Source organism: Pelobates fuscus, chromosome 3 (genome assembly GCF_036172605.1).
Source record: "Pelobates fuscus isolate aPelFus1 chromosome 3, aPelFus1.pri, whole genome shotgun sequence".
Lineage (NCBI taxonomy): Eukaryota > Metazoa > Chordata > Amphibia > Anura > Pelobatidae > Pelobates > Pelobates fuscus.
Window position 1 is genome coordinate 266,923,279 of NC_086319.1, and position 72,089 is coordinate 266,995,367.

A 72,089-nucleotide genomic window follows, 5' to 3' on the forward strand; every position below is an offset into this window, starting at 1 on the left:
GTTTTGATACAGTAGCTTGCGGCACAATTAAAAAGAACAGCACTGGTTTCCCAGGACAACTTGCACGCACCCGGCTACGAAGGGGGAGACCTCAGCTCTGCGCCAAGAGGAGCGGTTGGCAGTTAAGTACAGAGACAAGAAGGACGTCCTGTAAGCCTGTGTACTTATGCACAAAGCGTTGTACGATCAGACTACACACATGTGCCATGCACGGCACATGTGTCAACTTGCCCAACTTCAATGCCGCCAACAAATTTGTTCCGTTGTCACAAACCACTTTGCCAATCGTCAGTTGCTGCGGAGTCAGACACTTTTCCACCTGTGCGTTCAGGGCGGACAGGAGTGCTGGTCCGGTGTGACTCTCTGCTTTCAGGCAAGTCAAACCCAAGACGGCGTGACACTGCCATATCCGGGATGTGGAATAGTACCTGGGGAGCTGGGAGGGTGCCGTTGATTTGGAGCAAGACGCAGCAGCAGAAGAGGACTCAGTCGAGGAGGTTATGGAAGAGGATGGAGTAGGAGGAGTAGAGAAGGTGGCAGCAGGCCTGACTGCAAGTCGTGGCGGTGTCACCAACTCCTCTGCAGAGCCACGCATTCCATGCTTGGCAGCCGTCACCAGGTTTACCCAATGCGCAGTGTAGGTGATATACCTGCCCTGACCATGCTTTGCAGACCAGGTATCAGTGGTCAGATGGACCCTTGCCCCAACACTGTGTGCCAGACATGCCATTACTTCCTTTTGCACAATCGAGTACAGATTGGGGATTGCCTTTTGTGCAAAGAAATTTTGGCCGGGTACCTTCCACTGCGGTGTCCCAATAGCTAAAAATTTTTGGAACGCCTCAGACTCCACCAGCTTGTATGGTAACAGCTGGTGGGCTAGGAGGGCGTGTCCTAACTACTGAAGCGAGAAGTCGCCATGCGTACGCCAGGCATACCGTACGCAACATGCAGGAGGCAGAGGGACTCCCCCCAGACTCGCTACTCATATCGAAGCCTCCAACAAACTCCACGCTCCCTCCATATTGGGGCAACATCGAGGCTCCAACATTTGTCCCTAGAAACCTAGCCGGGACATCATGTGCAACTTGAATGGAAAACGGGACTAACAGGTCAACCCTGCTTACGGAGACTCTCAGGTCATTGATCGTATCAAGAGGAGGGGAACAACTTCAAAAATAGATTCCTGGCAAATTCTTAAAAAAAACGTGCAAACATGAATCCTGAAAGTACAGAAAGACAAAACCACAAGAAGAATTTTTTGAAGACGACAAATAGCTGTGTGATATAATGTAGAAACATTTTATTCACCAGATAAAAAGAAAACAACCGACTTAATACAGTTTTTTACAACTCTAATAGTTTTCCATTGAATTTTTTAGCCAGTACTTCCTTTAGATATTGCACTGAATATAGTAAACTCTGTAGTATGTTACTTTTAGTTGCCAGAAAAGCAAAATAATAGTTTTCACATTTGGTAGATAGCTTGTGTGTGCTAATATTCATACTTGCATTTTGAATTTTGAGGCAGTATTTATTTTTTATAAGCAGATTTTGATATTTTTGTATCTTTTTAAACATACATTTTCTCAAGCCGCTTTGATAGATTAACATTTCTTTAGTTTATTAATCAACGTGCTTAATAGTATTGGTGTACTAATTTCCAGTATATCTAAAAATGTTTTACATGTTTTCTGATTTTAATTGCCATGTGTACCTGTCGTATGCCCATGTGAAACGTTCTACCATTTAGGGCCCAGAGTGGGGTCATTTAAACAGATCATACCTCGAGTGCAGAGTGCGTTTAATCCGACTCGTTAATGTTAGTTATTCACTAGGCTTAGTGAAAACATAGTTGGCTTAAAGATGTTTTCTATTCAAGTTCTTGTGCCCCACAGTTCAAATTAACATTCAAATTACAATTCATGACAGATCACACAAGTGAATAGCCCTGCCAATGTCATCTCAGAATTTTTTGGTTATCTAAGGTGAAATAAAAATGCATATCAACGAAAAATGCTTTTCCTAGCTGTTATGGTATTGAAAGCCAGCTGTGATTTCCCTATGCACAATTAGCAATGCTAACTGCTGTATGACGCCCCCTAGCTGTGTACACATAGTTTAACTTTTATAAGTATTATTCTAACTAGGTACTACTATACTAATCATCAGTAAGCTGTTAACTACTTTTCAATGCTTTTCCTGTGCCTAGTCAGGGTAACAAGATCTTTGAATATTTTATACTATAGTTAGCGATGTTACATTTGTATTCAAGTGTCCTAGATCAGTTAGATAAGCCAGTGCCTAGATTGAATGCTCCAAAAAGTTTATAACGCATTGTGCCGCCAAGGTTTCGTTACACCTGCTCAGCTAAACTAGGACCACATTTTAATTGTATACTCAGTGTAATGTGTAAACGTGGACAATCTCGACATAAATAACTAAAAAATGTGCACGGATTTATGAAAACCCCATTGTTAAAAATGTTGATGATCAGCGTGAGGAATGCTATTGGGGCACCACACGCCTGCTGTTATGATTTTTTGCACTGCAAAAATAAAGAATTAAAAAAAAAAAAGCTGGCGGGCTAATAGTTCGGACAAGCCAGCTGTCAGATGCTGGGCAAGGGGGTGACTTTCTGAAATTGGCTTCTTACGCTCAAACATGTCCTTGACAGACAACTGACTGTGGGCAGATGAGCGGGAACTGCTCAAGGCGAGAGACGGAGTGGCGGATGGTTAATAGGGGGCAAGGAGGACAGCAGTGGTTGACGTGGCTGAAGATGCTGGACGAGGAGGAGGATGGCGGCTTTGAGTTTGTGTGCTGCTTGTACTCATGTGTTCCATAGGCGTTTGTGATGTGCGATCATGTGCCTGCGCATAGCAGTTGTACCTACGTGGGTGTTGGACTTCCCACGACTCAGTTTCTTTTGGCACAGGCTGCAAATGGCATCGCTCTTGTCAGAGGCAGACACACAAAAAAATACCACACTGCTGAGCTCTGCAATTACAGCATTCTGATGGTGGACACAGCATGCGTTGATTGGCGTGCTGTCGGGCTGACCCCGGGTGCCGATGCATGCTGTCTGACTGTGCCACTAGCTCCTTGCGACGACCTCCCCCTGCTTCCAACTCGTCTCCTTCTCCTCCTCCTCTCTGTCTCCCCATCTGAACTTTCGTCCTGTTCTTCTTCTTGCCGAGCGGGCACCCACGTGACATCCATGGACACATCATCATCATCAACCGCTTCACTTGTATCTGACAACTCAGCAAAGGAAGCAGCAGTGGGCAGGGCCGCATTCAGGGCATGACAAGGTCTGCTCAGGTCGTCCGGGCCCCACATTCAGTGGGTACATACCGGGGTCGCAGGGGGCCCTGCGACCCCGGTATGTACCCACTGGGCCAGCCTCTTCTCCTGGGGGGCCCAGCAGCCGGTCACCTCAGGGCCCCCCAGAGGCTGGCCCTGCTGACACCCGGCGGGCACGCGAGGGAGCACTCTCCTCTGAGTGCTTCCTCTTCAGCTCCCTCGCGCACCGTACTGATGCCGGAGTCGGAAGATGACGTCATCTTCCGGCTCCGGCATGAGTGTACGCGGCGCACGAGGGAGCTGAAGAGGAAGCACTCAGGGGAGAGTGCTCCCTCGCGCGCCCGCCGGGTGTCAGCAGGAAATTTGAGTGAGTGAGGGTGGGGGAGAAGGAGGGAGGAAATTTGAGTGGGTGGGGGGGGAGAGGGAGGAAATTTGAGTGGGTGGGGGGGAGAGGGAGGAAATTTGACAAAGGTGGGGGGAGAGGGAGGGAAGGGAGGAAATTTGAGGGAGTGAGGGGGGGAGAGGGAGGGAAGGGAGGGAGGAAATTTGAGGGAGTGAGGGGGGGAGAGGGAGGGAAGGGAGGAAATTTGAGGGAGTGAGGGGGGGAGAAGGAGGGAAGGGAGGAAATTTGAGGGAGTGAGGGGGGAGAGGGAGGGAGGACATTTGAGGGAGTGGGGGGGAGAGGGAGGGAGGAAATTTGAGGGAGTGGGGGGGAGAGGAAGGGAGGAAATTTGGGGGGGAGAGGAAGGGAGGAAATTTGAGTGGGTGGTGGTGGGGGAAGGAGAGGGAGGAAATTTGAGAGGGTGGGGGTGGGGGGGAGAGGGAGGAAATTTGAGGGAGTGAGGGGGGAGAGGGAGGGAAGGGAGGAAATTTGAGGGAGTGAGGGGGAGAGGGAGGGAGGAAATTTGAGGGAGTGGGGGGAGAGGGAGGGAGGAAATTTGAGGGAGTGGTGGGAGAGGGAGGGAGGAAATTTGAGGGAGTGGGGGGAGAGGGAGGAGGAAATTTGGGGGGGGGAGGAAGTGAGGAAATTTGAAGGGGGGAGAGGAAGGAAATTTGGGGGGAGGAAGGAAATTTGGGGGGGAGAGGAAGGGAGGAAATTTGAGGGAGTGGGGGGAGAGGGAGGAGGAAATTTGGGGGGGGAGTGGAAGCGAGGAAATTTGAAGGGGGGGAGAGGAAGGGAATTTGGGGGAGAGGAAGGAAATTGGAGGGGGAGGAAGGAAATTGGAGGGGGGAGAAGGAAATTGGAGAGGGGGAGAAGGAAGGAAATGAGAGGGAGGGGGAGAAGAAGGAAATGGGAGGGGGAGAAGGCAATGAGAGGGAGGGGGAGAAGAAGGAAATTGGAGAGGGGGGAGAAGAAGGAAATTGAGGGGTGTAGGGGGAGAGATTGACATCCATCACACACACACACAATGCACCCCTTGCACACAGAAAAACACACAATGCATTACACACAGACACACATACACAAGCAATGCATCCCTTACACACAGCAACACACAATGCACCCCTTCCTGTCAGGGTACCTGTGGTCTCTACCTCCGAAAGAGGTAGAGACTTAGCTGTTCCTCCATCCAGACGGTCTGATGGCTCCCTTCCCCGCGGTCTATCCGGTCATGCTAGGCCGGCCGCGAGGGAGTGACTGCCTTTTACAGCATCTAGGCAGGAAGTAGTCATCAGGACACTCCCCAGGAACGACTTGTCAGTCAATTGCTGCAGGACCAATCAGGACGCCTCGGAGGCGTGGTTACTGCTCTGAACAGGGTATTTAACAGAGCTTCTTTCATTAGCTCATTGCCATGTCGTGGTTCTAGCTTGTTCTAGTCACTCAGTGCTTGTGTATTCTATTATCCCTTTTGGTTTTGACCCGGCTTGTTTACCTTACTCTGCTTATCTCTGTTACCCTTGATTCGGCTTGTCTCTCGCTTGCCTGTCTTCTGTTGCCCTCGACCTCGGCTTGTCTTTGACCATTCTATACTGTACTACTTACGTTAGTCCGGCCATTCTAAGGTCCGGTATAGGTATCTGGCTACTGTTTGTACTCTGCGTGTTGGATCCCTGTCCCGATCCTGACACTTCCACACACTCAGTGCATCCCTTACAGACACACACACTGCATCCCATACATACACAAACTCACCTTGCAGCCCTTACACAAACAAACACAGATTCACACAATGCATTCCTTACACACATCAGGACATCCCCTCCACACACACACACCCCTGTGAACAAACTCATTGGTGGAACATGAAGGTGGACCCTGGGACCCAGACCTTGAGCTGTGTAAAGGGCCCTCAAAAAATGGAGCTGCTTCCCGTTCACCCAGAACATTGATTTTTGTGACCACAGTTACAAACCGCCTCCAGAGAGCCTGTTCTACACCAGACCACTGGAGCCAGACGGCAGCTGAAGCCCATCATCATCCTCATCTGGTTGTAAGTAGGCAATCTAGTATATTATTTGTGGCACTAATCTCTAATTTACCTCACATTAAAGGGACACTATAGTCCCCAGAACCACTGCAGCTTAATGTAGTGGTTCTGGTGTCTATAGCTTGTCCCTGCAGGCCTTGCACCGGCCCTGCAGACACTGCATCCCTGTGGGCGGACTCGGGGGGGGGGGGGAAGGGACTCGGGTGCAGGCGCCGGGGGGCCCAGACCTTGAGCTGTGTCAGGGGCCCCAAAATTTCTGATGGCAACCCTGGCAGTGGGTACAACATCATCATCATCACACCGTACGTCCATGTGTCTAATGCTGCCTGTCTGAGACATAGACCATATATGAGTGGCACTGTGCAGTGGCAGAGGTTGGTAGAGTACACGATGTAGGCCTGACACACCCGCTTGAAGACAACTAACTGCTATTCAATCTATAACAGTGAAAAAAAAAATTTTCTTTGTAAAGGCACGCTATAGAGACACCAGATATGAGTGGCAAAGTACACTTGCAGAGGTTGGCAGAGTACATGCTGAAGGCCTGACACCCACTTTAAGGACTGCTATTAGCTTACACTGAAAAACTTTTTTTCTTTGTAAAGGCACGCTATAGAGACACCAGATATGAGTGGCAAAGTACACTGGCAGAGGTTGGCAGAGTACATGCTGAAGGCCTGACACCCAGACGCTTGCAGACAACTAACTGCTATTCAATCTATTACAGTGAAAAATATTTTTTTTTCTTTTTAAATGTCAAGCTTAAGCTATTGTGACACCAGATATGAGTGGTGGCACTGGGCACGTGGGCACAGTATCCACTGTGAGCCTGACACAGAAGCTGGCAGACAACTAACTGCTATTCAATCTATTACAGTGAAAAAAAAAATGTTTTTTGTTTTTAAATGTCAAGCTTAAGCTATTGTGACACCAGATATGAGTGGTGGCACTGGGCAAGTGGGCACAGTATCCACTGTGATCCTGACACAGAAGCTGGCAGACAACTAACTGCTATTCAATCTATTACAGTGAAAAAAAAAATGTCAAGCTTAAGCTATTGTGACACCAGATATGAGTGGTGGCACTGGGCAAGTGGGCACAGTATCCACTGTGAGCCTGACACAGAAGCTGGCACGCAGGCAACTGCAATTACATTACACAGAAAAAAAAAAAAAAAGCAGACTGATGTTCTAGCCCTAAAAAGGGCTTTTTGGGGTGCTGTTCTTACAGCAGAGATCAGAGGAGTCCTTCAGGACTGTAGTGGACACTGAATACCCTAGCCTAGCTATCAATTTCCCTATCTAATGAGCAGCAGCTACACTTTCCCGACTCTATTTAAGAATGCAGCTTCAGAATGAATCTAAAATGGATGCTGTTCAGGAGGTGGGAGGGTCTGGAAGGGAGGGTCTGCTGCTAATTTGCTGGAATGTGTCTGCTGACCGTGAGGCACAGGGTCAAAGTTTGCTCAATGATGACGAATAGGGGGCGGATCGAACCGCGCATGTGTTCGCCCGTGGCGGCAAACGCGAACATGCTATGTTCGCTGGGAACTATTCGCCGGCGAACAGTTCGGTACATCTTTACCCCTCAGACGTCGGCGGCTGCGCAGTGCGCGCCGACGTCTGTTCACTACATATCCCAGCACCCCATGCGGTCATTATGCCGGTCACATGACCACATTACTAAACTAATTTTTAACCAAATTAGACCTAGTTTTTAATGTTTTAAAGCCCAATAAGTTTTATAAAGCCTATTAAATTGTATGTCTGCTAAAATAATTTTATTTTTTTATGTACTTTTCTGTTTGCTCATTGCTTGAATTCTGATTGGCTGTCTTTAATTTTGTTGCCAATTTTAAAGTTTTGAATTGTTATTTAAACCTTTCTCTGCCAGGTATCAGGTTCTTTCTCCATATTGATAAAGCCGTATTGGCGAAACGCGTTTGTGGATATTTTATTGTGTATTTTAATATATTAAAGATTATTTGGTCACTTCAAATTAGTGCCATTTATCTTTTTTTTTTATACACTGTATCCTGTTTTTTTTTTTTTTCATTCCAAAGGTTTTTATTAGACATACATGGACATTTTACATTTTACATTTTTTGTTTTGGACATGAGCATGTCAAACGGGTAGGCATCAAATAAACACACATTGTTTGAAAGTAGTAAACAAGCAGAGTCAAGTTATGTCCGATAATAAATTGACAGTTAACGCATTTTAGGCATATTGAGTAGGTTGACAATAACGCTGTCAAAGAAAAGGTCTCGTAACTGTAATTATTAATACTGTAGCTTAATGTGAGCACAGTTTTATAAATTTTACAATAGATTCACCTTCCAGATTAGACCAATAGCCAAACTAAACTAGTGTGACATATATACGTAAAACAGTTGTACGTTAAACTAAGGAGAGCGTATATTAACGTGTGACATGTTCACTATTGTAGTATATAAGAACTTGGTAAGTGTTAGAGGACATGTAACAGGTTTGCAAAAATGGTGCATCGGTGCCTACGCAGAGGCATATAGCATCAATCAATCAAACAAGAGGAGGCTTATTATATATTTCGTAGTGGTTGCGGCCTCCCTAATGGAGAGCATTGCTTAACATTTGTCAGAGAACAGTTTACCCATGCAGGGGTAGTGTGGTAGGGTTGATAGATGGTTTGAGATGCGTTTTTGGTACATCTGTAGCTTTGCCATCTGAGCCTACGCAGAGGCTTATAACGAATTATCCCTGTGAGTTTTGAGGTCGACATTTCGTATCGTTTGGTATTGTACCTTTCTCAAGTATTTTGGGTGTGTGTGGGCTCATGGGGTGTCGTCGCTATGGTAATATTGTTTTATGGTATGTTGCATAGTGATCAGTGCTGCGTGCGTTCCAGAGGGAGTCGGAGAGCCGATGATAGAGTGCTATGTTATGTACCTAGGTCGTGTTTCGTAGAGGTGTAAAGCGGTATGTCTCTAGTGGTTGCCTTGTGGGGGTGCCTGTGGTCAGAACCCGTGTCGTGGGGTCCTTGTGTTGTTTCTCTCTATTCGAGGTCGTCTCCGGATTGGGGTCCGTCGGGTTAACTGCGTGTCGTACTGGTTGGGTCGAGGTGGTTCCTTGGGTGTCCTCCCTCCATCTCTCTACTTGGGTGTGGTGTTGTCGCTTGTGTCTAATGGAGGGTAGGACAGTAGGGGAGGTCTGGTGTGTCGTGTGGTACCGCTTGGGTCAGTGGTGGCGTGTCTGTGTTTGTTCTGTCTTCGTGCTTCGTGGGGGGGTATGTCATGTTCCTGAGGGGGTAGGGTTTAGGGGTGGGTTCTCCTCGGGGCGCCCGAGCCCCCGCGTCCCGCCAGCGCCCAGGCCCCCCCTCTGCGCAGTCTGTGCTGTGTGGTCTCGTTGCAGGTCTTCGGGTATCGCTGCCTCGGTCCTCATGTGCCCTGTCCCCGCGTGTGTGTGTCCCGAGGTCCGTGGGCCCTCACCCTTCGTTGTTCATCCGTCGTGGGCGTGGTCCCGGGTTTTGTCTAGTGGTGAGCCATTGTAGCCAGTGGAACCACGTGGTCAGGTATGTCTGGGGTCTTCCTTTCGCTGTCAAGATCCTCTATGGTCCTTATGGCTTCTACCCTTGTTATCCAGTCCGTCAGGGTTGGTGTCGTGGTTTTCTTCCAGAATGTTGGGATCAGGCTGCGTGCTGCGTTTACCAGATACGGGGTGATCGTTTTTTTGTAGGCAGGGGGCTGTAGAGGTGTCAGATGTAGTAGGTAGTGTTCTGGTGTGAGATCTACGGCGTTGTCTGTGAGCGTCAGAACTACCTGATGGATATCATGCCAGAAAGGTTTGATCCGCGGGCATGTCCACCAGATGTGGTAGAGTGTGCCCAGTTCAGTTCCGCATCGCCAACATTCCAGTGCGCTCGTGTCATACATAGAGGCGAGTTTCTCCGGTGTTTTATACCAGTGCGATATCATTTTATATCCCGATTCTTGGAATCTAGTGCTTATGGAGGTTTTGTGTGTCATCGTGAATGCTGTGGTCCATTGGTCTTGGGTCAGCGGATGCCCGAGGTCTCTTTCCCAGTATCTGGTAAAGTAGGGAGGTCGGGTGCCTCCCTGCGGTGTGGTCAGTAGCCGGTACAGGAGTGATATTGCATGCGGCGTGGGTGCGTCTTGCGTGCAGATGGTCTCAAACGTGGTCAGGGGTCTAGCTGCCGAGTGTAGGTTGGGGATTCGCTTCAGTGCGCTCACCAGTTGGAGGTATCGGAATTTGGTCATGTGATCAGGCGGGTTGAGTGTGGGCCTTTCCGTTAACGGAGGGATGGTCCCGTTCACTAGGACGTGGTGTAGCCTGCACGGGGAGGGCAGGCCCAAGTTAGTCAAGGTCCGGGGGTTGTTGAGCATGTGGAATTGTGTTCTGCCCGAGAGGTGGTATAGGGGGGAGATAGCTGGTGCGAGGTCCGGGTTCCCTGCTATCCTTCTCCACACCTTCAGTGTGTCCGCTATTGTGGGGTGTCTGATGTCGTACCTTCTCGTCTGGCCTGGGGGTTGCCATGGGAGCGAGCTCAGCGGGTCCGTTGAGAAACTAGCTTCCATGGCTATCCAGAGTTTGTCTCTTGTCCCCTGGGTCCATTCAACTATACGCTGTAGGTGGGTCGTCTGGTGGTACTTGGCCAGGTCCGGGAGTCCCAGTCCGCCCTGCGGTTTGGCTTTTGTAAGAATGTCGTATTTTATCCTGGCCGGTCGATTCCTCCATACGTATTTCGTGAAGGCTGTGCGAACCTGGGTCAGGATGGATTGCGGGATATGTATCGGGAGCGTTTGGAGCACATATAGGAAGCGTGGAAGGACGTTCATTTTAAGAACGTTTACTCTGCCAAGCCAGGTGATGTGTGATACGTCCCATTCTGCTAGGTCTTTGAGTACGCGTTCCAGGAGGGGGGGAGGGGTAGTTGTGTCTGAACAGGTGGGTTGGGTCCGCCGTGAGCCATATGCCTAAGTATTTGAGTTCGTCCTTACGCCAATGGAGCTGGAATCGTGTTTTGAGGGTCGTGATCAGGGCGCGGTCGCATCCCAGGTGTAGGATCTCCGACTTGGAGTAGTTGATGCGAAGGTTGGATAATGAGCCGTACGTTTCGAATTCTAGCATGATAGCCGGGAGTGCCGTTTGCGGATCTCGGACCGTGAACAGCAGATCATCGGCGTAGGCTGAAATTTTGCTTTCCCCCCATTTGCCTTTTATGCCCCCGATATCTGGGTTGGTGCGGATTGCGTTGAGGAAGGGTTCTAGGCTAAGCACGAACAGGAGGGGCGAGAGGGGGCAGCCCTGCCGGGTGCCGTTGTGTATTTGAAATGGTGTAGATAATGTGCTGTTCACGTAGACTTGTGCAGTCGGTCCATTGTATAGGGCTTCAATCCATCTCCTCATGTTCGGTCCCAGTCCTAGGTGTTGTAGTGTTGCGAAGAGGAAGGTCCAATCTACCCTGTCAAACGCCTTCTCCGCGTCCGTGGAGATCAGTAGTGCGGGCGTCTGTTTGCTCTCTGCCGCCTGTATCAGGTTAATTACTTTGGTGGTATTATCTCTGGCTTCTCTGTTGCTGATGAACCCTACCTGATCTGGGTGGATTAGTTGTGGTAGGGTCGGTTGGAGTCGGAGTGCCAGAACCTTTGCGAATAGTTTCAGGTCGGCGTTCAACAGGGAGATTGGCCTATAGCTCGGGCAAGTTGTGGGGTCCTTGCCTTCTTTGGGCAGTACCACGATGTGCGCTCTCAGGGTGTGGTGGTCGAGGGACCCCCCTTGTCCGAGTGCATTGAGCATGTTTAGTAGGTGCGGGATCAAGGAGTCGTGGTATGTTCTGTAGTATTTGATCGTGAAGCCGTCTGGGCCTGGGCTTTTCCCATTCTTGGGCATTTTTAGGGCCCGTGATATTTCTTCCGCTGTGATCGGCTCCTCCATGGCGTCGGCCGTGTCTGTGTCCAATGTGCTGGTAAGGTATTTGGTAAGGTACTCGTTTCGTATGTGGGTTTTGGTGGCGTCAGACCCTTCCCCGGTGCCTTCCTGATTGCGGAGATTGTAAAGCGCTTCGTAGTAGGTGCGGAATCCTTCCGCTATTGTTTTTGGTGTGTTATGTGTAGTGCCATTATGTGTGATCTCAGATATGAAGCTTTTTTGTCTGGTTTTCCTCAGTGCTCTCGCTAGCAGTTTCCCGCTTTTGTTACCATATTCGTAAAAAGTCTTCTGCGTTTGCCTGAATTGAAATGCGATCTTCTGGGACAGGTGGGAGTTGAGTTTTGCCCTGGCGTTGACTAGTTGTGTGTATATGTCGTCTGCCATGGTGGACTTATGTTGTTTCTCCAGTTCTGCTACCGCTCGTGCAAGTTCGGCAGTTTCTTGGGTGCGTAGTCGCTTGCGCTGCGCGCCATGTCTGATCAGGACGCCCCTTGGAATGGGGGGAGGGTGGGAGTGTATGTGCTGAGTGGGGCCCCCACGCACGCCCGGCGGGTCCCCTCTAGTGGTCTCCGCCGGGGGCACGCGGGGGAGCGTAGTGTTGGTGCGGGGGTGCGGCGTGCGTTTAGTGCGTGTGCTGTGTAGCGTAAGGGTGTTAATGTCAGCTGTCTGGTGTAGTTTGTTTCTCCCTTGGTCGGGAGAGGGGCTAGGGATGGTGGTTGGGGTGTCCAGTACACGTGGGTTGGTCGGAGTTTCGTGTGGGTTACCTAGGTGTTTCCTTTTATCTGTGTCGCTCTGTGGCTGTGGGTGCTGTGGCTGAGCTGGTTCAGGTCGTGTGGGGGGGTGCGCAGGGTGCGCTTGGGAGGAGTGGGGTGGATTTGGGATGGTCTGGAAGTGTCTCCTGTTGCCTGTATTCCCCTTTTGTGTCAGTAGAGGGGTCAGTAGAGACGGTAAAAAGGGGTGGTCTGCCTCTAGGGCGGGTCTCACGTAGGGATTGCAAGTCCGGTGAGCTCGTCCTGTGGGAGGGCAGTAACCCGTGGGGGTGTGGGTGGCGAGTCTCTGCTCTCTGGCAAAGTCCGTGGGTGGTTGATTCGAACAAGTGTTGGAAGTGTCCGAGCCCTGCCGTCAGGGTGAGTGCAGGTAATACAGAGGCCTTAAATAGCCAGTAAGAGTACAATTTTTGTAACAACGGTCGCATGCAGCCTTAACAATGGATAGTGAGACCCCTTTATCCAGGCAGTGTCGGTATAGACATTTAGCGATAAAGGTCCATGTTGACCTTAACATTTGGCAGTTAGTAGCCATTTATCCCGGCGTCGTGGGTTGGACGTTTAGTCAGGGCCGGCGCTACCTGTAAGCAGGGGGTGCCGGATCCCTGTGCCCGGAGTCCCCACTGCGGCTCCTCATGCTGCGCCGCCTGAGCACTTTAGCAAACCCCAGGCGGCGCAGCACTGCTGTATGAAGGGCGGCCGGGTTTGAGTGACCGGCAGGAGGGAGGCGCAGAGCGCTCCCTCCTGCTGGTCTCTCAATGTAGTGTGGCTGGGCGTCGCACAACGCGGGACAGGAACCTCTGTTTCCTGTACCCGGCCGCCGGGGGACTGACCGGAAGTGTTCACTCAGTGAGCACTTCCCTTCAGTCCGCCGGCGGCCGGGTACAGGAAACAGAAGTTCCTGTCCCGCGTTCCGCGCCGCCCAGCCACGCTACTTAGGCAGGAAGGAGGGTAAGTACCATTAGGGGAAAGGGGAGGGGGGTAAGAACCATTAGGGGAGGGGGAGGAGTAAGGATCACTAGTGGAGGGGGGGAGTAAGGACCACTAGAGGAGGGGAGGGGGGTAAGGACCACTAGTGGAGGGGGGGAGTAAGGACAACTAGGGGAGAGGAGGGGGGCTAAGGACCACTAGTGGAGGGGGGGAGTAAGGACCACTAGGGGAAGGGAGGGGGGTAAGGACCACTAGTGGAGGGGAGGGGGGTAAGGACCACTAGTGGAGGGGGGAGTAAGGACCACTAGGGGAGGGGGGGTAAGGACCACTAGTGAAGGGGGGGGGGATAAGGACCACTAGGGGAGGGGAGGGGGGGTAAGGACCACTAGTGGAGGGGAGGGGGGGTAAGGACCACTAGTGGAGGGGGGGGAGTAAGGACCACTAGGGGAGGGGAGGGGGAGTAAGGACCACTAGTGGAGGGGAGGGGGTAAGGACCACTAAGGGAGGGGGGGAGTAAGGACCACTAAGGGGTTTGGGAGAGGGAGGACCACTAAGGGGGGGAAGGACCACCAAAGGGGGGCAAGGAGGGAGGACCACTAAGGAGAGGGGGGAGGGTAAGGACCGCTAAGGGGGGGAAGAGGGTAATGACCACTGGAGGGGGGGATTACCACTAAGGGGGTGGGGGGAGGAGGGGAAGATCTACTAAGGGGTTTGGGAGAGGGAGGACCATTAAGGGGTTTGGGAGGGGGAGGACCACTAAGGGGGAGAGGGGGGAGTGAGAAGACCACCAAGGGGGGACTGCAGAGGGACAGGGAGCCAAGGGAAAGCACTAACGGACAGAAGGGGAGAACACGGAAGGACAGGAGGGAAGGGGAAATCAATAATTGACAGGAGGGGAGAGCACTATGAATTTAAAAAAAATAAAAAATAAATAAAGAGCTGCTCCCCTCTCAGTCCCTATCCTACTCCACAAACCCTCTCTATTTTACATTACACACATACATAATGCATCCCCACACACACACACACACACACACACAGAAACATACAATGCATTCCAACTCACACACAGACACACCCGAAACACACAATGCATCCCTTAAGTTCACACAAACACTCATTCTCTTACACACAGAAACAAAATGCATCTCTTACACAATCAATGCACCCCTTACAGACACACACTGCATTCAATTACATACACAGAAACACACCTTGCACCCCTTACACACACACTCACACACAGAAACATACAATGCATTCCTTACACGCAAACACACACTGCATCCCCTACAAACACACTACATCCCTTACACAAATTGGTATCCCTATACACTACATTCCATAAGAACACACACACATTGCATCCTCTACAATAACACATAAAACATCCCCTACACACATACACTCCACTTCCTGTGAGAGAACTCATGGGTGGGCCATGTAGGTATTTATGGGTGGGCATTGTAGGCATACTCACGGTCAAGCCCTGGGGGCCCAGACCTTGAGCTGTGTAAGGGGCCCTAAGAAATGTAGCTGCTTTCTGTTCGTTAATTGTTGTGAGCACTGTTAAAAACAGTCTCCAGAGAGCCTCTTCTACACCAGACCTGTGGAGCCAGACTGAGCCCATCATCAGCCTCTTGTCCTCATCTGGTGGTAAGTAGGCAATCCAATATATTATTAGTGGCACTAATCTCTAATTTACCTCACATTAAATAAATACTATAGTCACCAGAAGCACTACAGCATAATGTAGTGGTTCTGGTGTCTATAGCCTGTGTAGGCTTTTTAATGTAAACACAGTCTTTTTAGATAAAAGACACTTTGTGAAGACTGACGTTGGCCCATATGGCAGAGCATATGGGCGGGGCATTGTGATGTCACATGGTGGGCAGGACACATGGGGGGGGGGGGCAATTTTTTTTTTGCCTAGGGCGGCAAAAATCCTTGCACCAGCCCTGCGTTTAGTTGTGCAAACCCTTTTCAGCCTGAGTCTGTAGTAGTCGGTTGCCATGAGTCTAGGCTTTGTCAGTCTAATTGGTGAGCGGTAGATGTCCGCGGAAACTTGGCAATTAGCAATTAGTGACCAGTTATCTAGGCCTCAGCACTGAGGGCGTTTGGTCGAGCAGGCCTGTGTCTGCTGTATCGTTTGGCAATCGGCTATCGTTTGTCTAGGCTTCGTCGGTAGAAGCCGTTAGCACTAGTGATCCATGGCAACCGTTATATATAATGGCTAGTAACCTCTTAGCTAGACATATTATGGTAAACTTTCGGTTCTGCAAACCGTGACATCTTGAACTATGTACAATCAGTTACCTATTATCTAGGCATTGTCAGTTTAAACAGTTGGAGGTAATGATCCGTATTAACTTTAACATTTCTTAACCATTAACCCTGTATCTAGGTCTCGACCTTACAAGCGTTTCGTGGCAGAGACCCGTGGCGGTGGGCACCAGTCTTGGCCCCGTTGTCGTACGTCCCCTTCCCGTAGCGAGGTCTCGTTGGGCTGGGATCAGTAGTGGGTCGGGGTTGTGGGGAAGGGTCAGGGGAAGAGGTTATGGGGGCAAGTGGGTTGGACGTTTAGTTGTGCAAACCCTTTTCAGCCTGAGTCTGTAGTAGTCGGTTGCCATGAGTCTAGGCTTTGTCAGTCTAATTGGTGAGCGGTAGATGTCCGCGGAAACTTAGCAATTAGCGATTAGTGACCAGTTATCTAGGCCTCAGCACTGAGGGCGTTTGGTCGAGCAGGCCTGTGTCTGCTGTATCGTTTGGCAATCGGCTATCGTTTGTATAGGCTTCGTCGGTAGAAGCCGTTAGCACTAGTGATCCATGGCAACCGTTACATATAATGGCTAGTAACCTCTTAGCTAGACATATTATGGTAAACTTTCGGTTCTGCAAACCTTGACATCTTGAACTATGTACAATCAGTTACCTGTTATCTAGGCATTGTCAGTTTAAACAGTTGGAGGTAATGATCCGTATTAACTTTAACATTTCTTAACCATTAACCCTGATCTAGGTCTCGACCTTACAAGCTTTTCGTGGCGGAGACCCGTGGCGGTGGGCACCAGTCTTGGCCCCGTTGTCATACGTCCCCTTCCCGTAGCGAGGTCTCGTTGGGCTGGGATCAGTAGTGGGTTCGGGCTCCTGGTGTCCCCCTCTGAGGACTGGCGGCAGCTCGGGGGGTGAGCCCGTGGGTACGGGGTCAGGGTTAGGTCAGGGAGGTCCGTCCGTTGGCTTCGAGTGCTGGTATGTCCAGTCCGTTGAGTGCCGTGGGGACCCCTGCGGGGGGGGGGGTTTGTCTGTCGGTAGTCTAAGTGTCAGAGGGTCGGAGTCGTCCTAGAGTCGTGGGGATGCTGTCATGGTCTTTGTGAACTCCGTCTGGCGGTGTGGTGTGAGTGCCCGTCAGTGGTCCCAGTGTGCGGGTCTCCGTGATTTGTGGGGTTGCAGTCAGCATTCCCTGTCCGGCATTACATTCCTCAGCCCCCCTCCCCCCTCGCCCTCCCCCCCCCCCCCAGTGCAGGGAGAATAGTCTACAGAGCATTGCAGTGATACGATACCACGTCCATGTGGGTCTGCGTTGCTTTGCGGCAGTTCTACAAGTCCCGTAAAGAGCCCCTTCAGCTCCGGCATCTGGCTGGTAGGGGGAAGGAGAGAGAGAAAAAAAAGAAAAAAAAAAAGGAAAAACAGAGCAGGGTAAGGACCCCATAGTCCCAATTGCTAGACATCCAGAGTCTCTGCTTAGTGTAAGGAGGCCGTATAAGCACAGGTGGCTTTCTCGCTGTCGGGGCTGCCATGTGAACAGAGGAAGGGGAAAGTTAGGAGATGATCCGTGGTAGGTTCGGCGTAGCCTTGTCCTGTTCCGTGTAGGTCGTGGCTGTCCTTGTATGTCCATTTCCAAGGGGTAAGGTGCGCTGTATGGTTCGCGGGGCAGTTCTGGTGTTTCTCAACTGGTGCGCCCGCCACTGGGGCTCCGTGCATTACTCTTCATGGGCGCCCTGGTGGGGTGGTATTGTATCCCCGACCGGCCCTTCCGCTTCCAACGTGCGGGCCACCGGTCTGCCCAGGTAGCTTTCATTGAGGGGGCAGTCAGTCCAGTCCCTTACCGTGGTGGCCGGGAGTCCCAAGGTGTCCAGGAAAATGGGAACGTCCGCTGGGAGCCGGATTGTGGCTTCCGTGTTGTCCTTGCGTGCCGTGAGCGCAAACGGGAAGTGCCATCGGTACCTTATCTTGTGGTCGTGGAGCAGTGTGGTGATCGGGCGGAGGGGTCTGCGAGTTTGTAGGGTGAGGTGGGAGAGGTCGTTGTACAACTCCACCGTTTGGCCCTTGTACCGCCAAGACCTTTCCGCCCTTGCTTCCTTCATGATATCTTCTTTTAGCTGAGTGTCTTGTATGTAGCAAATTACATCGCGGCGGGGCAGATGGAGGTGGCTTTGGGCGGAGGGCACGGTGCGCCCTATCAATGTATAGACGTGCTTCTGGGGGTCTGTGCAGTATGAGGTTAAACAGTGGGATCAATGTCTCCCTTAGGTGTTCTGGGCCTATGGGTTCGCGGAGCCCTCTGATTCTAATATTGTTCCTACGGCTCCTGTTATCTAGATCTTCTACATGGAGCCGCAGGTCAGTGAGCTGCCTGTCATAGGTGGGGTTGGGGTGGTGTACCTGCTCTGTGGGGCCAGCATTTTCCAGCGCTGTCACTCTTCCCTCCAAATCTTGCAGAGAGGTGCGCAGGGAAGCAATTTCCGTTCTCAGGGTTGCTTTAACCTCCTGCACTGCGGATTGGAGGTCCTCTTTTTTTGGCAGGGAGGTGAATAGGGCATACCAGTCTGGCGTGGGAGTCCCCTGATCTCGGGAGCCGGCGGCAGTGAGCAGGCTGTCTTCCTAGACAGTGGAGCCCGGTGAGGAGGGCGCCATGTTGGATGCCTCGTGGTGTGAGGCGAGGATCCCCGGCGTGTGCAGGTAATTGCGGATGGAGGAGGACGGACCCTCACCTTGCGTCCTCGGTGTGGTAGGGGTCATGGTGCCTCGCCATTAGGTCTCTGTGTGTGCTAGTGTGAGCAGCTGGTATCGGCAGGGCTCGGAGCGCGGGGATTATGCCGCCATTCTTGTTCGGCACCAAGCCACGCCCCTGTATCCTGTTTTTTACCTGGCATTTTTATTACCCTGGACTCCAAGTAATCCGAGGTGGGGATAATACCACCAGCACTATTTCCAAGGAGCAGTCGGTTTGCTCCTCTCTTGTGAGTACCATTTTATACATATTTTATATTCATTAGTTTATCCAGTCAGCACTATTGGTTGTCTCTCTTTTATCTTTGAGCGTGGAACACATCACTGACGGAGGAAATTTTCCCTATATCTCATAATCGGGGATTGTACCGCTGTACGCCTTCCACACTAGAGTGAGTTATAGCTCTTATAAATGTGAGTTTTATACCAGCTTTATACATTTTATCTATTTTACTATCAGACGTATTGCACTATCCTGTTCTCTATTTGTTTTATCTTTTGCATACGAGTGAAGTTACAAGAAGGTGAACAGCGAGGATATATTTTTCCCTGACCAAGCATCTACAGACTTCGCATCCTCCATAAGAGCATTCGTAGATAAGACTCTTTTTTTATTTGGACTTATCGTTATTTTTTCATTGATTCTCCTTGGCGCAGCTCTTTTTCTTTATTCCTTTTTCATATCACTATACCTGATTGTTTAGGATATTTCCCCTTTATACTTACCTGATCGTGCCGCCATAATAATTTTTCTGGCTTTTTCATCTGGGTAAATCATTTTGCCTATGCTTGCATTTGATACAAAGCCAATTGTACACTTTGTTGAGAGATCCATATGAGATACTATTTATTGCAACATTACTTGTATCAACAGTTAGGCTACAGTGTTTTCCTCTACCGGTTCTGATTCTCTACTACAGTTGTATCTCTAGCACTATTAGACACTCGATTAGGGCTCTCCTTCGGTATCTAATTATCCAACCAAGGGTTATCCCCTCATATGTCCTTACTCTACCATATTTTGGATGATCATCTAGCTTCCCTTTATTAGTTATATATGTCCCTTTTCACAATCTGTACATCTCATACCTTGCTGCAAACTAGACATGTCCAAGAAATGCCGAATTGCCAAAGTGCCGAATTGCCGAAGTGTCGAATTGCCAAAGGGACAAATTGAAACAAATGCCATTGGTCCTAATTGCCGAAGCAGATACATTTCTTTACTTACCTGAATTTCCGAACCAAACCAATTTTTTTTCCCATGCACATCCCTAATCATTGCCCATCCCTTGTAAGGATTGCATATTGAATCAATGGTATGAGTCATCCACCTCAACAGCCTTACATAACTATAAAGGGTGACCAAAAGAACATAGTTAGATTGTACATACTTTTTTGTACTGTTTAAAATTTAGAATTGAATACATCTTTTTGCAGAGGGAACTTTATTATTGACAACTAATAATTTTTTTGTCAAGAGAGAAAAACTCCCTTGAGCGAAATAAAGAGGTTTTAACAGGCTATATGAAATACAATTTATCAGTAAAATAACATCAAGCCCTAGGGTAATGTAAAATGTTATAATGATCTCTGTAACACAAACAGTGCTGCATTGAGTGTTTTAACAACAAGCTAACATTGATTCATTTCAGTAGCGGTGATTGGGGAATACATTTCTCTAATCAAATCATCAGCCTAATTGAGCAATGTGTGGCAATTAAGTGATGCAAGTAGCCTTCTAGCTTACAAATTAAATTAACTATATATTTTACTATTAAACTTCTTATGAAATTACTGTACATGTATTAAGAAACCTAAATTCGAATGCACAAAACTATATATAATGAATAATCTAAGTACTGTAGTTTGGCAATTTTACTTTTTCAAAGGCCTCTGTTTCATATTTTTGAATAAACTTCAAACTATATAATATTCTGAAAAACATTTTTAAAAAATCATTAAAAAGTATAGACGGTCTGATTAAAGTGTTCTGGTAAATAATCTGGGACACTATTCTTAGGTTTTTTATTTATTATTAATAGCATGTTTATGCTACCAACATATACTTCAGTACTTAGGACTCATTTTGCAATGCTGGCCTCGATTACATTTTTTTGGATAAGCTTTTCAGATGATCATAATCTTTTGGAAAAACATTTTAAATGATTTACCAATAAAACATCATATATGCAATTATAGTTAATTCTGTGGATAAATAATTTGATTTATAATATATTTTTTTTTAAAAATGTATATGCTGATCTAAAAAAAAAAAATTAAATTTGTAGCTTTTACTATTTTTACTAACTAACCAAAAGGGCCATGTCAGGCACATGTAGACCAAAACTTCTAAGACACCTCCTGCTCCACAACACCAAGTTAAGGCAGATAAAGTATAATTAATTTATTAACAGAACATTGCAATTATCTAAAAAAAAATTCACATTTGACAACTGCATTTGTATAAACAAATGTATGTCCATATTCCTACTTGTAATGTATTGTATTTGAATCCATGAGTATAGTGAGTGTATGCAGGTGTGTAAATGCATGCAGAGTTAAAGATAATGTTAGGAGTAGTTAGGGTAAATGGGGTTTAAGGTTAGAGAGGGGTTAATTTTAGAGTTCGACTACACAGGACAAAAGCAACAATAAATACAATATGACCAAAAGAACAACAAGGAAGCTTCAATAACCAATCCTGAGATCACCTTTACATTTCCATTCAAGGTCCTTAGTCTGAGACAGCTTATTTAAGTGGCTCAGCAGCATGTGAGTGAGACTGATTATTAACTGTGTTTCACATGTTTAAACTTTATTACCTAATGGTTGTCCTGTTCCTTCTTTTGTTACGGGATTATTCCTTGCTTTGTATGTGATAATATTTGTTTTGTTTAGTGTGCTCTCACTAATTTATATATTTTCTTTAGATTACACAGGGTGTTTAGTGTTAAACGTTTAATAGATAGAGAGGGGTAAAAGGTATAAAAGGGCTGTTAAGGATTATTGGAATAAGAGCTAGAGTTGGGTCAAATTGAGTTTTTAATAGGGTTAATAGGGTTATCCAGAAAGTACTCACCCTCCTATGTCTTCTGTAGTCCAGACTGTTGTATAGTGTGCATCAGAGAACATTTCCCTTGCTCCTACTACAAAGCATTTCCTGTGTGAGAGGCTATTTGTTTGCAGATGGTGATACCTTCCACTTCCTGTCCAGTTAGACACTCTAGGACAGGGGTAGGCAACCTTTTGGTAGTGATGTGCCGAAGTAAAACTTTGATGTCCCTTGGTGTGCCGGCAATATAGTCAGAGGAATGCATGGTTAAGAATGGTAAATGTTTTATTAATGATAACATCAAATAAAGGTCAGTTTTAACAAAAAATAATCGTATTCATTTATCTTTTTCTTTTTAATATAATTTCTAATTACGTGTAAACTTGTTGAGAATATTTAAAAAAGTAATAACAAAGAACATACAACAACAAAATGTTTACATTTTTTTACAGAACAAACTTAGTGAGATCCCTGCCCTTGCTTAGTTCCTCTATGTCAGGAGCATACTGTGTAACTTTAAGTTTCACATAGATTTCTGAATGAGCAGTTGTGAGATATCTTCAATGCGGATTCAAAATTATCTTGATGTGGGAAAATATTTGCTCACAGATGTATGTTGACCCAAAGGTTGAAAGCAAAGCAAATGCAATTTTCTTTAAGCCAGGGTTCCCAGGCGCCAGCTCGCCATGGTGACTAAGAATTTTGCCCTGGCGTCTGGGATTCATCAGTCCTTGCCCTCCTCCTTCTGTCCTGCAATGCCGTGCAAGCTCTCTGTCCACCCGTGCGCCGGGAGGAAGTGAAGGGAACTGTAAATACTTCCTTCCGGCGCTGAGGCCACGCAGGGGAACCACAAGCTGGCAGGACACCTGGTAAAATCTGCTCTGCTTGCTGCCCAACCCTATTCCACTGAGCACGCCCCCAGCCCGCCTCTATACTCCAGAGCACGCCTCCGGCTCGCCCCTGTACCGTAGAGCACGCCTCCAATCCACTCCCATTCTGGAGAGCCCGCTGCCCATCCCTTCCCCTGCGCGGCCTCAGAGCAAGGAGAAAGTAATTAAAGTTCACTTCCTCCTGGTGAACAGAGATACAGGAGGGGGGGAGTCTGAACAGAGCGGCAGCCCACTCCTATCAGCCGCAGCTAGCCCTATTGCAACCACCTGCTGCACAGTCCTACTAGACCCCAGGGAAGCCACCCTCCTGAATTCAAAAGGTAGGAAACAGGAGGGTGACTAGAAATATGTATTTTTTTTTAAAAAATGATGTGGGTATCTGTGACATTGTGTGTATGTCTCTGTGTGTTTGACTGCGTGTACCTAGAAATCTTTGTGTGGGTGTCTGTCTGTCAGTCAGTGAGTGTGTGTGTCTGTCAGTGAGTGTGTGAGTCTGTCTGTCTGTCAGTGAGTCTGTCTGTCAGTGAGTGTGTGGGTCAGTCAGTGAGTGAGTGTGTGGGTCAGTCAGTGAGTGAGTGAGTGAGTGAGTGTGTGTGTGTGTGTGTATGTATGTATGTATCAGTCCAGGTGCCTGTTAGTGAGTGTGCGTGTTTAGGTCACCAGCCCCCCTTCCGATTGCTTGGGAATGGTGTTTTTACTCACCTTTTTTCCCAACGCCGTGCCTGTCTCCATAGCTGAGATTATCAATCTTGATGATTTCAGACAATCCAATGCTTTCCTCTAGGAAAGCATTGGGAGCTATTGAGCATGCGTGGTAAAATGCTGTACCAATCAGCATCTCCTCATAGAGATGCCTCCATGCAGATAGGAGACACTTTAGTTGCCGTTTGAGTGACTGCCACTAGAGATGTTACTAGGCAGCAATGTAAACACTGCCTTTTCTCTTCTTTCTTTTGCATCTTCCTGAGTGAGAGACCCTTATGTGAGTGTGTGATTGCTGCTGGGGCCACTGGTTCTATGCAAGCTGCCAGCTTCTCCCAAAAGGCATTTTCGGCCGATCCTACACATCCCATTCCCCACTGTCTGGGTCAGAAGCGCACACTGTGGCTGTCATTTTACTTGCCTTGTGGTGTCGGCTTTGCGGTGGTGTCATGTGCTCTCAGTTCCCTGAAAAATCTCCTGGGAACGGAACGGGATTACCCCCACCAGACCAAAGGGGAGAGGTAGAGCCAGGGCTCAGCACAGGCTGCTCAAGGCGGGAGATCGGTTGCCTCTCCCTTCCCTGGTGCACACCAGGCCGCAATATCTTCGAAGCCCACTTCAGGACCGTGTCAGCCACAATCACCACTTGTCGCCAGTAGGAGGGTAAACCCAATTTAGGGCTACTGCAATATCAATTTAGAATGTGGCAGGGCCCAGCAGGGTCCCCAAAAACAACCATAACATTTCTATGTAGCTAAGTGGTTATGTTGCCTGGAGTCTGTGGGTGCCAGGATCCTCGTCACTACTAAATGGTTTTCTCACCATTTAGCAGAGCAGGTTGGTCCCCAGGAACCCGGCCTCCAATGATGATGCAGAGGAGACAGAACTATGCTTCCATCTCACGCCATACCAGAGATTAGTACAGTGATTGACTGAGAGTGCTCAGTTTACATGCTCAGCCTCTCACTGCCGCTAACTATGTTATGGTGTGAACCTGCATAGAAATTTACAGCATTTAAGTTTATCACAGGTCTCAAACTATGTACGGAGCATATTTAATGTATCCAGTGGTGTATTTTGGATTTGCCCTAGGCATGAGGAACTCCGGAACCCCTAATTTAAATTTGTCCCACCCCTTCCTGCCAAGGTGACACCTCTTCCTGTTAAAGACTAACACGCATTTTGACTGACAGACACACACTGACACACCCACTCACGGACAAGCACACACTCTCAGATACACTGACATACACACACACACTCTCACTGATTTGACACAATCCGACACACACAATCACTCATACTAACACACTCAGACAGACACTGACAGGCGCACAAACGCACTGACAGGTGCGCACATGCAATGACACACAAGCACACTCACTCAGACACACACATTCACTGACAGACACACAGACACTCACAGACAGACACTCACCCACATTCACTGACGACAGACACTGACATACACATTCACAGATACACACACAAACATTTACTGACAGACAGACACAAACTCACTGACAGACACACACACACACATTCACTCAGAGACAGACACTGAGAAACACACACACACATTTGCTGACAGACACACAAACACACTCATTCACTAACAAACACACACATTTTCCCCAAACACTCACAAATTATTGTTATTTTTTATTTTATTTTAATCCACCCAGCTCTCCCAACAGTAAGGATTATTCACCTGGGGTCCAGTGGGGCTGCTGGGCGGGCAGGCAGATGAGTTTGCGAGCAGGCATGCAGGAAGGCAGGCAGACTCGCAAAGTAGGCAGTGAGGTAACTGTGATCATCTTGCTTAGCTCCCTCGTGCACCATTAAGCTTAGTGATGCCGGCATAACTAAACGGCGCTTGCCCGGAAAGCAATTGGCTGCCTGCCCCTTGGGGCCCACAGCCGGCCAGCTCTTGGGCCCCCATTAAATCAAAGTGAGTGCATAATTTTATCACAGAGCTCCATAGCAATAAAACTCAGTTATGTGGTTCAGATTGCATCAGTGTTCTACTACTGTTTGTGTATTCTGTGGCTGATTGTGATGTATGTGTCGTGGGGGTAGCTGTTGTGTGTATGGTTGGCTGAGTGTGATTTGTGTTAAGGTTTTGGTGATGTGGCAGGGCAGCTGAGTGTGGTTTTGTGTGTGTGGATGGTGGAGTGTGATGTGACACATTGTTGCTGAGCCTACTGGTCACACTTCATATCTGATCTCTCCTAGTCTCTCACACTGCAGGAATGGCTCCAAGACCTTGCAATCTAACTTAAGCAAGCATTTCCGTTCGCAAGTTCTTCCGATGCTGGAAGTTCTGCCGCCGCGCAAGTTCCTCTCTGCTTTCCCCCAGTGTAGAGCGGGCGGCAGCCTCGCGTGCCGCTCAAATGCACCCCGCGTGCCAGAGGTTGCCGACCCCTGCTCTAGAAGCTGGGACAAAGCTGAGTCTTACACCCACCTGCAGCTTGTCTATTAAAGCTGTCTGGACTACAGAGGACACTGGTCAAGGCTCCTTGTACTTATCTCTCCCCACAGCCTATTTAAACTCAGAATATGCATTATAAATACTGAAAATAGGCACCCCATTGATAGTCAGAAGCCTCTCGGCAGGTGCCTACTCTAATAATATAAAATATGCTGAAAACTTATAGATTAGCCTCTCAATGGTAAAGCACAGAAACATGTTGTGTAAGTTGTTATTAAAGAAACCATAACTTGCCAATAATAAAGGAGCATTCATATCCCTTTTTTTTTCCAAAAGATAGTGATCATTTGAAAAGTATATATATATATATATATATATATATATATATATATATATATATATATAATATTGAGGCCCGATAACTAAATACCATTAATGCCCCATCTCCAGAGCACTAAGTTTGTGTCAAAATGGTTATTGTTTAGACAAATTGTCTTTCCCCTTAATCCATAAAAATATTTACATAAACACAAACTTGTTGCCCATGAACATATTGTTTATCTGTAGAAAACAATCTCAGATAAGCCAAAATATTCATTATGAGTTAAAATGAATTCAATTTACTCTAAAATAAACACACCAAAACCTGACTCTCTATATTTATTTATTTTTAAAGTATCTTGGACCGCTTCAACTCTAGGTCATATGAGGCACATCCAATGTCCTCATTCCATTCTGTAGAGTCACTTTCCCGTATCAAGTGTTTAGTGTTAAGAAGATATCATTCTTCCCCTTGTGCATATTTCTGTAAAATTAAGTCAATTTCAGAAAGTATAAAGATTAATAAAAGTTAATGTATCGATCCCACTTATTATGGGTCTACTCAATATTTTTTAGCTGATTTGTAAATCTTTGGTAAGAAATCAAAAGTGGGAACTTTATGACAGCATTTTGTATGACTATATCACTTGTTTTCTCTATTTTTAAATAGGTAGATAATAGCCTCCTTATTGCTTAAGTTAGAATAAATTTTTGGAGACTGTTAAAAAAAAAAAAAAAAAGGAATACAGTTGTTCTAGATCTTTCTGCACCATATTAAAACATGCTTCAATTTGGCTGCAATTTTAATTTGGAATAAAAGAAAGTCCTGGTTTATTAAACCTGGATAAAATGCAGTTCTATTCTGATACAGAAGTTTGATTAATGAAGTGCATGACCGGTTACTAGAACCATTGACCATTTTTTAATTTAAAAAAATCTTTTAAATCTGTTAATGGACATAAAAAATAAATAAAAATAAATATATATCATGAATAATATGATAAGAGAATACTAAATGGCAGCAGGTGGGGGCCTTATTATAATATTAAAGGTGGGTGGAGTAGAGTTCCCCCACACATTAGCAGTGAGTAGGGACTCTAATTAATACATAAATAAGGAAGGGTTGACATGCTCAGGGCCGGCCTTAGGCATTTAGACGCCCTGTGCGAAAAATCTTCACAGCACCCCCCCCCCCCCGTCATCCATGTATGCTGTAATGTTTGTGTTGTCTGTGTATGTGATAGTAGGTGTGATGACGGTGTGTGTGATATGTATGCTATGTGTGATATTTGTAATGGGTATATTAACAGTGTGTGATATGCGTGTATTGGTTGTATGTGACACACACACACACACACACACACACAGAGTCAGACGGCCATACACACACACAGGAAGACAGTCAGTCATACACACAGACAAACACGCAGACAGTCATACACACAGACACACACAGGCAGACAGCCATACACACATAGGCAGACAGCCATACACACAGAAGCAGTCATACACACAGAAGCAGTCATACACACAGAAGCAGTCATACACACAGAAGCAGTCATACACACAGAAGCAGTCATACACACAATCACACACACAGAGGCAGACAGTAATACACACAGACACACACACAGAGGCAGACAGTAATACACACGGACACACAGTGGCAGTCATACACACACACAGACACACACAGGCAGACAGTCATACACACACACACAGGCAGACAGTCATACACACACACACACAGGCAGACAGTCATACACACACACACACACACACAGGCAGACAGTCATACACACACACACACACACACACAGGCAGACAGTCATACACACAGACACACAGAGGCAGACAGTCATACACACACAGACAGTAATACACACAGGCAGAGAGTCACACTCACCTGACAATCCCACAGTTACCTGTGGAGTTCATTGTGGAGGCAGTGCAGCTCCTGGTGACTGTTTGGTGGGGAAGCAGGGACTCCTTCCTGCTTCCCTTGCAGCAGTTTTCTGGTGCTTTTAGCTCCGCCCCCGCTGCAAATTTGAAAAAAAAAAATTATTATTTTTTTTTTTTTTAAATCCCGTCCGGCTGTGCGGCCGCACGGCGCCCCCTGCTACATGGCGCCCTGTGCGGCCGCACAGCTTGCACACCCCTAAGGCCGGCCCTGGACATGCTATGGCATCTCCTCCGCCCCTCCCCCGCCATTTCCCCTCGCCCCCCCTAGCCCCCCTTAAATTCTAACAGTTCTGATTTAGTTAGTAGCTAGTTGGATGCAAGAAAAATATTAAGGAATAGACCTTAATGGTCCTCTTAATCACACAATTTCCTTAAAAGGACAATGTGAGCACTGTAACTGGTTCATATCTTTGAAATGGTTATAGTGTATGGAGTTCAATAGTGCTGGTCTTCCATTCTGCATTAAACGGTTTTACATTTTTATTTTTTTTAAAATAATTTTTGGAATTGTGTTTATGGAAGGCTGTGCAAGTCACATGCAGGGAGGTGTGACTAGGGTTCATAAACAAAGGGATATAACTCCTAAATGGCAGATGATTGAGCAGTGAGGCTGCAGGGGCATGTTCTATACACCAAAACTGCTTCATTAAGCTAAAGTTGTTCAGGTGACTATAGTGTCCCTTTAAATGCCCACATTATGAAACAACCCCATAATGTAAAACTGCAAAGGACTGGTGATTGCGTTATCCATTATCTTTTCTACATGAATTATGCAACAAACATTTAAAGGAGGTTATACTGAAACTACATTATGCTCTCTTTAAGATCTGCACATTGTTATTGTTTGTTTTGTACAGTTTTAGGTGTAAAAATCTATGGGGTTAAACATTTTTAATTGCAATGCGTATTGAGCAGTGGTGAATGATAACTAATCCTATGATAATACCCTATATCCCAGGAGTTCAATATAGCATTAATATAAAGAAAATTACCTGAAACGCTTGCTTTATATATATATATATATATAATACCGTCAAGAAACAAGAGTTCTGCTAAAACAGAAAACCAAAAGAAGGTAAGATGGAAAGGGGAAACATTAAGAACACATTTTTATAATTGTCTGTAAATCAACTATTATTTCCATTGCTCAAGGAATAACCCAGCTTTGTAGGGGACAAAGAAGTTATAGTACATTTTTTTATTTTGGGTTTGATATAATTGAACATAAATGAAATATTAGTTATGATAGTTGAAAATAATTAATTTTTTATGTAGTTCCCCTTATAATACCAAGGCAGTATAGATAGTATGATCACTATCAATTTTACAGATATATGTGCAATGGTATATTTATTACCTCTAGACTTCTGATCTCTGTTATCAATCTCAAATATATAATTGACTTTATTCTTGTATTTTTTTAAAAATTTTTAACTAGTATTCTGTTCCTTTTGAAGATATTAACAATCATAAGTACTTAATATGCTTATGTATTTTTAAACAAATGGAGGTTTTTAGTTACCTCCAATGGCCATGAGGTATGCCCACCTTCCACGTCAAGGCAGACCTTTTAGGTGGGTCCTAACTCTAACCATTCACCTTGCTTCCTTGAGCTTCTTGCAAAGATATCTCTAATGAGACAGATAGGGGTATTTTTTATATATACATCCCTACATGCATATTAACCCTTAATAGGGAACACATAGGATGGGCAGCAGCATTATAACTTAGCTGTGTGATACAAAAGTGAATACAAATACAAAGAAACAAGTCCTGCGCTCAAGGTAAATGGTTAGAGTTAGGAAGCAAGGTGAACGGTTAGAGTTAGGACCCACCTAAGAGGTCTGCCTTGACGTGGCAGGTGGGCATATCCTCTCACAGCCATTGGAGGTAACAAAAAAAACTCCATTTGTTTAAAAATACATAGGGATGTGGAAAGAGCGCAGGTAACTTTTTTCTTTTGGTTTTTACTATATGTATTTGGGCTGATGTGTACTATGGTCATTGCTGCCACCCAGGCGTAATGGGAGTTTGAGCGCAGGACTTGTTTCTTTGTATTTGTAATCACTTTTGTATCACACAGCTAGGTTACAATGCTGCTGCCCATCCCATGTGTTCACTATTAAGGGTTAATAAGCAAGTAGGGATGTATATTAAAAAAAAATACCAATTTCTGTCTCATTAGAGACATCTTTGCCAGAAGCTCAAGGAAGCAAGGTGAATGGTTAGAGTTAGGACCCACCTAAGAGGTCTGCCTTGACGTGGCAGGTGGGCATACCCTCTCATGGCCATTGGAGGTAACTAAAAACTTCCATTTGTTTAAAAATAAATAGGGATGTGGAAAGAGCGCAGGTAACTTTTTTTTGTTTTTTTTTAGTTTTTTACTATTTTTATTTGGGCTGATGTGTACTATGGTCGTTGCTGCCACCCACGAATAATGGGAGTTTGAGCACAGGACTTTTTTCTTTGTACTTAATATGCTTATCTTCTTTCCATTAATCTATATAATATTAACTAAAGCAAATTCAGTAATATGTGCATTTGTAAATAAAACAAACTTTCCATAAATAAGTGTTCCTATTAATCCGCAATTCAATTTAAAGAGAATGTTTTCATTTGTACATTAACAAATTCAAAACCCTTTATAATTTATTTTAAACGGTAAATGGCAACAAAATGTCAGATATTAATGGTAATCATGTGTTGATAACTAGTAATTTTTGTTATTTAATGATCATTTGATGTCAAATAAAACCTTATACGTATATCCTAAATTACATACTAATTTCAAATAATGCATTTCTAATTTTTAACTTACCAACTTCATAGCATCTCTTTGTTTGTTTGAGATATATATATATATATATATATATATATATATATATATATATATATATATAATATATATATATATATATATTTTTTTTTTTTTAATCTATACATATTTATGTCTGGCAGTCATTGTCATGTAGTTATTGAACTTAAAAGAAAGTCCTTTCTGACAAACTGTACATCAGTTTAGGTTTTACCAAATGCCAATGTTTTCCCTAAAATAGGATGGGGTGTTCATTGTTGACTTTATAACATAGAAACATAGAAACATAGAATGTGACGGCAGATAAGAACCATCCGGCCCATCTAGTCTGCCCAATTTTCCAAATACCTTATCTTATAGTTAGGATAGCCTTATGCCTATCCCACGCATGCTTAAACTCCTTTACTGTGTTATTCCATGCATCCACTACTCTCTCAGTAAAGTAATACTTCCTGATATTTTTAAACCTTGGCCCCTCTAATTTAAGACTATGTCCTCTTGTTGTGGTAGTTTCTCTTCTTTTAAATATGGTCTCATCCTTAACTGTGTTGATTCCCTTTATGTATTTAAATGTTTCTATCATATCCTCCCTGCCTTGTCTTTCCTCCAAGCTACACATGTTAAGATCCTTTAACCTTTCCTGGTAAGTTTTATCCTGCAATCCATGAACCAGTTTAGTAGCCCTTCTCTGAACTCTCTCTAAAGTATCAATATACTTCTGAAGATACGGTCTCCAATACTGCGTACAATACTCCAAGTGAGGCCTCACCAGTGTTCTGTACAATGGCATGAGCACTTCCCTCATTCTACTGCTAATGCCTCTCCCTATACAACCAAGCATTCTGCTAGCATTTCCTGCTGCTCTATTACATTGTCTGCCTACCTTTAAGTCATCAGAAATAATTACCCCTAAATCCCTTTCCTCAGATGTTGAGGTTAGGACTCTATCAAATATTCTATACTCTGCCCTTGGGTTTTTACATCCAAGATGCATTATCTTGCACGTATCCACATTAAATGTCAGTTGCCACAACTCTGACCCTTTTTCAAGTTTATCTAACTTATCCCTCCTGGAATATCAACCTTGTTACATATCTTAGTATCATCAGCAAAAATACATACCTTACCATCAAGACCTTCTGCAATATCACTAATAAAATTATTAAAGAGAATGGGTCCAAGTACAGATCCATGAGGTACCCCACTGGTGACAAGCCCAAGCTTCGAATATACTCCTTTGACTACAACCGTCTCTTGCCTGTGACTCAGCCACTGCCTTACCCATCAACATTGGAATCCAAACTTAAAGATTGCAATTTATTGATAAGCCGTCTATGTGCAACAGTGTCAAAAGTCTTACTGAAATCTAGGTAAGCAATGTCTACTGCACCACCCTGGTCTATGATTTTAGTTTCCCAATCAAAAAATCAATAAGATTAGTTTGGCAGGATCTCCCTGAAGTAAACCCATGTTGTCTCTGATCCTGAAATCCATGTGTTTTTAGATGTTCAACAATCCTATCCTTTAACATGGTTTCCATTACTTTCCCCACTACTGAAGTAAGGCTTACTGGCCTATAGTTGCCCGACTCCTCCCTACTACCTTTCTTGTGAATGGGCACAACATTCGCTAACTTCCAATCTTCAGGGACTACTCCTGTTAACAATGATTGCTTAAATAAATCTGTTAATGGTTTTGCTAGTACACCACTAAGCTCTTTTAAGAACTTTGGGTGTATTCCATAAGGTCCCATTGACTTGTCTTTACTTTTGACAGTTGAAATAGAACCTCTTCCTCTGTAAACTCACATGTAATAAATTACTCATTTGTCCTTTTTCCTAACTGAGGTCCCTTTCCTTCATTTTCATCTGTAAATACTGAAAAAAAACATTGATTGAGGCAGTCAGCTAGACCTTTATCCTCTTCTACATACCTTCCTTTTGTTTTTAATCTAACTAATCCTTGTTTTATTTTCCTTTTCTCATTTATGTATCTAAAAAATGTTTTGTCACTTCTTTTACTGACGTTATTTTCTCTACTGAGTGTGATTTGGAAGCTCTTATAACTTGCTTAGCCTCTTTCTTCCTAATCTTGTAGATCATTTTGTCTTTCTCACTCTGTTATTTTTTTTGTAATTACTAAATGCTCACTTTTAGTTTTTTACTATTTTGGCCACATCTGTGGAGTACCACAGTGGTTTCTTGAATTTTTTGCTTTTAATGACAAGTCTAATGCAATTTTCTGTTGCCTTCGGCAGTGCAACTGCTAGAGTATTCATCAGTTAATTTAGTTTCCGTTATCTAAAAAGGTATCCTCCATTTCTTATTCTAAGTTATGTCTATGATGCAAAATATCATCTATTAAATAATGTGTGACACTGCTTTGTTTATTTGACTGTGTGTAACTCTATTATACTAACAAAATTATGATTCTATTTCAGATATTCCATGGATAGTTGGAATCAGACCAAATTTGATCAATTTATTCTTACAGGATTAACCAATGATCAAGTTCTTCGGGTTTTTCTCTTTGTGGTTTTTCTAATTATCTACATATTTTCATTTATGAGCAATTTTGGTATGATTTTGTTGATAAAAATGCATCACAATCTACAAACACCTATGTACTTTTTTTTGGGGAACCTGTCCTTTGTTGACATGTGTTATTCTTCGACCATCACACCAAAAATGCTTTCAGGATTTTTGATGGAACAAAACTCAATTTCCTTTGTCGAATGTGTTATGCAAATGTCTTTATTTGCGATGTTTGCTACTTCAGAGTGCTTTTTGGTCACAGCCATGGCGTATGATCGTTATGTAGCAATATGCAGACCTCTCTTCTATCATAAACTTATGGACAGTGCTACTTGTTGGTGGATGGTAACAGGTGCCTATTTAAGTAGTTTACTGGCTTCTGTATCCCATACAGTCACTATTTTTAACTTCCCTCTATGTGGTACAAATAAAATAAACCACTTCTACTGTGATATCCCTCCCCTTTTAAAACTTACATGTGTCAACTCCAGTCTCAGAAAAACTGTTGTATTTTCTTTGTCATTAGTAATGGGAATAATTTCTTTCTTTGTGATACTGATGTCATATGTGTCGATAATATCAAGTATTTTAGACATTAAGTCAACTGAAGGTAGATCAAAAGCCTTCTCCACATGCGGATCCCACCTCACTGTAGTTATCTTGTTCTATGGCTCAGTGTTTTGTATCTACTTCCGTCCCAGCATAGGCTTAGACTTGGAGAGCATTGACAAGTTCTTTTCCATTTTTTATACTGTGGCTTCTCCCTTGCTGAACCCTCTTATCTATAGTTTTAAGAATGTTGAAGTAAAAAGAGCAATGATAAATGCTTATGTCCAAAAAAGAAAAGTTTCTTCTGAATAGAAGACTTTTAATCCAAATATTATGGTAATGATGCTATACTACCTAAATAATAATGTTTTACCTAACCTTAGAAATGCAGTATTGTTTTCATAGTTCAGTGTGACCCAGAAACTGGTCAGAATAACAAATAAAAAATATCTCAAATTAAGATATGGATCTGAAATTAATATCAAGCAGATAAAAAAGAAAAACAACAACAAAAATATAGTACTCCACCCCAAATTCTGTAATTTCCAAACATGCAATAAAATGTATAGGCAATAGTACAGTCTATATCTTGTCTTATACAGTCCATCTCTAAGTTGTTAGTATTTGTAAAATACTACAGCTATTACTAACAATAATAAGTGAAAAAAAAATATTTATTGTTTGATACATAGTACTATAATATTGTTTTTCTAGAGTATTTCAACTATAAGGGAACCTTCCTTTCTGCACAATTTGTGGTGGGTTCAGACTTTCATTCTGAGGTGTGCCATGAAAACCTAATCTGTAGGGATGATCCTAGAAGAGAGATATGCAATTAAGCCCATTAAGTCAGTAGGGCTGACAAATTTCTGAATAGATTTGACTTTAGTAAACATGACAATTGTCATTCTGGTCAGAATTCTGCCATGTTCACCAGATTTTGTTGATCCAGACAAAATCTGGTATTTAGTGAATTACCCTGTGAGGCAGTAAACTAGCAGCATTGTATTGGTTTGCACACTGCAAGAAAACAGAATACAGTCTTACTACTGGGAGAAATTGAGATAGTTGGAAAAAAAAATAAACTCAGTATTATTTATCTCAGTAGTTTTAACCACTGGAGATGTGTTCTCTCCTTTCTCCAACATTTTTATTTAGGTATTAATATTTTATTTATTTGCAGTTTTATTTTGTTCTTGTTTTTCACTGTAGAAGAAGCAAGCAAAGAAGGGAGGGAGTGCCTGCCTGTCGGCTGCGAGCCTTAGCCTGCTATGGAAACATGTGGGAACATTTTGATAGTGTGAGGTGGGAGTGATAAGAAAAGTTTGGTGACAGTTGACAAGCGCAAGGATGACCAATCATCTCCACACACATCACAAGGCTTTTCTGTTCCTTGAGGAGAGAGAAGGTTCAGCAGCAGCACCCTGTGTTTGTGCCAGAAATGAGGAGCAAGCTGAAACTAGTCATTAAAGATGGGGGGAGGCATAAAAAATGCCATCAGCTGACTTACTGTACATGTAAAGGGCATTTCAAAACAGCTGTCAAATTAGACGACAAGATGAATGAGCCAACTTATTGCTGTTGAGAGAGCTTCTTGTGTCCTAGTAGAATTAGAAGTAGAAAAATAAAATTATTCAGTATTAGTAAAGAAGTCTGCCCCTGCTCCTTATGTTGTAAATATCGGCAAGTCTACAAAACAGTGAGCAGTCTACTCCACACCCTAATTCAGTAAAGTGTCCTAAATCGGTCCTATTCCAATAATTAATTGGGGGACATAGTGTCCCACCCGAGCACCCATCCAGGCCCTAAACTAAATGGGGGACCTAGTGTCCCCCTCTGGCCACCACCCATGAGTGGCAGTTGGGGTGTCGAAATGACAAAAGAGGGGGTACCTACTGCTTCCCCCCCAGCCCCCACCCATTGACATTGGATGGGGCAACATTTTAAAATATCTCCCCAGGTGACTAGGTATCCTCAAGCTTCGTCACCCCTCCACTGTGACTAGGGGTCCCCAAACCCCTAGTTAACCCCCTACAGTGATTACAAGTCCCCAAGCCCCTAGTCACTCCCAATAAAATAAAACCCTACCTACCCCCTCACTCAAAAAAATAGCGAGGTAAGGGAGGACATTCTCCCATACATATCTGGGAATCAAAATTACCCCCTCCCTAGCGGTCATGGCAAAACATAATTACACTCCCTTAATGCAGCTGTGCAAAAACGATGCTCAAAAGTGGAAAACTGCAAATCTCTCCTGGCTGGGTAAAATGAATGCCTTTAAAATGATGACCCTTCCGCGCCTATTATGTATTTTGCATGTTACCAGTTACAATCCCAAACTCATGGTGTAAAGCCCTATAGTCGGTTTCCAGCTCCTTTATATGGAGCTGTAAAAGACCGAGATTATCACTCGGTCTATTGCAGAAATCTCCTGCTATGGGGGGGGCCTACCAAACATAAGACTATATCTTCAGGCTTCCGTACTCGCCGCAAGCGTTACTTTACAAACCCAAGTGGACAGATACAGTGGATAGATCTGGAAGGGGCTTACTTTAGGAATCAATCCATGACTGACTATATGTGGACCCCCAAATCCCTTTGCAACCCAGAACGGGATTTGCTCCCACACTACACGGCTAACTTTAAGAATGCGGGATTACTTTCTAACCAAACTGGGCTACAGGGATAAAATTCACCCTAAGGCACCGATAACGGTGATTAAAAACATATCCTCAGTAGGTTCCCTAGACAGATGGAAAAAATTGTGTATCACACAGATATACCACTTACTAGATGGACGAACAGTGAAAACATTCCAGGACCTTCAACAGAGAGATATATAATAATATTGTGAGACAATAGAATGTTAATTGAGTAGTACATTGGTAAATGTGGAGATTGATGTTGCAGAGGTGTCTGGCCACCCTGACTAAACCAAAGGCCTTGTCCCTTTGGGCACTTAACCACCTCTCAAAGTGGACTAAATGCTATACCCATATAGAGGCGCACACAACATTTCTCTACCGCTGGTATATGACACCCCACAAACTAAAAAAAATATACCCAGTGGTGCCCACGACATGTTGGAGATGCATGGGGGAGGAAGGGACCTTACTCCACGTGTGGTGGACCTGCACTGGGATACGTCCACTATGGACGGAAGTCCAAGCATTACTAGAGCAATTAGGAGTACAAGGGTTCCTGATGACTGTCTCTACTTGTCTTCTACTGTTATTTGATAGCGATGTCCACCATTCCTGCCACCAAATGATAGCCCTTACCATACTCGCAGCCCGCAATCTGATTGTAACACACTGGAAATCCTAGATGTGTGCATCCCTCACCCAACTTAAAGACAAGCTTCAACAGTTTTATGTGTATGAACGTATGTCATTAGACTCCACGACCAAAACCAGGAAATTCCAGGCAACATTGGCTCTATGGCTGTCCCTGATGGGCTCTAAGGATAGCAGTTGTAGTACCTCTAGTTAACAGTTGCACCCGGTGTGCCAGTTGTCCCCCCAACCTTTATTAAAGCCAAAACACTCTAAACGAGAGGTTGCTTCAAGCCAAATATTTACTCACAGGTAGAGAAACATTTCCCTCTCACTTGAGATACATTCGGCTACTTCATGCCTACAGACTGACAGGGGGATCACCCAAACCCCTCGGGGCTGGAGCCTAAATACTACCATTGTGATTGTCCCTTGGGCTGTTTCACGTCAGACCTAAATGTTCAAGATGTTAATTGTGTTGACACATGTTGCTTGTTTAAATCTTAACGCAACGTTCACTCATCACTGTATCCACTGTATGATATCTAGACAACAACTTCGGATGAACATATAACTATGTTAATTGATTTCTTGTTCAATTCTTGTTCAATTGCAACCGTGTACCACACTGTAACTGTAACCACATCATGACTCTGCAATGGATATGAATGTAAAATTTTCAATAAAACATAAATAAAAAAATAAAAAAAGAATAGTGAGGTGGGGAGCAACAAAATAAATACCTGTAAATAAAAAATAGCCATACTTACCATTTTTTTAGCACCAAAAAAGGCCAAATAAAAATCCATAAATCCTATCGAATTAAGAAAATAAAAAAAGAACTGAAGACAAAAAAAAAATCCATCTTTACCCAGCAAGGGCTCCGCGCAAGGCTAAAAATTTACCTGTCAGAGCACTCCGGTTGGCTTAAGCCAACCAATCAGAGCGCTCTTAATCAAATTGCAGGGAAAAGTAAGGCTTTATAAGCCTTTCCCTGCCCTGTGGAGCTCAGTCTGTACAGAGTTCTCACTGGGTAAAAATGGATTGTTTGTGGCATCAGGATTTTTTTTTTTTGCATTTTTTTTGGCACCCCCACCTTTTGTCACTTAAGGTCTTAGGGCCCCTACTCGCCGCTCATGAGTAAGGCTGGAGCTGGGATGCGGTAGGTCTCCCACCTTTTGTCACTTGGGGCATCCACACGCCACTTGTCAGTAGGGGTTGGGGGGGAAGGCAGTAGGTCCACCCTTTGTCACTTAGGACCCCCACCCATACTTCATGGGTGGGGACTGGGTGGAGGCAGTAGGTCTCTCCACCCCCACTCGCAGCTCATGGGTGTGGGCAAGGGTAATGGAGGCAACAGGTACCCCTGTTTTGACATTTAGGGGGACTAGAGGGGGGAGAAAATATGGCCCCCAAGCCCCGCTCATGGATGGGGGTTTGGTGGTAAAGAATGCGGTCTCACATTTAGTTGAATATTCCCAACTCACGGGGCATGGGTGTGGGTTGGGGAAGGACACTATTCCCCATCAGTTCATTATTTAAATAAATGCCCACCAAAAGGGCATGGCTGGTAGACATGTGCAATTCGTTTCGGTCCAAATTTACCTACCCCCTAATTACCTAGTAGGGTTAGGGTAGGGGTTAGGGGTAGAGTTAGGGAATTGCCAAAGTCCCAAATTCCCGAATTGCCGAATGAATGAAGTGCCGAACCGAACCGAAATGCTGAAGTGCTGAATTGGCGAAGTGCCGAATTCCCGAAGTGCCGAATTCCCGAAGTGCCAAAGTCTCAAAGTGCCGAATTCCGGAAGTGCCGAACCGAATCTAAGTGCCGAATCGCCGAACAAAACCAAGTGCTGAAATCCCGAATTGCCGAAGTTCAGAATTTCAGAAGTGCCGAACCGAACCAAATTGCACTGGCTGGTAGCTCCCTCCTTGTAATAATCTAAACGAAAGAGTGAAGACTGAAATTCAGTCTTCATTTGTTTGTTTGAAATTTCTATTCATTCATTCGTCTTTCTGACGAATGAATAGCCAAAATTACAGTCCGAATCATGGACAATAGCAAATGCCCAAGTGTTAAACTAGGCATGCGCGGGAATTTCACAGCTCTATCTAGATCTTCCCACACAAAGATGGTGGTGCATAGGACCTAGGTCTGGGCATGAAATAAATAAAAAGAGTAAAAAATTATTAAAAAGTGAAAATAGGACTCCTAGGGGCATTTTGGGGTGACTAGGGCAACAATAAAGGGAGGTTAAGAAAAATTGATGAGGCTATGACAGTGCCACTTTAATGCTAACCTAAGGTGAGGAGAAGACAATGAGCCTGCCCTTTTAGCTTACACCCAGCACTATGAAAAAAGGAAATATAGCAATTATCTTGTTTATTTACTGTTTTAGCATGGATTAGGAATTTTCCACGTATTTTATTAAAATATTTTATTATTATTTATTTTATAATATTATTATAAATCATAAATGCCTCTTTTTAACATTTTGGGGTAAACATTTGAAATTAATAAATATTTTTGGATAATCTTTTAAAAAGCTTTTTTCAAAATATTCAAATATCAAAAATATATATATATATATAATCGATAAAAAAATAAATATATATATATATATATATATATATATATATATATATATATATATATATATATATATATATATATAAAAAGTCAAACAATTGTTACCTGGGACAATATAACCACACTGTCTTAATGATAGGAACACCAGACAAATTATATTTCTTTAGCAGATGCAGTATTTCTTTATTAAGAGGTCTGGCAAACAAAAAGAAAACAAACAAAAAGAAAAGCCTTGCTCTTCTGAGCACCGACAGTTTTTACTAACTGCTGTTGGGCGGCTTCCCACTGCCAACGTTACAAAACACAAATTTGAGCACAGACCTTTTTCAAATAAATGTTTATTTTCTCCTTCAAAACATGAAAACTCTTGAGTAGTGAGAAATGCAGTCTCAAACACTGCGTGTCCGTCTCTAGCAGTCTTGTGCTGATCATTGCCAACAGGTGGGTGATCCAGAACTCCTGGACTAGATTGCGCATCTGTTGTGCTGCATGTAAAATGTGGAGTTGAGCACTGCCCCCCCCTTACTCCAAATGATCCACCCCAGGAACCCATATTAAATTGCTCTGTCTAAAACAGACCTTTTTCCTGGAGCTATTATTTCACATATTCCAATAATTTTTGAGAAATATACACTCCATCCATATCAATGCCTTGCACGCTGTCATACTATTAAAATATTTTTCAAAATAATAAATCATTCTAAAAGTTTAGCCAAAAATATTAAATCAGTTGATGACTATATCCAAAAAATATTAAAAGAAAACTCCACTGCCAAATTGTGAAAGAAATAAAAATCACTGTTTATAAGATATACCCCCAATATAAACATGCATTTAATTATGCTTTTTTTCATTAGGGCTATATCTAAGAAGCAGCTTACACAAGCTACAGATCTCTTGTCTGTAGCCTTTGCAAGCCCTCCCAGACATTCTGTGGCTGTCCATTCACAGGCTTCCCAATGCACGTCAATGAGATGTCTTTGCAAGGCAGGAGCTGTGTGCAATAGCTGCCTCTTGAGTTTAGCTCCACTGAGTTAAACAAAGCAGGAAGTAAGAAGACTGGTTGCCTGACTGACAGCCAGGGGGTAACAAAGTGTATTCATAAATAAACTGTTTATGACATTTTCTATTAAAATCTGCACTTTTTGTAAAATGGAAAAAGAGGACACACTCTTAATACCCAAAGCACTTCAGCAAGCTAAAGGGCTTTCGGGGTGTGTAGTGTCCCTTTAAATTGATGCCTGAAAACACACAAAACAATTAAGTGTATAAAACATCACAATGAAGACAGCTCCTGCAACCATTAAAAATCCCCATGCAAAACAACATTATTCATTAATGTCCCTTGAGATAATAAGTGTGGTGACATTTAGGGATTCAAAGTATGATATATACTGAAAATATCATAATAAAACTTGCAATTTGCAGGAGATGCAATAAAGACACAGGGTTATTTACTAAAGTGAGAATTGTCAGGAATTCAAAAAAAGATTTAAGGCCAAAATACCTGAATTTGAAAAAGTTTCCAAGACAATTATGCTTCCAAATCAGCTACTTTGGCTTTGCTTTTGAAATTATTTTTGAATTAACCTTAAATTCCTGATAATTCTCAATGAATAACTCTGTCAGCAATATTTCCTGATCCATTAGCTGAGGCTTCAATTTTCAGAAATGTAAGTACATTTTATCTGTGTTTTACTTTTGTGAAACTGTTAGAACTGCATAACTGATTTTGCCTTAGATACAATGAATGCATGTCAATATTAAAGGGACACTATAGTCACCAGAACCACTAGTTTCATGTAGTGGATCTGGTGTCTATAGCATGTCCCGGCAGTGTTAGCACTGTAAACACGGCTTTTTCAGAGAAAATGCATTTCAGACTAGTAACACCTTTAGTGGTAGCCACTCGGATGGCCACTAAAGGTCCTTCTTGTCCAGTGCTGCACACTGTGCATTCAGTATCTCCACACTCTACATGAAAATGCTGAAAATTCCCCAATTATTTGATTCATCTCTATGAGGAGATGGTGATTGGCCCAGAAATTCTACAGTTTGCTGTATACTTTTGGATCATGATGTTATATTATTGGTGGTAATATGAAAAGTAATAGGTAATAACACTTTTTTTTGGAAAGTCTGCCTTAAAAAGCATAAATGTATTGAACTATTAAATGAGTTGTTGCGAATTGACAAACAGTTAGGATATGTGTGCTAACATGACCGAGTAAAAATAAACTCAGAATGCCTGTATACTAAAATAAATTATATTTGATACCATTTATATATTTTTTTCACTAGCGTTTTAGCTACCAAAACATGATACTCATGGAAAACCAGACATTTTATACAGACTTTTATATTGTAGTGTTTTCAACTACCGGTGGGAAGCAAATTCTTTTGTTTTTCCTATTTGGGATTTTATACTTGGTCTGTGTTCTATGGAACATGATAATAGTTATTATGATCTACTTTGATCACCATTTACACATTCCCATGTATTTTCTTCTGTGCAACTTGTCATTCATTGATGCGTTGTACAGCTCGGTGACACTGCCAAAACTAATGGAGATATTACTCTCTGGCAACAATAGAGTTTCATTCACTGCCTGCTTTGCTCAGTTGTTCTTCTTTTCATCCATGATTTCTACAGAAATCTTCTTGCTAACTGCAATGGCATTTGATCGTTATGTTGCTATCTGTAACCCTTTACATTATACCATGCTTATGAAGAAGAGAAACTGTATCATACTTATAGCAAGCAGTTGGGCTGCTGGTTATTCAAATTCACTCTTTGGCACAATATTTTCATCATATCTATCCTTCTGTGGCTCTAACACCATTAATCAGCTATTTTGTGACATCAAGGTTCTTATGAAGATTTCTTGCGGTGAGACTGAGCGATTCCAAGCTTTGATATTCGTTGAAGCTATTACATTGGGCCTATGTCCATTCTTAGTTATCATAATGTCCTATGGAAAAATATTATCTAACATTCTAAAGATTAACACGACAAAGAAAAGAAATAAAACATTCTCGACCTGCTCATCTCATCTCACAGTCCTTTTCTTGTTTTATGGCACTGTCATCTGTATGTATATGAGGCCACCATCAGCAAACTCGGAGAACTTGGACCACATCTTGTCGGTGTTCTATTTAGTAGTGACTCCCACGTTAAATCCTTTCATATACAGCATGCGGAACAAAGAGATAAAAAATGCTTCTGTGAAGATGTTAACATGCAAAAGAACACTAAAATGTATCCATACTTCATGATATGAAAAGCTCATAATAATTAGTCTTAATAAAAAAATGATGGGAGTAAAAGTTACATTATTAATTCTAAAATGTTGATTTTTTTTTGCTGAGACAGAGACAATGCAGATTACTAAAGTTAAAATTTAAAATGAAATTTAAAAAAATGTCATTGTCTAGGCCATAGTAACTGCATAAAATGCATATATTACATTTGAAATCCACTTCATATTTGTAGTAAATGACCCTTTAAATGTCTAAAAATGATTAAACAGAGCATAGGAGCTGTTATTTTATAATAAAGCAAACTCGGCTATCATAGATTTTTAATTTAAATAATAGGGGTTTATTGTTCACTGAACAATGGGTTGCTGTGACTTAATAATCAGCATAAAGAATTTGGATTAAAAAGAACCTGCAGCTTTTATCTTGCACATCTAGTACATTTGTATGATGGAGATTGGGTGCCAAAGCAGCTAGAGTACCACAGAGTCAATGTTCTTAGCGACTCTAGCTTTTTGAAGACTGAATCTCATACCATACTCATTTAGTCAAGTTCAACAGGTGTTGTAGATTACAGCAGATGGGGTGGTGGAAAATAAAAAATCACTGTCAACCCAAACTGCTATGCACTGCATCTCTTGTAAAATTTTGTGATTGGCTGAGAATAATGGGGATGTAGACAATGAGTTCTATCTCTTGCTCTCTACTAGAGGTGATCTAACATGCTAAAGCTAAGCATTTAGTCTAAATGCTTAGCTAATCCAGAGGATGTGCTACTTAATAAGCATTGTTCTTTTCCTACTAGTATCAGCACTTTCCTAGCAGGGTTATTTACAAGATTAAGAATTGTGTGGGACTCAAGGTGAATTGAAAACATAAGGCCAAAATAGACATACTGGAAAAATTATCCAAGTCCTCTATGCTTCAAGTTTAGCTACTGTAGCCTAATACTTGAAATTCGCAGTGAAAGAGTTAAATTTAACCTTTGGTGTGTTTAGCTCTCCCGCACTTATACATGTGTACTTCTAGTTCCTTCTACGTGCTTGGTCAGCCCTGCACAGGTGTTATCCAGTATTGTGGCAATATTCTACTTGAATGCACTGGATAATTAGAAAACTGTTCTTTGTTGTGGAATTCTTTCAATAGCACCTGCTATTAACAAATGTAATCTGAGTGCCAAGTACAACATCCAAATTCACCTTGGCGAGCGATGAAATTTCACTCTCGTTTAGTGTGCGGCAATGGATAAAACTACTAAAGTAAAATTAATACTTTTAAGACAGCATTCGCTAAACTCATTACAAAAGAAAGCAAGGCTGGTCTATCTTTCTTTTGAAAAGACTGCCAGTTTGATAGATTAATTAAGTGACTGACTGTGTAGTATTCATTAGATGTGCTTTCAGTGCCTGTTCAGGAGAAACCTATGTAATTGGTTCAATAGATTTTATTTACCTTATTAAAGTTTATGATTTGTGTAACCAGCTTCTGTGTGCTTGTTTCATTGTTACTGCATAAGTTAAATGTATCCAACTTGTGCATGTTTGTTCATGTGTTTGTCACATTGCAAGAAAAATACCATATATTATGGTAAGTTAAAGGAACACTATAGTCACCTAAATTACTTTAGCTAAATAAATCCGTTTTAGTGTAAAGATCATTCCCCTGCAATTAAACTGCTCAATTCACTGTCATTTAGGAGTTAAATCACTTTGTTTCTCTTTATGCAGCCCTAGCCACACCTCCCCTGGCTATGATTGACAGAGCTTGCATGAAAAAAAAAAATGTTTCACTTTCAAACATGTAATTTACCTTAAAGCGGCACTGTCATGGCTTAATCTCATTTTTTTTTTAACCCCCCTCCTGCCTCCACTACATCTAACTGACCCCCTAGTTACCCCCAAATGCCCCAAAGCCCCCATAATACCCATTTTTTAATCTTTATTTTCTGCCCCGATCTATATTCAGGACGCCGCCATCTTTGTGTGGGTACACGTCATCTGCCCACACTAGACAGACTGTGAGATTCCCGCACATGCCCAGTGAAACACCTGGACAAGCAAACGGGAATTTCATCTATTCATTCATCCATGAGACAGACGAATGAATAGAAAAATCAGACGAGCAAACTAACATCGAATATCAGTGTTCGTTTGTTCGTTCAGTTTGTTACAAGGAGGGAGCTACCGGCACACAGCTCCCTCCTTGTAATATGTAAAGATAGAAGCGGTCCCCCCCACACTCTATGGGGGTCAATATGACCCCCATAATAGCACAATGGAGATTAAAATCTCCCGAATGCCCCTACTCGCTATACCGTGAGTAGGGGCATGTCCACTAAACAGTGAGCAACCTGTGGCTGCTCACTGTTTAAAAAATATCCTACTAAATAACAATAAGGAGGGGGGACCTACTGTCCTCCCCCGGCCCCCACCCCTAAGCGGAGGGTGGGGGCCCTAAAAACAATAAAGGGGGGGGCCTACTGTCCTCCCCCTGGCCCCCACCCCTGAGCGGTGGGTGGGGGCCCTATATAAGAATGGTGGGGGGGACCTACTGTCCTCCCCCCGGCCCCCACCCCTGAGCGGTGGGTGGGGGCCCTAAAAAACAATAAGGGGGGACCTACTGTCCTCCCCCCACCCCCACCCCTGAGCGGTTGGTGGGGGCCCTGAATAAAAATCCCCCCCAATCAAGGTCACAAGGGGTCCCAAGCCTCTAGTCACCACCCCCCACCCAAATAAAACTAGCCCTTACCTACCCCCCTCACCCTAAAAATAATGAGGGGAGGGATAAAATAACTAACCTGTAAACAAAAATTAAACTTACCATTTGGCGGCGTCTTTTTTCTAAAATCTTAATTTTTCAGTCCCAAAAAAGGGCAAATAAAAAGCCATCATACCCGTCAAACTTAAAATAAAATAAAAAACCCGAGCGCCCCAAAAAAATCTAGACGAAAAAAAAAAAAAACGCTAAAAAAATTAATCCATCTTCACCCATGGAGGGCTCCGCGCAGACTGAGCTCTGCAGGGTGGGGGAAGGCTTATAAAGCCTTGCCCCGCCCTGCAATTAGGCTAAGAACACTCTGATTGAAATCCATGCAATCACAGTGCTCTGTGTCATTTTACACAGCGTGGGAAAGTTCTTTGGAATTTTCCCACGCTCTGTAAAATGACAAAGAGCACTCTGATTGGTGGGCTTGGAATCTAACCAATCACAGTGATCTGTGTCATTTTACACAGCGTGGGAAAGTTCTTTGGAATTAGGATTGATTATGCACTTTTTTCTTAGGTTTTTATTGAATGTTTTGTGGCTGATGTGTTCTATAGTCATTGCTGTGGCATATGGGTAGTGGGAGTCTGAATGCAGGGCTATGTTTGTATTTGCTTTTGTATTACACATCAATGTTACTGTGTGGCCACCCATCCCATGTGTTCACCATTAAGGCTTAATAAGTGTGTAGGCATTTAGAAAAATACCCCTCTCTGTCTCACTTGAATGTTCCCTTTTAGCTGAAAGAAGCAAGGTGAATTGTTAGTGTAGGACTCACTAAGAGGTTTTGTTTTGATGTGGCAGGTGAACTTACTTTTGAATGGCCACTCCAGCGATACAAAAAAAAAAAAAAAACTCGTTTTGTATCCCCTTTTAGATGCAGGATGGACATTTTCCACCATGGGAGTCCTACCTTTAAGGATACATGACAGAAAATGTCTGTCATGTTCTAAAATTAATGCCCATGGCATCAATTGTGGGGTTAATATTGTTTTTGGAGGTCTTTGTGCCCAAGGCAGACCAACTGCAGCAAATCGCAATGTCCCAGACCATGTGATCGCTGTGATAGTGATCACATCATCTGAACTGCCTCTCTGTGTAAAGTGGAGAGAGATGGATTGGTGTGTTACTTTGTCTCCCTGCAAGGGGAAAAAGCATACAAGTATCAGAACACTCTTTACCCTATTATTTTGCAAACTTAACCCTTTCCCTGCCCTTTAATCACTTTTCAGAATTAAGATGACAGAATTTTACTGTAATCTGATCTTTTTATTACCATCTGGGGTTAACTTTGATTTTTTTTTTAATTTTTATTAACCCTCAAGAGTTACATTTATTTAACTTGTTCTAATGAATGGATTATTTAGTTAGCTGGATCCATTTATGAACATTCTAACCATAGAAACTGAAATAGCCTGGTATCTTTTATGGCATAGTAGCTTCACAGGATAGTGGCAGACATACAAATTGGGCTATTGTACTCAGCAGTTGTAGCTGAACACCATATGGGTTTTGTACAGGAATAGAACACATCAGCTTTACGAAATACACATTAATTTTTTTTTTATAATTGATCTATGTCAAAATACACAGAAATCACAATTTTGTTACAATGTTTTAGAAGAGATTAGTGGTGAAATTGCTTCATAAAGTGTCAAAATAGCCTTTGGTAAATATAAATATGTACTTTTGTGTGGCAATTTTGTTTTCTGTGATGGCTATTAAGCTTACTAGACAAATGTATTTTAGTCCTTGTATTTTGTGATCTGTAACAATCAAAATAAACTGAAATCCTAGACATATTATGTACTCGATAAATCAGAACTAATAATATACCTTTAAACACACAAGCAATGTTTGCATTTTTTTTGCTGTTTGTGTTCAATCGTAATCTGCATTTTTCGTATTTTTTGCACCAACACATATTATATATAGTTTTTTAAAGGACAAAATAGGCTTTAATTTGATTTAATATCTACATATATATGTATTATAAAATAAATGCAAAAAAATACAGATTTTTTTTCTCACAGTTTTGGTAATAACGTGCATATAATATGTCCAGCTTAGGAAAAGTAATTAAATATAAATTAATTTATGTGTCTTCATTTACAGAGTGCATAATATGTCTAGGATTTCGGTTTATTTTGAACATCACAAAACACAAGGAGTAAAACAAAATTTTAATGTGTAACAATTTTAGAAGGTGGTATGTTTGTCTTGTAAGTTTAATAGCCAACACAGATAACAAAATTGCCACACAAAAGTATATATTTATATAAAGTAGACGTTGTAGGCTATTTACCCAAGGGCATTTTGACACTTTTATGTAGCCATTTCCCCACCAATCTCTGCTAAATATTTTGGTAAAATTGTGTTTTTTCTGCTTTTAAAATACAGATATATAGCAAAGTTTGTTTAATGTGTATTTCCTAAAGCTGATATGTGCTCTTCCATTACAAAACCCCAAATTGCGTTCAGCAACATCTTCTGAATACAACAAACTTAAATCAGTTCCTAAGGTTAGAATTTTCATTGATGAATGTGATGGCCCTATGTCTGATTTTGGGGCATTATAGCAGTTTTACTGCTAAAATAACCATTAACTTGACACTTTTTTTTTTTTTTTTTACTATTTTATGTCAAAGTTTGTGATAAGAATTGTTTTTGTTTGTTTTTCCTTCATGTTGCATTTGTGCTGGGTATTTTGCACATTTGATATGTGCAACTGTAATAAAATCCCCCAAATTATTATCTGTTACATCTTCTAAGTAAGACAATATGCCCAATATATGACTTACACACTATTTTATGAAGTTACACTGCTGTAAAAGAGACAAGACAATTTTAGGTTTTTACGTATTAATTTTCATAGATGGCGTTGATGGTCCATGCTCCATTTTGGAGTATTTTGGCAGGTTGCTAATTCAAACTACCTCACAAAGCCCTACCATTTCATAAAGAATACACCATGACGTGCAGGCTGCGGTGTGGGAGTCATGACTGTGTGGCTCTCACACAGCTATTCTGGGTGCTGGGCAGCATGCACATAATATCTATGTGAGAGCCACACAAAGACCTTGCAGCAGGAGGGAGGCCCTTGATCTTCTATTGAGCGAGGGCCCTGTGGCCCCCAATCTGAGCTAAAGAATTATGTTCACCCACTAAATCAATTTAAACCTAGAATAAAAGCAAAGAAGAAGAGTACTTGGCGGCAGGAATTCAGGCAGGCACACTGTGCAAAACCATTCCAAACAGCAGTGCACACAGCAGAAGTAAATGCAGAGAGAAAAAAAAATGTCTGCTCTCATTCATTTCACAGTGATATAGGCTGCTATGTGAGTGGCATGGCTCACCAGACTCCCATAGAGAGAACCAATGACAGAGGCTACCAGTTAAGCATACAATGTGTCTCTCTCACAATAGCTCAGTCAATTTGTAGAGAAAAATATCTGCTTTTAAGTGATACAAAAACAGAGAATATAAGAACTCTGAGAACGGATAAAAGCTTAGAGAAACTTAATAGCATTCCCTTCAGTAAATGCCCACGCAGGTCTCAAAATTATTTTTACACACTTGTAGTGAATAAGCTTAAGCTATTGTGACACCAGATATGAGTGGTGGCACTGGGCAAATGGGCACAGTATCCACTGTGAGCCTGACACAGAAGCTGGCAGACAACTAACTGCTATTCAATCTATTACAGTGGGAAAAAAAAATCTTTTTAAAGGCACGCTATTGTCACACCAGATATGAGTGGCAAAGTGGACTGGCAGAGGATGGCAGGGTACACGCTAAAGATCTGACACACCAGCTTGAAGGACACTGACTGCTATTAGCTTACAGTGAAAAACTTTTTTCTTTTTAAAGGCACGCTATAGTCACACCAGATATGAGTGGCAAAGTGCACTTGCAGAGGTTGGCAGAGTACACGCTGAAGGCCTGACACCCAGACGCTTGCAGACAACTAACTGCTATTCAATCTATTACAGTGAAAAAAAAAAATGTTAAATGTCAAGCTTAAGCTATTGTGACACCAGATATGAGTGGTGGCACTGGGCAAGTGGGCACAGTATCCACTGTGAGCCTGACACAGAAGCTGGCAGACAACTAACTGCTATTCAATCTATTAGAGTGAAAACATTTTTTTGTTTTTAAATGTCAAGCGTAAGCTATTGTGACACCAGATATGAGTGGTGGCACTGGGCAAGTGGGCACAGTATCCACTGTGAGCCTGACACAGAAGCTGTCAGACAACTAACTGCTATTCAGTCTATTACAGTGAAAACATTTTTTTTGTTTTTAAATGTCAAGCTTAAGCTATTATGACACCAGATATGAGTGGTGGCACTGGGCAAGTGGGCACAGTATCCACTGTGAGCCTGACACAAAAGCTGGCAGACAACTAACTTCTATTCAATCTATTACAGTGAAAACCATTTTTTCTTTTTAAATGTCAAGCTTAAGCTATTGTGACACCAGATATGAGTGGTGGCACTGGGCAAGTGGGCACATTATCCACTGTGAGCCTGACACAGAAGCTGGCAGGCAGGCAACTGCAATTACATTACACAGAAAAAAAAATCAGACTGAGTTCTAGTCCTAAAAAGGGCTTTTTGGGGTGCTGTCCTTACAGTAGAGATCAGATGAGTCCTTCAGGACTGTAGTGGACACTGAATAACCTGGCCTAGCTATCAATTTCCCTATCAAATGAGCAGCAGCTACACTTTCCCTCCTCTATCTAAGAATGCAGCTTCAGAATGAATCTAAATGGATGCTGTCCAGGAAGTGGGAGGGTCTGGAAGGGAGGGTCTGCTGCTAATTTGCTGGAATGTGTCTGCTGACCGTGAGGCACAGGGTCAAAGTTTACTCAATGATGATGAATAGGGGGCAGATCGAACCGCTCATGTGTTCGCCCGCCGTGGCGAACGCGAACACGCTATGTTCGCCGGGAACTATTCGCCGGCGAACAGTTCGGTACATCACTAAGGCCAAGGGACCCCATTCTTAATTCAGGGTCTGCAATCTCGGCATCTATATGAAGGAATGCCACCCATCTTCGTTCAGTGCATATTGATACCTAGCATTGTCTAGTAGACCTATAGTAGGGAAAGCTCAGACTTAATAAAGACGGATCCAGAGGGCAGCTTTGAGTACGGGCTTCATGCGCTAGAAGCGGGAAATTCGCTAGGGTTTCGAGAAAGTCGAATAACTTGATTTGAGCCAGTCTCAGGCTGCGATCAATACCCATGTGAGGGTCAGGTTCCGATCTTGCAAAGTATGTGCAGGTCCCTATGTCGCACTTTGCGGTCATTGCGAACTTGTCAGGATTAGATGATCTGGGCATTCTGCCTGAATATTGTATGCACTTCCTGGTCTAGGGATCTATGAGTCCAATCATGGTTTCGGGTGACTTAGGGTGACGAATTGAATGCGGGTCGAAGAGAGGTTTCCCCCATCGAATCTAAGCAGATGTCGCCATTTGGACCTGACGTAGGTGGATGTTCAGGAGAAATCAAGGGAAGCTTTTGTGAATGATTTGTGTACAAAGGGAGAGCCCACCACCTCCAAACCTTGTCAGCTATCCTCATCCTCAGATGTTGAGCGTTCCTCCTGCCATTTATCCCAAATAGATACTGGGTAGGAACCCCCTCCCCCGTCAACTTTAAATGTAAAACAACAACCAATTTTTTATGTATTTAGCACTGAGCAGTGTTTGTGTGTGAATGTATGCAAGTTTTTGTATGGAGTATGTGTGAGTGAATGTAGGGGTGTGTTTGTATATAGTGTTGGTGTTTGAATGCAAGCATGCATTTGTGTGTTGTGTGGTATTTGAATGCAGTGATGTGGTTATATATAATGGTGGGGTTTGTATGTAGTGTTGACGTTGAAATGCATGAGTGTATTTGTTTGTAGTGTTGGCGAGATTTTGAGATGTCTGCACATATACACATACACGGACATACACACATGCAGATACATATACACACATGCAGAAACACTGTGCTCTGCATGCTGGCATCTGACAACACATTTGCATATAATTCACATTAGCCACCCAGATTTCTTGTTGTGGGCTGGCTAACACCTCTTAACTTCGATCTTTGTTTATCAGATAAATCCCCTATTTGCTATCCTTATGTGGGCTTGAAATATTTAAGGACGCCAAATAAGGGAACTATCTGCTAAACAGCACCCTCATTTGGTATCTTTAAATATGGAAATCTCGCATACAGGCACCAATTCAGGAAATTATCTACCAAACAGCTAAAGGATCAAAATTAAAAGAGCGCTTTTTCTTATTTTCCGTTGTTTAGTAGATAAATCCCTTATTTGTTATCCTTATATTAGATTGCAATATTTAAGGACACCAAATAAGGGCGCTATCTACTAAACACATACACAGAGATACACACAATCACACACATAATCACAGATATACACAAACACAATCACAGACCCACACACATACAATCACAGACACACAATCACATACATACACACACAAACATTACATACATACACACATTTAATAAATAAGAGGTCCACCCAGCCTCCCTACCTTGCTCTAGAAGGGCTGGAGTGGATCCTCAGTCCCTGGTGGTCAGTGGTTGCAGCTGGGATCTCTGTGCTCTTCCTGCACAGGTCCCTCACACGCCCTGTAATGACGCAGAGGCCGCGATGACACCATATGCCGGCTGCCGTCTCACTGAAGGGCGAAGACCATCAGACACAGTCAGATGCACACAGTCCCACACACTGTCACAGGCAGACAGTCACACATACACACAGTCACAGACAGTCACACACACACACGCACACAATCCCAGGCAGACAGTCACACACACACACAATCCCAGGCAGACAGTCACACACACACACACACAATCACAGGCAGACAGTCACACATACACAGTCTCAGACAGCCACACACAATCACAGGCAGACAGTCTCACACACACACACACACACACAGGCAGACAGTCGCACACACAGTCACAGACAGTCACCAAATAAGGGAGCTATCTACTAAACACATACAGAGAGATACACACAATCACTCACATAATCACAGATATACACAAACACAATCATAGGCAGGCAGTCACACAGTCACACATACACACAATCACAGGCAGACAGTCACACACACACACAATTACAGGCAGACAGTCACACACACACACACACACACAGTCACAGACAGTCACACACACAGTCACACACACACACACACACACAGTCACAGACAGACAGTCACACACACACAGTCACAGACAGTCACACACACAGTCACAGACAGACAGTAACACACACACACACACACAGTCACAGACAGACAGTCACACAATGTTCCATCATGCTTGTCCTTGTACGGTATTTGAGCACCCGGCAGGCTGAGCACATGTGCTGCAGGAACTCCTGATCCGCCTCTTTGTGCTAGGGATTAACTGTAAAACAAATTTTTTTAAAAGCTTTAAGACGTAATAAAAAAAGCTTAACAAAAATGTTTTAATAACATTTTAAAAAGTTACAAAAAATCCCACCCCCTTCACCAAGTTCTAGTAGAAATTAACCCCTTCCCTGCCAGTTGATCACTGCCTACAAAATACTGTGAAATACTGTGATCAAAATACAGATCACAGTATTATACTGTGATCTGAAACAATATACAGAAAATTAATAATATAAAAAGCAATGGCACTTAGCTTATAAAGATGTATGACAGCCTCCCTAGGTCGCTAAGCAAACAAGCAACCTATATCATATATAGTGTTGACCAGAAACAAAGAAAATTCAGGATATGGCTATATAGATCTACAGAGAAAACATAAAACAAAACATAGTGTGATATTGTTATAAAACACAATATTTCATGCGCAGCAATCTTTGCACTCACAGGATGTAAACGATAAAAACGCTCTTAGGGTGCCTCTCCCGATGTGATGGGGGGCTAGCCGGTATTTCAGATCACCTCTGGATCCTTGTTTCACCAAAATACATCCACAGGTCAGGGTTCAGTAGTAAAAAAAAAAAAATTTTATTCAAATAAAAGGTGTAGTCACCATTTCTGCATAGGATATAAGTAACAAAAAAATTTTGTCCTACGCGTTTCGTTCTATAAGAACTTCCTCAGGGACCACAATTAAAAACAATAACCATGTAGCAATATACAATACATAAATGAATATATCCTATACAAATCCCCCCTCCCTGTGTCCTTAAATAGGGCTAATCCCTAAAGTCCATTGGTGGATCCAGTGGGTGTGTAAAACCTCCTTGTTCCAGATTGGAGGAATAGTTTTCCTATGGCAGCTGTTTTCCGTTTGTCAATTCTCCAAAATTTGTAATTTGCGCCCTTTTCGACAGGAACCGGAAGTGATCAAATTTTCCCGAAACCGGAAGTGACGTCACATGCGTTCCACCGGAAACCCGAAGTGACGTCACATGCGTTCCACCAATAGCATCTCCATAGCAACCGGACGCAATCAGATCATATGAAACCAGGATAAATAAAAAGCCCCATTCTGCTAGAGAAAAGACTGTTAGACATGCACAATATATTCAACTATTATTTATATATATATCTATAAAGTTTCATCCTCCTCAATCATCCTCATAAAACAGTATTAGTCCTCATATTTCAACAGTGATCACAATGCCTCAATATATTATAAGCAAAAGGCTTCGTGTTATAAAGTCATTATAATTATTATAAAGTGGTTTTTTTTGGGGGGGGGGATATAACTTTATACCATCTTAGTGAGAATGGACACAAAAGTCAATCCATCATACTCTGCGAATAATTCATATAAAATGCCCTATAGGGAAGATCGCCCTAGGTCTCCAGATCTATGGGAGGTACGTAATAATTATGGTGGGAATACACATAGGATATCGAATAATGGAAGGTCCCCAAGGAGCAATAAGGGCCCATTACCGTCAACAGGTGAAACAAGGAGACCCGAGGTACAAAAGGTTAGAAATAGAAACAACAGTTTATCACCTGTGAGAAGGGAAGTTAATAGACCCCATATACAAACATCTAGGGGCAGAGATAATGTAGACAATCATATATTCCAATATAATGACCCCACTGTAAATTTTCAGGGGAAACCGAGAGGTCCCGAAGAAAAAAACTATAACCAATTATTTTCGTCCCTGGGCAGAGACCTGGGAACACCCCAACCGATTTGCAACTCTATGCCAGGATTCTCCAGGGAAGAGAATCCGGACGGAGGATTAGGAACAATTTCTTTAAATGGGGGTTTATTAAATGAGAAAGAACTGAGCAGGGGGATTTTCAATTTAACTCCAACCCCACTTTCAGATGAGGAGATTAATTTGTTATCTAGGGGTTTGAAGTTTGCCCCGAACAGAAAGGCCAATGACTTTGAACTATATATTGACCTCAAAAAGTTTATCCGCTCTCTTACTATTAAGAGGCACTTTTTACTACACCCACCTGAGAATTAAATTGTTGGTGAGGATACTAATGTTGATTATAGATTCCGCCCAAAGTCCCATTTTTTTCTAACTTTTAGTAAGGGCCCTTTTTTAGAAACTTTTGAACATATGGTAGACAAACAATTTCGCAATATGACTAAGAACACCAATAGGAATAGAAATAATAGCCTCCAAAATCTAAGCAAAGAGGAAAATAAGACACTTAAAGGATTGATGGAAAGAGATGATGTGATAATCAGGGAAGCGGATAAAGGGGGGGGGGAGGGGATAGTGTTAATGACCACTACATATTATCTCCAAGAAACAGCCCGAATCCTGGGGGATAAAAACACCTATAGTGTACTTAAATGTGATCCGACTAGTCAATTTAATACACAACTCCAAGTAATTTTGAATGGAGCTAAAGAGAGAGGTACCATCTCACAGAAAAATTTTGATTTTCTATATCAAAAAAACCTGATTATTCCTATATTTAATTTTCTTCCAAAGACACACAAACGTCTCCCTAATCCTCCTGGGCGACCTATAATCAGTGGCATTAACTCCCTGACGGCTAATTTGTCAGCTTATGTCGACTCTCGGTTACAAAAATATGCCCAAGGGGCCCCTTCATATGTGTGGGACACAAAGTCTTTTCTACAAGAAATGGAGAATATTGAATGGGACCCAGAGTACAGTTGGGCCACACTTGATGTGACCTGTCTGTACTCGGTGATTAGCCATAGATTGGGTTTGGAGGCAGTTGATTATTTTATGGAGCAGGATTTGGAGTTACCAATGGATATGAGGGATTTTATTTTCTCCAATTTATTTTGTATCACAATTATTTTTTCTTTGATGGTGATTATTTTTTGCAGATCACGGGGAACGCCATGGGGACCAAGTTCGCCCCCAGCTATGCCAATACATACATGAGGAGATGGGAGGAGTTATTTGTGTGGTCTGGGCATGGCTGGAGGGTGAACTTGGTCCTATGGCGGCGTTATATCGACGATGTTATTATTATTTGGAAGGGGTCTTCTGCTTTGTTTCAGGGTGATGTTAATTTTTTGAATGACAATGAGTACAATCTGTTTTTTACCCCCATCTGGAATAAAGATGAGATTAATTTTCTTGATCTTTGCCTGTCCAATGATCTGAGACAGATAAGGAGTAAATGTTTCTTTAAACCCACTGATGGTAATGGATTTGTTCACCGGAGGAGTGGTCACCATGAACCCTGGCTTAGGGGGATAGCCAAAAGCCAGTTCACCCGCCTTAGGCGAAACTGTTCTGACAAACAGGACTTTTTCGCCCAATCATTACATGTTAAAAGGAAGCTTATAGATAGAGGATATAATGGGAAGAAACTAGAGAAAGAGATTTGCCGTATTGGTGATATAGAAAGGAAAACTTTTTTTGGAGAACAGACCATATACTCCAGGAATTGGGGCTGGTTTTCATTCAGCATTTATCACCCACTACAACACTGATTATAATAAAATTAAGAGGAGTCTTCAAAGTTCTTGGCCTATTCTGTTGCAAGACCCCATTTTAGGGGCACACCTATCGGATAATCCCGTGGTGATTTACAAAAGAAATAAAAATTTAAAGGATATGTTGGCACCTAGTTATGCCATTAAACCACCATCAGTTCCTACCTCTGCTCGTTCAGGCTCATTCCGAGGCTGTGGTACTTGCAAAGCTTGTACCATGGTGTCCATTAAAAATACACATTCGTTTTGTAGTTCTACCACGGGGGAGAGTTTTACACTAAAAGACGATATAAATTGCCACACGGACTTTGTTGTATATTTGCTACAATGTCCGTGTGGCATGCAATACGTGGGGCGAACTAAGAGGATTCTGAAGGTTCGGCTATTAGAACATCTCAATAACATCAGAAAGAGGCTGACGACACATTCAGTCCCAACCCACTGTTTATCATGCCCCTTCTTTTCATTCAAAGATTTCAGATGTTGGGGAATTGAACGTGTTCCCCCTTTCTGGCGTGGGGGCAACAGAGTTCAAAGACTAGCCCAAAGGGAGACGTTCTGGATACACAAACTACAGACTCTTACACCTAAGGGTCTAAATATAGACATCGATCTAATTAGTTTTTTTGGATTAATATGGCCTTAATAAGTTTTAGAATAGAAAATAAAGGTATGTGTGTTAGCCTCTAATCTGTGGCTTTTTCTACAGTTGAAAGTTTTATCTCCATTTTGAGAGAGGGTTTATATAAATATATGAGATATTAAGCAGCTATTTTTTATCTATATGTTAGGATTTATTGTTCTGTATGATTAAAATCACAAAAATAAAATGAGAATACAAGAATTAATCGGTCTAATGTGAATAATGGGTTTGCTCTAAGGATATTCAGAGCTGGTATATAATATAAATTAAATGTAGTAGATTCACTAAACAAAATTTGTATGACAAGAAGTTATTTAATGCACAGTATTTTTCAAGTTATAATCCATTACTCTTTTTGTAACCATAATAATGGACTGCTTTAAGGTGTTAAATAGGTTTATTCTAAAGATTTTTATGAGGAGCACAAATAATAATGTGATACATTGAAGAATATTTGAGATGGTGATGGATTGACTTTTGTGTCCATTCTCACTAAGATGGTATAAAGTTATATCCAAAAAAAAAAAACACACTTTATAACACAAAGCCTTTTGCTTATAATATATTGAGGCATTGTGATCACTGTTGAAATATGAGGACTAATACTGTTTTATGAGGATGATTGAGGAGGATGAAATATATATATATATATATATATATATATATATATATATATAAATAATAGTTGAATATATTGTGCATGTCTAACAGTCTTTTCTCTAGCAGAATGGGGCTTTTTATTTATCCTGGTTTCATATGATCTCTGAATGATCTGATTGCGTCCGGTTGCTATGGAGATGCTATTGGTGGAACGCATGTGACGTCACTTCCGGTTTCCAGTGGACCACCAATGGACTTTAGGGATTAGCCCTATTTAAGGACACAGGGAGGGGGGATTTTTATAGGATATATTAATTTATATATTGTATATTGCTACATGGTTATTGTTTTTAATTGTGGTCCCTGAGGAAGTTCTTATAGAACGAAACGCGTAGGACAAAATTTTTTTGTTACTTATATCCTATGCTGAAATGGTGACTACACCTTTTATTTGAAAAAAAAAATTGTTACTACTGAACCCTCACCTGTGGATGTCTTTTGGTGAAACAAGGATCCAGAGGTGATCAGAAATACCGGCTAGCCCCCCCATCACATCGGGAGAGGCACCCTAAGAACGTTTTTATCGTTTACATCCTGTGAGTGCAAAGATTGCTGCGCATGAAATATTGTGTTTTATAACAATATCACACTATGTTTTGTTTTATGTTTTCTCTGTAGATCTATATAGCCATATCCCGAATTTTCTTTGTTTCTGGTCAACATTATACTGTGATCTGATTATTTTTTTTTTAACCCCTGAGGGTAAACTTTTTTTTTTTTTTTTTTTTTTTTTTAAATCTTTATTTTTGTGTGCAAGGAGTCACAAAAGAGCTGTGGTGCCACAACAGCAGTCACAAGCACAATGTCACCGTACATTTTACATATGGCACATAGAAGGTCTGCACAATTTTTATATAATGATAATGTTTAAGTGTAATACAGGCATAGCTTAGAATTACAATTTGCTTCTTTGGTGTCTGTCCAGCTTAGTCAAGTTAAGTGTTTGCAGGTTTAATCAAGGCTTAGTCAGCTTAATCAGGTTTAGTGTTTGCAGGCTATAGTCGCGTTAATGTTTGGTCTCTAATGCGTCGTTTGGACTGAACGGTTGATTTCTAGCTTGTGAACTAATGCTACAAGAATTGGGAGCATCAAACATATGTACATAAGGGTATCCACCCCAGACCCACTTTGTGTCAGCAAGATGAAAGTCTTTGGCTGTGTATCTAGTTAAGTGGCAGAATGATGGCAGGGTGACATAGTAGTAGTGTCCCTGTAATGTACCAGCGATGTGCCTGCCTCAGGTGGGGAGAGATCTCCGCAGCCATGTTGTTTTCCCTGTGTGTTGTCGCTGTCGGATTCTGCACGGCTGTCGGAGAGGGTCTGCCCACATGAGGTCGTCGCCGAGGCTACATCTCCCTCGGTGGATCTTGGCAGGCACTCGCCGTTTTCTCTGCCTCTCATGCCATTCCGCCGACAGTGCGCGGCTGACGTGTCCGCTTTCTTTCCGGCTTGGGTGGCTCACCATGCGGTCTCCGCCATTTTGATTGCGGCCTCTGCATTTCAGGGAGGCTCGGTCACAGCCAGGTGTGCTGGTTTTTCTGCGTGTTGGCAGGCCCAGGGTGGGGACCGGGATCACCCCCGCCGGCCCAGAGGGGGGGGAACAGGGCCGGGCCCCTGGAATCCCACGCTTCTCTCTCACCTCTGGCCGGGCAGGATAGCTGGGCAGCGGCCGTCTGCCCCGCTCACCGCCCGAGTGGTCTCCATCCTAGGTGACAGATATTCCCCCTCCGAGGGACTAGAACTTTTCAGCAAGCCTCTCCTCGGAACCAGGGTGGGTGCTTGCACTGGGTCGCCGCCGTCGGTTGTTGTCAGGTAAAGATAAAGTCGGATTTTTATAATAAAACTGAGACAGTTTGCAGGAGCTGCACCATCGTGCGACCGCTCATCATGGCGGCCCGGCCCCGCCCCCCCGGCCTAATTCCAATTCAAGGCAGTCCCATAATTTAACTTACCCAAAGATCTAGCTTTAGTGAATACATTGTAAAGATGTCTAATTAAAATAAAGTAAATGCGAATTACGATGAAGGATTTTCTGAAGGATAAGTATAACATTGGATCATTCTTTTCTCATTTTACCAAAGCCATTGGAACTCTTGAGAATAAAAACGTTCTAATGATGGAAATAATCACCTAGGTAAATAAAGATTAGCATGTGCCTCATTAGTCCTGTCTCCCCTAGAGATCATCACAAAATAAATAGTGCACACTGATACCAACTAACAGTAGATACCGGAGCAACTGATTACAGAATATGTGTCTAATGATCAATTCTGGCTACCCCTTTGACAGGTAATGCATGGACTAATTCTTCAGTCTTTTTGGCTGTTGATTCAAAAATTAAAGATATGAAGTTGATACAAGAAATATGCAGACAATTTAATATATAATACCTTTAAATATGTAAAAACCCAGCTCACAGAAAAAAAACTCAGACATTTTACAATTTTCGGCTTGTATTGGTTTTATTTTAAACTTACTCGAGAAGACCATTTTGTCTAATATATATATATATATATATATATATATATATATATATATATATATATATATATATATAGCTAAATATTATCCGTTATTGTATATAAATATGTTTCATCATATGAGTGAAATATTAGAACTTTTTTTTTCTTAGTGTGATATTGTAATTTCTCAATAAGACACGATACACACAACTTTTTATTTGCCTGTCAGAGCTAGAAAGTAGTCCTGGGAGTTGTAATCCAACATCATCTAGTGAGATCACATCTCTGCTACAGAGTATTTGAATGAACAGCTATGCCATTATATTTGTGTTGTAAAACCAGCTTAGAGTTTGAGATTGTGTTTTATTCAAAATTGTAAACCACATTTCAAAAGAAAATCCTCAACTTCCCACCTACCATACTTTTAAAATTCACATGAATGTATTTTAAATCAAAATCTCAATTTTTCTTATATTTAAAATATATTAAATGCTATTCAGTGAGTTATGGCGAGCTGTCAACTGAATATCTGGATGACAGGAGGGAAACAAAAAAATATATATGTGCACAAAGTTCTAACATATATTTAAGTTAAGAACAAGTGAATAAATGTTTCCTGTTCTTCAAGTAAATAGCACTTTGTGCACATACATGTTGTTTGCGCTACCCTCCTTTTTTCTGTTGTGTTTATTGTATCCACTGTAGAGGTCACAGTGTGAGTAGAGATGTCCCGAACGGTTAGCTGGCGAATAGTTCCTTCCGAACATAGCTTACATAGTTACATAGTTACATAGTTACATAGCTGAAAAGAGACTTGCGTCCATCAAGTTCAGCCTTCCTCACATATGTTTTTTGCTATTGATCCAAAAGAAGGCAAAAAAACCCAGTTTGAAGCACTTCCAATTTTGCAACAAGCTAGGAAAAAAATCCTTCTTGACCACAGAATGGCAGTCAGATTTATCCTTGGATCAAGCAGTTATTACCCTACATTGAAAGATTATATCCCTGAATATTCTGTTTTTGCAAGTATGCATCTAGTAGCTGTTTGAACATCTGTATGGACTCTGATAAAACCACTTCTTCAGGCAGAGAATTCCACATCCTGATTGTTCTTACAGTAAAAAAACCTTTCCTTTGCCTTAGATGAAATCTTCTTTCTTCTAGTCTAAACGCATGACCTCGTGTCCTATGTAAAGTCCGGTTTGTGAATAGATTTCCACACAATGGTTTATATTGGCCTCGGCTATGTTTGTATAATGTTATCATATCCCCTCTCAGGCGACATTTTTCTAAACTAAATAGGTTTAAATTTGTTAACCTTTCTTCATAGCTGATATGTTCCATTCCTTTTATTAATTTTGTAGCCCGCCTCTGCACTTTTTCTAGTGCCATAATATAGTTCTTTAGAACAGGTGCCCAAAATTGCACAGCATATTCAATGTGTGGTCTTACCAGTGATTAATAAAGAGGCAAAATGATATTCTCGCCCCGAGAATGAATGCCCTTTTTCATGCATGACAATACCCTACTGGCCTTGGCCACTGCTGATTGAAATTGCACATTGTTGCATAGTTTGTTGTCTATAACAATTGCCAAGTCCTTTTCGTGTGTTGTTATCCCTAATTCGCTTCCATTAAGGGTATACGTTGCTTGTATATTCTTTACGCCGAAGTGCATAACTTTGCATTTTTCAACATTAGATTTCATCTGCCATTTGAGTGCCCAGTCCTCCAGTCTATCTAAATCCTTCTGCAGCAAAGTAATATCTTGCTCACATTGTATTATTTTACAAAGTTTTGTGTCATCTGCAAACACTGAAACATGACTTTCAATGCTGTCTTCAAGATCATTTATAAACATGCTTGTTCGCCTTCGCCACGGATGGCGAACATATGCGATGTTCGGTCCGCCCCCATCATTGAGTAAACTTTGACCCTGTACCTCACAGTCAGCAGACACATTCCAGCCAATCAGCAGCAGACCCTCCCTCCCAGACCCTACCACCTCCTGGACAGCATCCATTTTAGATTCATTCGGAAGCTGCATTCTTTTTTTTTTTTTAGACAGAAGTGTGTTATATTTGAGCATGCTAGGCTGAACGTGCATATGTCATGGCTAGTTGCACTGCGGGTATGAGTATATAGCAGTACATTGTTGTGAAAGATGGCTGTCATGTTTAGGGTGTAGCTTGCACGTTATCAACTGTGTATTTATATCAGCAGCTCCACCACTAGTTATAAATCAAGTGTGAGTCGCCCCATGAGATGAGACTAGTGAATAACATAATACATGAACGGTTAAGGTAAAGGCATGTAAGGAACTACGACAATAAACTCTTTAGGAGGTGAAATAATGACATGTTTAAATGCTTGCTACTTTACGATTAGTTAATGTGCAGAGAGCAGTTCATGTGATCAAATGCATGGTGTGGAGGATCGGCTATAGTGGGATATGCTTGGCAGGCTGCTGTTTACTGCTTGTGCTCATCTGATCCCTTCTGGACACCAGGTGCAGACCCTGGGAGTCCTTGATACCTGGAACAACAAAGGCAAGTCTCTGGCTGAGTGCCGGGTTCACGGCTTGAGGTGGTGGAAGCTTGATTTGTCGGGTGGTCGGATCTGTCCCGGTGGTGCTTCACGTCCAGTGCGGGATTGTGGTGGCTTAAGGTGGAGGCGAGTGCTTGACGTGGGGGAGGCTCTGCATTTCTGTTTGTGCCTCCGGTCCCGTCTTCGACGCCTTTTGCGTTGGTGGATTTTAATGGGGACTGCTTCGCTTAGCTGTGGTGGAGCTTGTTGGGGCTGTGGTGGAGATTGTTGGGGCTTCCTGCTTGTTATTTGCTTCCAAAATTGATTAAAGAATCTGTCCAGCTTAAACTCAATATCCTGCCATGCTTTGCTGGTACCAGGAGGACACGCGGCTGCCGCCATATTGGGAGAGTCGCAGATGAGTATGTCAGCCTGGGTGGCTGTGCTCTGTGCGTCCATTAGCTCCAGACAGCCTCTCAGTGGTGGACCGGGATAACCCCCACCGGTCCGAGGGGGGGGGGGGGGGTAATGGAGCTCCTGCCGGGAAGTAGCTTCTCCTGGGCATCCCAGGATCGGGAGATCGGCCGCCTCTCCCGCCCGGTGAGCACCAGGCCACACTTGCCACGCGGAGGTAAGTAAGACTATGTCGAGTTGCTGACCGCTATTAAGCATGTCGGATCGGTCAGGTAGGAGCAACATTGCTGGGTCATCCCCTTCTGGGGTGAAATTCGCTTGTTGATAGCTGCTTAAAGTGAGATATTGAGGGAGCTCACACAAGTGCGTATTTCCTCCATGACAGCTAGGCCCCGCCCCCCGGAAGCTGCATTCTTAGTGAGAGGAGGGACAGTGTAGCTGCTGCTGATTTAATAGGGAAATCGATAGCTAGGCTAGTGTATTCAGTGTCCACTACACTGTGTAATCTAATTGCAGTTGCCTGCCTGCCAGCGTGTGTGTCAGGCTCACAGCGTATACTGTGCCCACTTGCCCAGTGCCACCACTTATATCTGGTGTCACAATAGCTTGCATTTAAAAAAAACAAAAACTTTTTTGACTGTAATATAATAGCAGCCAGTTTCCTTCACACGTGTGCTTTACAGGGCCTGCCAGGGCAAAGTGTCACACCAGTGCAACTCATATCTGGTGTAACAGTAGTGTACATTTTAAAAAAAAATACAGGGGGCTTGTTGTCACCTTTTGGGGACCCTTGGTGTTGTACGTGACTAGGTGGAAGAAGAGACAAGGAACGGGACATGGCTAGCTTGGTATCCAACCTTGTGCAAATGGGAAGTTTGCGGTTGTGCAAATGGACTGTTTGCGGTTGTTTGCAGTGCGTTAAACGGGGAGTTTGGTCTGTCACTGTGAAGTGGGCGTAACCCTTACACTACCTGATCGATACAACATCATACCTGATGTTTTAAAGCACGTTATTCCAAACAATTTAGGAATGTTAGGTGATTTATGCCCTTTATGGATTAAAACCAGACTCTGCATCAACTATGCAATTTTCCATGGGAGTTTTGCCATGGATCCCCCTCCGGCATGCCACAGTCCAGGTGTTAGTCCCCTTGAAACAACTTTTCCATCACTATTGTGGCCAGAAAGAGTCCCTGTGGGTTTTAAAATTCACCTGCCTATTGAAGTCAATGGCGGTTCGCCCGGTTTGCCCGTTCGCGAACATTTGCGGAAGTTCGCGTTCGACGTTCTCGAACGGAAAATTTTATGTTTGCGACATCTCTAAGTGTGAGGGTAAGCAGTACCATTATTTTGTTTATCTATTTTTTGCTTGTTTTCTCTGGAAACACTGGAAACCCAGACCTCTACCTATTTTCTGTGAAAATCTGAATGAAATGGAATAAATGTGGGAAATAGAGTAAAATATTGATAGTCTATGACATTTTGAAGTGAAACTGGGGAGTTCAGCATAGTGGATGAAAAATAGTAAGTCGTTTTTCAGTCTGTTATGTGATTATTCACTAAAGTGAGAATTCATAGTTAATTCAAAGTGAATTTTAAATGAAAGGACAGAGTAACTGATCTGGAAGCATATCTATCTTAGAATTTTTACCTGTTTGGCTGTTTTGACCTCAAATTTGATAACCGTGGAATGCCCAATGTACCTGCCACCCACGGGGGCTATTTAATAGTCAAAGGGAGGTGGGCATGCTCAGGTTGAGGCATTTAATGTCATAGGTTGTTGGGTCCACCCACAAGTTATGGCCCATGCCCCCTCCCCAAGGTGCCTACGGATCCCCAAGCCCTTAACTAGCTCCAACAATAATAGGGTGGACATTAAACTCTCTACCCCCCACTATTTAATGTAAAAACCCCTACAGTACCCTACGTGGGCTGGGTACGGGGGGGATACCTGTGTCAGGTTCCCCCCTATGTTTTACAGGTCCCATCTCTATAGAATGGGCCCTTTGTTAGTGCCTTGGCAGTGTATTAAATTGGGTCTAAATTATGTCTAGTATAACCTTAAATAATGACACTATTCTGGGTTCAAAACAGCATAGGTCCACCTGTAATGAAAGGTTTTGTTGTGCTTTGTTTTTTCCTTTTTTATTCCCATCTCCGTAATGGGATTTATTCATTTTCCTGCATTATTGTACGCAGACACTTGACCAAACCAAATCAATTTTTAGGCCAAAATAACCAATGAGGAAAAATGAATGAATTGAAAAATATTTTCTATTCACTTATTTTGGTCTAATAATTGTACTTCACTAGTAGATTCTTCGAATATCCGATCTAGAGGAAACGTCCCATTGCATTGACCATAGTTTAGGTTATAATAAGAGAGAGGGTCTTCTAGGCTCTGCTTATAATATGCAAGATGGTTTATTTGTTTATTTGCTAAATATAAAATTGTAGTGAAATTGAAAAAGTTCAAATTTCTCAAATTCTGCAGTTTAAATTAAAGTAACACTCCAACCTCCTAAAGTGCTTATTTTGCCAGAACTGCCCTTGCTTTTCCTCTACCCACTATTGTAAGTAGTAAAACCATTTGCTAACGGTGTGACTTCTTACCGGAGTCTGCGCCACTTTAAACAACCAGAAGCTCTTTTCACTGAGTCCAGTAACGACACTCTCAACCAATAAGCTGGTAATGCATAGCATTCTATAGTGGTTATGGTGCTTAGAGTGATCATCTAACTATCTCATAATCACACCTTGGCAGTTGCTAGTTTTACTTACAGTGAACAGTTGCCCCATAGACTTTATTTATTTGTTTTTCATTTAATTATTCCATTTATTTATGTATTTATTTATATTGAATTATAATCTGGTGGATGAGTTGCAAGCACAGGCTAGCTACTACATTGTTAACTCTCCCACAGCCGAGTGTTCAGACGTCTGAATTGGTTTTCATGACCAGACTTTGGCCAAACTGTCACATTGATGAGCATAGGACATCCTGAAAATGCAAAATTCAGGCCATTGTCATTCATTGTTTCTTTGTAGTATTAAAAGCAACATTTAACTGCTACACAGTTTAAAAGGAGCTATTTTTCTTTCTACATTGTATCATGGTTAAGTGATTGCACCTGGGGAGACTAAGCTCCAGAGACCCTGAGTGCTGGGCATCTGCTCTATTTTATATACAAAGAAAAATATAAATTATCTCACGTGGTGGTTCACACTTCCGGTTCACACTTCCGGGTTTTCTCAGTCTGCCGGCTGTCCGATCACCTTACTGGTAAGCTTATTACACATTTATGTATATAAAGAAAGCATTTGTTATATGTCACTGGGATCTTGATAAAGACCCAGCAGGGTCGAAACGTTGATTTTTTTTGCTGAAACCACAGCTATGTATTCATTTGGAATGCAGTAAATATTTTTGCACTACAATCAAGACCCAGTGTGCTCCCTTTATTGCTTTTTCATATATATATATATATATATATATATATATATATATATATATATATATATATATATATAGTACATAAAATACAAAAGTATACGGTGAAAAGATAATCTGCACTCTGGTGCTACAATCACCCTAGTGGGCCACAATAAACCACTAGAAAGAACACAAGTGATAAAATGAAGAATAGTGGTGAGAGCACTCAAATAAAAAAACAGATAATATTACCCACTTGTAGGATAACACTAAAAGGGAAAAACAAACACAATATAGGGTAATAACGTCAAATTGAATAAAATAAACAAAAAGGGGCAAATTTCACTCACAAACGAGGAGCCAATTAGAAGCTGGCCCAAGCTACACGCCTTGAACAGAAGAAATCTCCCAGAGACTGGAACAGGGACGAATTATAATGGGTGTCTTCCCAGGGTAAGTGCAAAACACAGGAACGCAGGTTGTAGATTGCACACCAAATTTAATATAAATTCTTAAAACAAAACAAACTAAAATTGTAAAAACGAAAAAATAATAATAAACTTGAATTAGGAAAGTCCCATAAAACTTGAAATAAATGTCCCAAAATGTCCTCCGGGTTCACCTTACGCGTTTCGGCACAAAGCCTTCATCAGAGGTGCTGTATATACACACACTATATGGACAATGGACAAAGGTACCTCTTAATTATTGACTTCAGGTGTTTCAATCAGACCCATTGCCACAAGTGTATACAATCAAGCACCTAGTCTGCATTTAAAAACATTTGAGAAAAAAAGGGTCATTCTGAAGAATTCAATTGTGGTACTGTGATAGGATGCCACCTTTGTAATAAGTCCGTTCGGGAAATTTCATCATTACTAGATATTCCAAGGTCAGCTGTAAGTGGTATTATTGGAAAATGGATGCAGTTTGGACCAGCAGCAACTTGGCCACAAAGTGGAAGATCGCATCCTCTAGCATGTAAGCTCATTGAGCAGGGTCCTCAACCCCTCTGTTCCTGTGCATCCATTTGTCTGGTTACAATTACGTGTCTGTTAGTCCACCCATTGTACAGTGCTACAGAATTTGCTGGAGCTATATAAATAATAAAAATAATAATAAAGTCATAAAGTGAGATCACCAAGTGTTGGAGCTCATGGTGAATAATAGTCACCAATGCTCTGCTGATTCCATAGCTGAAGAGATCCAAACATCCACTGGCATTAATATCAGCATGAAAACTGTGTGGTGGAATGGGTTTGTGTTTCCATGGCCCAGCAGATGCATACAACCTTCAAATCAAGAAAAAATCTAAGCATTGGATCATGTGGGGGTATGGACTCTGGAGCAATGGAAACATGTTCTGTGGAGTGATGAATCTTGCTTCTTTGTTTTGCAGTCTGATGCGTGTGTCTTGGTTTGGAAAATGCCAGGGAAAGTTACCTGCCTGGCTGCATTGTACCAACTGTAAAGTTTGGTGGAGAAGGGATAATGGCATGGGGCTGTTTATCAGGGGTTGGGCTAGTCCCCTTACTTCCAGTGACAAGCATGTGAAGACATTTTGGACGATGTTATACTTTTAACTTTGTAGGCACACTTGGGGAAGGTCCATTTCTATTGCAGCATGACTGTGCCCAAGTGCGCAAAGCAAGGTTCATAAGGACATGGTTGGATGTGTTTGGTGTGGAAGAACTTGACTGGCCTGCACAGAACTCTGACCTCAGCCCCATCGAATGCCTTTGGGATGAACTTGAACAAAGATTGAGAACCAGGCCTCCTACATCCAACATCAATTCCTGACCTCACAAACGCTCTATGATGAATGGGCAAAATTTCCCACAGAAACACTCCAAAATCTTGTAGAAAGCCTTCACAGAAGAGTAGAAGATATTATAGCTGCAAAAGAGGGGACCAAGATGTATTATTGTCTATGTATCCAGAATGCGATGTCATTCTCCATTCCATCAAAAAAAATTGAAAACTCACTTCTTCAGGAAAGTGTATACATTAAACTGTTAACAGCTTTCCCTCCCCACACCCTGATTCCTCTCCTTCAACAGTCAACAAAATATAATAAAAACCACCCACTAATCCCTCAGTGAATAGTTGTCTAGCAGCCCACCTTTCTACCCTTACCTTTTGTGTCACTATACCCTACTCCCTCTAGCACAGGGGTTCTCAACCCAGTCCTCGGGACCCCCTACCAGTCCAGGATTTGGGGATTACCTGGGTGTGTCTAAGGTGTTTAGAAAAAGGGAAAACAACACCTTAGACTCTAAGGTGTTTTTTTTCTTTTTCTAAACACCTTAGACACACCCAGGTAATCCCTAAACCCTGGACTGGTAGGGGGTCCTTGAGGACAAGGTTGAGAACCCCTGCTCTAGCATGTGAGCTCATTAAGCAGGGCCCTCAAACCCTCTGTTCCTGTGTGTCCAACTTGTGTGGTTACAATTACGTGTCTGTTAGTCCACCCATTGTACAGTGCTACAGAATTTGCTGGAGCTATATAAATAATAAAAATAATAATAAAGTCATAAAGTGAGGTCACCAAGTGTTGGAGCTCATGGTGAATAATAGTCACCAATGCTCTGCTGATTCCATAGCTGAAGAGATCCAAACATCCACTGGCATTAATATCAGCATGAAAACTGTGTGGTGGAATGGATTTGTGTTTCCATGGCCCAGCAGATGCATACAACCTTCAAATCAAGAAAAAATCTAAGCATTGGATCATGTGGTGGTATGGACTCTGGAGCAATGGAAACATGTTCTGTGGAGTGATGAATCTTGCTTCTTTCTTTTGCAGTCTGATGCGTGTGTCTTGGTTTGGAAAATGCCAGGGAAAGTTACCTGCCTGGCTGCATTGTACCAACTGTAAAGTTTGGTGGAGAAGGGATAATGGCATGGGGCTGTTTATCAGGGGTTGGGCTAGTCCCCTTACTTCCAGTGACAAGCATGTGAAGACATTTTGGACGATGTTATACTTTTAACTTTGTAGGCACACTTGGGGAAGGTCCATTTCTATTGCAGCATGACTGTGCCCAAGTGCGCAAAGCAAGGTTCATAAGGACATGGTTGGATGTGTTTGGTGTGGAAGAACTTGACTGGCCTGCACAGAACTCTGACCTCAGCCCCATCGAATGCCTTTGGGATGAACTTGAACAAAGATTGAGAACCAGGCCTCCTACATCCAACATCAATTCCTGACCTCACAAACGCTCTATGATGAATGGGCAAAATTTCCCACAGAAACACTCCAAAATCTTGTAGAAAGCCTTCACAGAAGAGTAGAAGATATTATAGCTGCAAAAGAGGGGACCAAGATGTATTATTGTCTATGTATCCAGAATGCGATGTCATTCTCCATTCCATCAAAAAAAATTGAAAACTCACTTCTTCAGGAAAGTGTATACATTAAACTGTTAACAGCTTTCCCTCCCCACACCCTGATTCCTCTCCTTCAACAGTCAACAAAAAATAATAAAAAACACCCACTAATCCCTCAGTGAATAGTTGTCTAGCAGCCCACCTTTCTTTTTTTTTTTATTCTTTATTTTTGTAGTGCACGTAAAGGAAACAGGCAAGCTTGAGGTGCCCCAAAAGCAATCCTCAGGAGATTCCCACGCTTAACATGCGGGGTATACGATTAACTGCACAATTTTATATTTTATCAGGCTTAATTAGTGTAAGATTAAAACATCAGTTGAAATGTAAGTATACTATGTAAACAGGATTGGTTCATGCGTGAATTAGGTTAGTGGCAACATAGCTAGTACTGGTAGAGTAGTAAAGCGCTAGTAATAACATTGAGCATATACGTATGTACCTGTGTGATATTCAAGGGGTCGCTTATATAGTATAACCAGCTAGGGCAGAGTTGCTTATAAGTATATCAGTTGCGCTTACGGTTATAAATACGTGGCTTGCATTTAATGTGATATATTCGACTCATGCGCATAGCGGTGGGATTGACAAGTTGTGATGCAATGCAAACCAGTAGTTATGGTACATGCTTAACTTGCGCATTAAACAACATAAAACTAAATAGCAAAATGAGGCAGAGTAGAGCTAAGCACAGGCAATTCAGCGCAGTGAGTCTGGCATAAAGTGAGCTTTAGAAACGCTCTGTGTGGTAGGATTTGAGGGTCTGGCATTTGCGTAGGCTGTGGAGGGGGAGAGTCTCTGCATGGTGTGCAGGGTCTTGGGTTGTGGGCCTCACCCCTTGTCTGTCCATATTGCCTCAGCCGATGCCCGTCCTGGAGGCCATACTTGCGTGCCTGGGCGGGTGTTCTAGGCGTTTTTGTGAGCACCTTCCATGGGGGCAGACGGGTTCTGTGGCACCTCTGTGCCAGGGCTCGGTTCCCTCTATGGGTGGTGGCGTGGGTCTCCTCAAAACGATCCGGTAGGCGGCTGACACCGGAGAGGGTAGCTGTGTGTCACGCAGGGCTCGGCCAGGTGCGTGCATCCATGGCTTGTGTAGCTCCCCAGATCCTGCCTGTGTGGGGACGGGTGTACGTGCCCGCATACCCGCATACCCGGTATTTGCTTCCCGCTTTGCTGGTCGACCGCCATTACCCCGCCCGGCAGCTGGTCTGGGGGCCCGCGGCAGCGCTCCATAATGGCGGCGCCTGGTGGCTGGGCGAATCCAGGCGGCCACCGCTCTCATTGCTTGGTGTTGTGTCGCTCCTTGGTTGCAGAGCACTGCCCACATGCCTTCGCAGAGCCGGTCCATTGTCATCGTGGGCTGGAGTGGCGGCTGGATGCTTGTGTCCTTTGATTGGGGTCTGCGTTGGGCCGCCATCTTGGCTGTGCCTCGACGGAGTCTTACCACTGTGGGCCGCGTGGCCCTTCGTTCCACCCTCGGGTGTGCTTAGCGTGGCTGGGGCGGACCGGGATGACCCCCACCGGTCCAAGGGGGGGGAGGGTATTTGCCGGGTCGATCTGGAGTTCCCAAGGTCGGGGAGAGCAGGCGTCTTGCCCCGGTTCCTGTAGGCCCCGTTCGGCGTTTAGCGCCCCCGTCTCCGACGGGCGTCGGACTCGTGCCTTTCTCCTCCGTGGTGCACCCCCAGCATGGGTAGTGCACCCAGAAGTGTCTGTGGTCTTTGTAGCCGCCGCTGAGCTGCAAGATTTTGCCCGTCGGGCAGGAGCTCATGAAACCTGCGTCCACTCCGCTTGACGGTCAAGCTCCGCCCCCAGCAGCCCACCTTTCTACCCTTACCTTTTGTGTCACTATACCCTACTCCCTCTAGCACAGGGGTTCTCAACCCAGTCCTCGGGACCCCCTACCAGTCCAGGATTTGGGGATTACCTGGGTGTGTCTAAGGTGTTTAGAAAAAGGGAAAACAACACCTTAGACTCTAAGGTGTTTTTTTTTCTTTTTCTAAACACCTTAGACACACCCAGGTAATCCCTAAACCCTGGACTGGTAGGGGGTCCTTGAGGACAAGGTTGAGAACCCCTGCTCTAGCATGTGAGCTCATTAAGCAGGGCCCTC

The 72,089-nt window shown here is 42.9% G+C and overlaps 2 protein-coding genes across 2 annotated transcripts; both read left to right on the top strand.

Moving 5' to 3' along the window:
• Positions 1 to 32,993: 32,993 nt before the first annotated feature.
• On the top strand, positions 32,994 to 33,941 carry LOC134601757 (olfactory receptor 8U9-like). Its single transcript, XM_063446258.1, has one exon. The coding sequence runs from the start codon at positions 32,994 to 32,996 to the stop codon at positions 33,939 to 33,941; it is 948 nt and encodes a 315-aa protein (XP_063302328.1).
• Positions 33,942 to 41,813: 7,872 nt separating this feature from the next.
• Positions 41,814 to 42,770, top strand: LOC134601758 (olfactory receptor 1496-like). The gene has a single exon (XM_063446259.1). It carries the CDS (start codon positions 41,814 to 41,816, stop codon positions 42,768 to 42,770), a length of 957 nt encoding a protein of 318 aa, XP_063302329.1.
• Positions 42,771 to 72,089: the final 29,319 nt, after the last annotated feature.

Bases quoted from the DNA above. Each gene is read 5' to 3' on its own strand.
- LOC134601757 (XM_063446258.1), top strand. From the start codon at position 32,994: ATGGATAGTTGGAATCAGACCAAATTTGATCAATTTATTCTTACAGGA.
- LOC134601758 (XM_063446259.1), top strand. From the start codon at position 41,814: ATGATACTCATGGAAAACCAGACATTTTATACAGACTTTTATATTGTA.